At 34.5% G+C, this 72,089-nt stretch overlaps 1 non-coding gene and 1 pseudogene across 1 annotated transcript; one reads left to right on the top strand and one right to left on the bottom strand.

Annotated features, from left to right (window-relative positions):
- Positions 1-43,563: 43,563 nt before the first annotated feature.
- Positions 43,564-44,930, bottom strand: LOC114052017 (annotated as a pseudogene).
- LOC114052530 lies at positions 44,819-44,946 on the top strand. Its single transcript, XR_003570271.1, has one exon. It is a non-coding gene; the product is annotated as a U6atac minor spliceosomal RNA (small nuclear RNA).
- Positions 44,947-72,089: the final 27,143 nt, after the last annotated feature.

The raw sequence follows: 72,089 nt of genomic DNA, 5'->3' as shown, positions 1-72,089 counted from the left end.
TTTGGTGTGTGTGTGTGTGTGTAACTCTGGGATTTCAGGGTCAAATGGTAGGGGTATTTTAGTCATTTATTTTTCCTCACCTTGAACTTTTAAGTTGCTCTTTGTGGATATAATTTTCTGCTCTATTTCTCTGTCTTCCTCACTCCTAAACCAATCCTTTATCTTACCATAGTGTTTATTCACTCTACTCCTTCCTGATCTTCAGTCTATCACTCCTGTTCTGTTCTCACTTTTCTTCATCAATAGTCTTGAGACTGGCTTTTTTGTTTCAGTATGACACTCTTCTAAATATTTTACATTCTGACTTATAACTCCTCACTCTTTTCCACCATCAACAATTGCTTCTCCTGTACCTAAACACTACTAGTGGAAGTAACACAACAGGGCCAAGTTGGTTCATTACAAATCTACATTATTAATATTAACTAGAATGACACTTCTTCATGGACATCTATTTAACCACTCCTGATTAATTTCTAGTTACACTTTCCATGAGAGATGTTGCAAATCTCTTCTTTTCAATAGTTTCCAAATGCCATTCTAATCTCGTCTCACATAACAAATGATACCATCTCTTATCCAATTCAGTATATAAACATTTATTGAGCATGTATGATGTGCCAGGCACTATTTAAGTGCTGGAGGTAAAATTAATAAAAAGAAAGAGTCTGCCTTCAACAAGCTTACAATTTAAAGGAGGAACTAATGCACAAAAGAAGTCAAGAAAGCAGGGGATGGGAGACAAAACTCTATGGGGTATCTTTTTGCTTAGAGTTTAAACAAGTCAGAGTAGCAGAATCATCTGAGACTCTACTTTCTGTTTTGGAAGGCTTTGGGAGTACTGTGATTTTCAGCCCTCCAAATAGTAGTGAGAGGAGGGCTGAGGGAGGTGGAGTCAATCAGGGCTTGAGTTAGCAGCAGGGTGCTAGCTCACGAGCTCTAGGATTCTTCAAAACATTTTTATATCTTCTTCATACTGACAAAGGCATCAGTGACATGCAAAAAAAATAATAAGTGTTAAGAATCATTGAAAGAAAGTATCTCCCTAAGCAGAGTCAGCAATTAAGTAATGGTCTATATAAGTCCTCCATTCATGTACATCAGTCATGGAATCAGTAAAATGCTGAATGAGTGACCATGATTTACTTGCTGTAAAGTATTTTTTTTATTATAGTCTCACTTCATAAACTTTCTTCACCTCCAATGACAACTCACTTTTAAATGACTTATTTATTCTGTTGAAATTTGGCATACACACTCTACACTAATTGGCATAATTTTTTTTTAAATCATGCAATTATTTTTCACATTTTCTTCCCATATACTTATTAGTAAAGCTATGTTAGATATTGTCTTAGATATGGAGTATTTTATGCTCCATAAAATATTCCACAAGCTACCAATATCCTAATATTTATATATGTAGATGGTAGCATAAAGTAATTCATCATATTTTCTTAGCAATCAGATTGATTTCACATGTCATTTAAGGCTTAATGATGATTAAGAATATTTAATGAATTCTATTTCACTTTGATAAATTGACCTTATATTTTCTCTGCATATGTAAAAAGGTCCATAAACTAAGCAATTCAGATTTTTAATGTTCAAACTACTATATCTCATACCTGTAGTAATAGTTTCTCTCAGTGGTGGTTGTTGGTCAGGCTACCAATCTTTGCTTTGTGAAAGGAATTGTAACATGCTTATTTGTGCAGCAGGTTTCTCTAATGAATTCAGTCTCTCTCTCTTTCTCTCTCTCTCTCTCTCTTATTTCTAGACAATAATTTTAGCTTAAGTGATTAAGTTGGAGTGGTTATGCTGGAATTCTTCAGCTCAGTATTTTGGTAATTATTTGACAACTTTGATATAATTTATTTTTGGTGTCAGCAGAGAATTTTATCTTTAAAACTCTTGCTTTCAATATACTTTATTTGATCTCAAGGATCACAAAGAGGACAGTGTACTTTACTCCTCCATACCCTCTTTCCAAGTAGATTCAATAACTTTCTGTTACAAATAAGGGATCCCTTTAGTTCTGATGCTTCTAAAACCTGAGTGTAATATATTTTATTATTGAAATCTTTATTAGAAGACTCACTACACACATACATAAATATATGTATATGTATGATGCATATATATGTGTGTATGTAAGTATGCATGTATGCATGTATATCTCACAAGGAGGGTAAGGGAACCTTCCCCAGATCTGCTTGACAATGGCATCTTCCACAGATCAGGAATATATTCTATGTTGCCTTATGGAGAGATACATTCTTTGATACCTTAATAAAGGACATGAATGACTAATGGTTCCTGGTTAATCCTATCTGATTGTATATGTCCTTTAATGAGACAGAGTCTGTGATAGTGGAGTCAAACATACATAACCAAATCCCTGCAAAGTGTTCCAATCCTGCAAATCAGGAGGTTCCCTTGATCACCTCTGTTAATCATATAATTCACATCAACCAAAACTATATCACATTACTTTCAGGAATTTCAGACTACAAAGCAAGGGGATTGTTATTGACACAGGTGCCACTCCATCATTTTACAAGTAACACATTCCTGATTTACCCACAAGGGGCAATAATTATTGTCTCTTTCCTCCAAAAATTTCAAGAAAGAGTAGAATGGTTAAGAATATCAATGTTTGCTGTGTTTCTTTTTAAATGTACTTTGGGAGGGCAGAGCCAAGATGATGGAGTAAAAGCAGTGACTTGCTTGAGCTCCCCACCCAAACCCCTCCAAATATCCATAAAAATGGTGCTAAACAAATTCTAAAGCAGCAGAACCCACAAAAAGATGGAGTGAAACAAATTTCCAGCCCTATACAACCTGGGTGGTTGATTAGAAAAGTCTATTTCACCAGGCTGAAAGAGAAACACAGTTCAGTGTGGGCATGCCTGCCAAGACCCCGGCCTCAGTGAACCTGGAGCAGGCTTCAGAGGACTCAATCATGGGCAACTGTGGTGGTTTCCAGACTTCTCAACCCACAAACAACAAAGACAACTTAGAAGGTCAGTAGGAAAAGTCTGTGACTGCAGTGAGAGAGATGCTCAGTCCCAGCCCCAGTCCTAGCACAGCCCCGGGGCAGTGGCTACTTCCAGGGCTTCTGGCCCACAGACTGAGGGGGACTCGAGTGACTGATCAGAGGGGGCTTGTAGGGATCTCTTTGTTGGTTGTGGGGAAGGATTCTCTTGCTTTGCTTGTGCTTGGATCTGGGTCACAGTTCTGGGTGGCAATCCTGGGATGAGAAGGAGTGCTGGCATGGTGGAGCTTGTGGTGGAAGTGGAGAGCAAATCCTCCTAACAGATCCAAGGCAGAAAACAGTGCTTGTGGTCACTCATAGATCAGAGCACAGGTTAGGAAAGAAGTAAACACTTGGTCTTTCATCATACCACCTTGGAAGAACTGAAAATTTACAGGTCTCTAGAAGTATCTCTGAAAACAGCTGCACAAAACCTCTGAAGCTTGGGGCAGTACATTCTCCACAATGGAAGCAGACCCCTATCTTAACAGAGTTTAAAACTCAAGTAATTGACTGGGATCATGAGCAAACTGCACAAAAAGAGTCAGACCACAGAATCATTCTTTGGTGACAAAGAAGATCAAAACATACAACCAGAAGACAACAAAATCAAAGCTCCTATATCCAAAGCCTCTAAGAAAAATACAAATTGGTCCCAGGCCATGGAAGAGTTCAAAAAAACTTTCTGTTTGATATTGAAATTGGATTTAGAATATGTATTACAGTCTTCATCATCCTTTAGAGATGTTTTATAGGAGTTTTACTTACTGAATATTTAGCATAGAAAAAAATGTTAGGCAAATTACATTGAAGAAATAAAGTGGAGATAATTTTTATCTATCCATCTTTCAATATCCATTTAACTGATTATATTTTATATTAAAGTTAATTATTTGTGTTAATCTTTTAAAAGCCTGACTTGTATTGATGATAGACTAAAGAACAATATCTGTGTGAAAGTGGGCATATTCTTATTATTAAAGTCATTGTGTGAAGGCAAACCTTAGATCATGAAAAAATGGAAAATGAATGAATGTTTGGCAGATAGTACCAGACTAGATAGGTTTAATTTCCTCTGTAATATACTATCTCTGTTGACCAAAGACCAGCCTAACATTCAGAAAAGTTCATCCCCAGAAAGTTAGTCACCAAATGATGAACTTTATTGAATGTAGTCAATAATTCATTGTCCAGTTTTGCAAAGGGGTTCTGCTCTGCTTTTGTAGATAGAGCATTTCAGTGATCACAAAATACCATAGGTTTAGAGTTGAAAGAGATGAAAGAGGTCATCTGATTCAACCCATTTCTTTCATGGATGGTTAAGTAAATTCCCCAAGGTAACATTTTCATGAATACATGAATGCTTGAAGTTCTCAAACAATTTTTATAGCATTTAATGTGACTATCATTCTTTTTGTTTCTCAATACTTTGATTGTAATCACTGTCACATTTTGAAAGCAAACATAAATTTTGACCCCTAGTGCGGTCAAAGATAATATGAATGAAGCTCCTGGTAGAATAAAGACTTAACAATACTTTCTCAACCACAGAAAGAAATGAAAATTTATATGATATAATCCCTCAACAAGCTACTGAAACAAGTAGTTGATCCCTGCTGAGGAGATGACACTCTCATACATGGCATTGTGACCTGCCACAAACCCATCTCTATAATTAGTTTAACCAATTTAACTAATTTAACTTAGCATATCATGCATGTGTATTGAGAATGTAAGGCTCCAAAAATAACATAGAGATTAATATAAACACATAGCACAATTTTCCCATCAATTATGTACAATGCTCATTTGATGAGCCCAGAATAGAAGTCTCACCTATGTAGTATAGTGAAAAAAAATTGCACTTGAAAGTAGAGGAATTGGGTTTGAATCTCAACTTTACTATTTATTATTTTTAAGTCAATTAAATTCTCTATCTCTTTAAAGTGAGAGAGGACTATATCATCTCAAGGTCCCTTCTATTGATAATTCACTTCAACATTCTTTTATGGATCAGTATGGCATTCTGACTGGCCTTTTAATTGACCTGTTTATATGACTACTGTGATCCATCCCATAATTCAATATGTCACTGTTATTGAATTTCTGCCTGTAGAAGTAAGGATAAGTGATGGACCAAGCCCCTGTGCAGAATTGAATCCATTTTTTATGAAGTACTGACAGTGTTAGTACAACAAGGGCAGTGACTGGTATATAGTAGGTGTTTAACAAATGCACGCTAATTGATTAGCTTGGTTACACAAATTTACCTTTTTTTTAACTTTTATGAGATTTACACTTTAAGTGTTGACCCATCACTCACCACACTTCTTGCCTCTCCAAACCTTTAATACTGTAACTTAATGGTAATTTACTTCAAGGCTAAATTTGATTAATTTAATATTTGGTTAATTGGATAATATAAACTAGTAGTAGTCTCCTATCCAGTATCAGGCACCTGCAGAGTTTCTGAGAGTATAAATTATACAGCAAGGTCATTCTGAAATCCCACTAAAAGGAAAAAAAAATCATGTGTAAGACTGCATAAACTGTTACTTACACCCTGTCCAATCACCTCTCCTCCTACCCAAACCCCCAAGTTCAGATAAAAATTGATTTTATTTCTTTTGATTACAATATTTAAGAGGAAATATTTAATTCAAGAGGATGTGTTCAAGTCTCTCTTCTGACACATAGTGACTATATGACCTTGAGCCTGTAATCTAAGCTCTCAGTGTCTAGAAACTCTGGACAAAAGAATGGATATAAATTTAAATAAACTTCAATTGGATATACTAGTTTTTTATTAAGTCTCCTGCCAGTTTTAAGTCAACAAATACTTATTAAGTTATTACTATGAGCCAAGCACTGCTCTACATGCTGAGGATGCAAAGAAAGGCAAAGAGAGTAGTTCCTTTCTCAAGGAGTAATTGTATGCTCAATATGTAAGTAAAGAGAGATATGCATGATCTGTTACAGAACAGATGTACACAATGGTCACATTTACTACATAACCACCCATTTAGAGAATAGTTCTTACTAAATGCTAGGGAATGAACAAGAATGATTGTTTAACTCTTCAGCCTAAGAATTTTGCCCCCTTTCCAGTACCAAGTTAAATAGATAAAGAAAATGTGGGATACTATAGCAATAGCCCTTAAGGGGACTGCCAATGACAAATCATTGCTCATGATGCAAAATACTTTGGTGCTGAAAATAGATATTCATTTTTGTTTCATTGATTTATTTCTGCTACTGGAGAAGAGTAATATCTGAAAAGATTTGTAGGATTTATTAGTGTAACCTAGAGTTCTAGGCTGCAGAATGGCCAACTTGACTTCCTATGCCTTCATGACCAGAAAACAGAACTGACTCCAATACTACTTATAATGCTGTACATAGATTCTTTCTGATATACTATTGCCCCTTGATTGTTTAAGTAAAACTTCACTTGGATTTCTGGGTTGGAGAATAAAGTGCAAGATTGTTTTATGTATTTATTCATTCATATATTTATCCATTTATTTATTTATTTATTTGTTTGTTTGTTTGTTTGTTTAATTATTTATCTGCCACAAGGTGTTTTTGATGTGCATAAAAATATTGGTGAGTACAAAAATTTTGGAACTGTGTGAGCTGGAGGAGACATAATCATACTGAGAAAGGATGATCTTTTAGGTTACCATCTGTCAGTATTTAACTTTTTTAAAAATAATTATGAAAACAATTACATGTCTCACCTTAACAACTAAAAAAATTTATTTTGTTAAAAGGGAAAGAAAGAAATAGAGCTAAATTGATACATATTTAAATAATTGATAATTAAACATGATTTCAAATAGAAAATTGGCTATTTGTACTTTAATTTCCAATTTCAGCTTTTGTTAACTTAAAAATAATCATTTATTTTAATATGATCAAGTAACTGGTATTTAAGAAATCCTGTGAATGTCTGGCAGCTACTTTTTCATGTTTAACAGCTTTGAAATTTGACTTTTCTTAAGCGACTAGATTCTTACATCTTGAAAAATGATTTCTTATGAAATGGTAGAGAGTCAGTTTCTGCCCCTGAAGATGAATCAGAAATAATTACTAGAGTGGAAATCTAATCTCAGTGCCACTTGTTTTAGTTGCTGATAGAGATTACATCTTAATTTGTCCTTGAAAGTTCTACAAAATTGTTGGACAGCTGCATGAATAATGTGGCTCAGAAATAAAGATGTAGATATCAAAAAAAAAAAAGAAGGAACCTATTCTAGATAGTATTTTTGGACTAGGATTAATTTTCTTGTTCCTAAATCATCATTACTTGAGTTTTCTTGTTGGTCTTTTTCCTGCCACTAAGGCTTTTAATAGTAGAATGGTAAAGCTTATCTGGCATATTCTACAGACATATTTTTTAAATATATATTGTAAACCTGACATTTATTTTTGTTCTTATTTTGCTCAGTAATGGTATATGTCTATGAATCAAGAAATTTCATCTTAGAACAATAACCATAGTAGTTTATCTATTGAATGTTAAGGTGCATACTGTGCATTAGTCCAGTATAATATTAATAATGACATGTATGAAATGATAATTAAAAGAAATCACATATACACATATATATGTATGTATATATATGTATATATATATATATATATATATATATATATACATATATATACACACACACATATCAAGAAAAAGACAAAGCCTAGTCATGTTAGTACGGAAGGATGAAATAGAAGGTTTAAATACTGCACTGAAAATCAAGAATTAAGAAAACAAAACTAATCAATACCCACAGAATATTGGTCCATCATCTATTTACAGAAATACATGGGAGGCAACTAGGTTGTGCAGTGGATAGAGCTCTGACCTTGGACTCAGGAAGACCTGAGTTCAAATCTGGTCTCAGACACTTGACGCTTACTAGCGACTCTGGGTGAGTCACTTAATCCTGATTATTTCACCAAAAAGAAAGAAAAAAAGAAATGCACAGACAAGAATGGTACAAAAAAGAAAACATGCTGTTCACTCATGGGGAAGATACTTATATCAATAAGTTTATGGATCCTCTGAAGTGTAGAATTAAGTAATTAAGTATTTATGGATTTGTAGTTGAATCAAGTGTAATGAAAGGATATAATAATTTAGGGATGGAGATCTGTCACTGTACTCCTGTAAGTATTACAGAGTTACCAGAATCTCTACTCATTGGTCAGATTTCTAACATCTTTCAAAGTTGTTTTATTCTCTATAATGTTGCTGTCATTGTAAAAAGTGTTTTTCTAGCTATTTAGCTTTCTCTCTGTATAGGTTCATAGAAGTTTTCTAGGTTTCCTCTGAAAGTGCCCTTTTCATTGTTTCATATCAAATAATTATAAGCTGTCACATTTGTATATAGCAAGTGATTATGTCATTACCCAATAGGATAAAACCTTTCACCACTTAGTTATATATTTTTTTTGCAAACTATGAAATGAGTTACTATAAACATATTAATACATATTGGTATTTTTACTTTCTTTGATCTTATGAGGACAAAGGGTATCTAGAATTTGGCAACATTTGGGGTAGAGCTCTAAATTACTTTACAGAATAGTCACACCATTTGAGAGCCCCATCAACAATGCATTAATCTGCCTTTTTTCTTATACTTTTTCCAATATTTGTCATATTCTTCTTTTGTCATTTTTGCCAGTCTAATGGTTAATTTATATTTTTGTTTGTATTTATACATTAGCTCTAGGTTATCAGTTTTTATTAGAATATAGTATTTGTGGCTTCAAGGAAGTAAGAGCCCTTTCTGGATAAAGATGACAGTTCAGACCAGGAGAGCAGTTAACACACCACTCCCAGAATAACACCAACATGGAATCAAGAAAACATTTGCGGAGTCTCACAACTAGTTTTGAAAATAGCAGCTTGAAAACAAACAAAAGCTTAGTACAGTGCCTCTGCACTCCCAGGTGAGCAGAGTACAATTTTAACATAAACTTCAAAGTAAAGAAAGAGGGTGGGAAAATAAACAAACAAACAAACAAACAAAAAAAGAACTTGAACAAAAAAACCAATGTGAAAATAGCTACAAGAAAAGTCTCAAGAAAAAATGCTTATTGACAACAAGACCAGCAATAATTCAGGAAAGAGGTAAAGAGATAAGTGGTAGAGGAAAAATTAGGAAAAGAAATGAGAGCAATGCAAAAAAAAAATCAAAAGAGAATTAATAGCTTGGTAAAGGAGGCACAAAAGTACTGAATAAAATGAGACCTTAAAAAAACAATATTGGCCTAATGGTAAAGGAGGTACAAAATTCATTGAAGAAAAGAACTCCTTACAAAGCATTACTGGCCAATTGAGAAAAAATAATCTGTAAAAGCTCACTGAAAAAAATAATTTCTTAAAAATTAAAATTGGGAAAGTGAAAGCTAATGACTAAATGAAACTTCAAGAAACAGTAAAACAATGTCAATAGAATTTTAAAAATGGTTAAAAGCATCAAATATGTCATTGGAAAAACAACTGACCTGGAAAATAGAATGAAGAAAGACAGTTTAAGAATTATTTCACTACCTGAAAGCCATACACAGAAAAAAGAGCCGACATCATATTTGAAGAAATCATAAAGGAAAATTGTTAAAATATCTTAGATCTAGAGGATAAAATAAATTGAAAAAATGTACTGATCACCTCTTGAAAGAGATCCTAAAATGAAAACTAAGGAATATCATAGTCAAATTGCAGAGTTCCCAACTCAAAGAAAACATATTGTAAGCAGCCAGAAAAAAAGACATATAAATGTCATGGAATGAAGCAGTATTACACAAAATTTAATACCTTCCATGTTAAAAGGATCCTAGGGCTTGGAATATGATATTCCAAAATGAAAAAAAAACAACCTAATTTTATAACCCAGAATCACTTACCCAGAAAAATTGAGCATAATTTTCAGGGGTAAAATGGATATTTAATGAAATAGAAGATTTCCAAGTATTCCTGATTGAAAAGACCAGACCTGAATTGAAATTTTGAGATTCAAACAGAATACTCAAGAGAAGCATAGAAAATTAAACATGAAAGACTAATGACAAGGGGCTCAATAAAGTTAAACTGTTTGCATTTCTGTATGGAAATATGATATATGTAGCTCCTAAGAACTTTATCATTAATAGGGTAGTTAGAAGGGGACTACATAGATAGAGGGCAAGGGTGTGAGTTAGTTATGATCTGCAAAAAATTAAGAAATGAGAAAGAAGGTTGCACTAGAAGAAGGAGGAAATGAAAGGTAAACTGGAAAATTTTCTTACATAAAAGAGGCATGAAAGTAAGAGCTTTTATAGTGGAGGAGAAATTGAGGAGTACTGAGTACAGGCAATGCTTAAACCTTAATTTCATCTAAATTGGTTCAAAGAGTCAAAATATATACTCTCTCTCTCTCTCTCTCTCTCTCTCTCTCTCTCTCACACACACACACACACACACACACACACACACTTAGTTTGCCATAGAAAATCTGTCTTAACCAGAAGGGGAAAATATGGAAAGAACCTCCTGTGCAGGGTATTAGATGTAGATCAATATATGGACTACATATATTATTAAAATTAAGTGTAGCTTCAAGGTGGCACTGTGGAGGGTAGAATAGGGAAACTATTCTCCAAGTGCTAAGAGTTTGAGAGTGTGCTAAGCCAATTCATACCAGCTCAATTGGCAATTGTTATATTTTCAGTGTGAGAATTTACACTCAGTAAATATCTTTCAATTTCTATTTTACCCTCTGGTTGTAGAATATCAAGGCAGTTTTCCTTGATAATTTCTTGATAGATGATGTCTAGGCTCTTTTTTTGATCATGGCTTTCAGATAGTCCAATTATTTTAAAATTATCTCCCTTGGATCTGTTTTCCAGGTCAGTTGTTTTTTCCAGTGAGATATTTCACATTCTCTTCTATTTTTTCAATCTTTTGGTTTTGTTTTACAATGTCTTGATTTCTCATAAAGTCACCAGCTTCCAATTGCTCCATTCTAATTTTTTAAGGAAGCATTTTCTTCAGTGAGCTTTTTGACTTTCTTTTCCATCTGGCCAATTTTGCTTTTGAAGGCATTCTTCTCCTCATTGGTTTTTTGGACCTTTTTTGCCATTTGGGTTAGGCTATTTTTTAAGATGTTACTTTCTTCAGTATTTTTTGGGTCTCCTTTAACAAGCTGTTGACTAGTTTTTCATGATTTTCTTGCATCATTCTCATTTCTCTTCCCAGTTTGTCCTCTACTTCTCTTACTTGCTTCTCAGACTCCTTTTTGAACTCTTCTGTGGCCTGGTACTGATTCACATTTTTCTTGGAGCCTTTGGGTGTAGGAGCTTTTACTTTGTTTTTTTCTTCTGATTATATGTTTTGATCTTCTTTGTTACAAAAGAAAGATTCTGTGGTATGACTTTTTTTGTGCCTTTGCTCATGATCCCAGCCAATTACTTGAGTTTTAAACTCTTTGTTAAGGTACAGGTCTGCTTCCATTGTGGAGAATGTACTGTTCCAAACTTTGGAAGTTTTGTGCAGCTGTTTCCAGAGATACTTCTAGGGACCTGTAAATTTTCAATTCTTGCAAGGTGGTATGATTGAGGGCGAGGTGGTTATTCCTTTCCTGGTCTGTGCTCTGGTCTATGAGTGACCATAAGCACTGTTTTCTGACTTGGAACTGTGAGGAGGATTCCCTTTCCACCAAGGCACAAGCTCCATCATGCCAGCACTCCTCTTTGCCCTAAGATCACCACTCAGAACTGTGACCCAGGTCCAAGCACAGGCAAAGCAAGAGAATCCTGCCCCAGTAAAAGCAAAAAGATCCCTGCAATTCCCTTTCGATCAGCCACTTGATTCCCCCTCAGTCTGTGGGCTGGAAGCTCTGAAAGCAGCTGCCACCCCTGCACTGAGTTGGGACTGGGCCTGGGATGGAGCTTCTCTCTCACGGCAGTCACAGACTTTTCCTGCTGACCTTCTAAGTTGTCTTTGGCATTTGTGGGTTGATAAATCTGGAAATCACCACAGCTGCCCATGATTCAGTACTCTAAGGCCTGCTCCAGGTTCACTGAGGCCAGTTTTGCCTGCATGCCCACTCTGAACTGCATCTCTCTTTCAGCCTGGCACAATAGACCTTTCTAATCAACCATCCGGGTTTTCTTGGGCTGGAAATTTGTTTCACTCTGTCTTTTTGTGGGTTCTTCTGCTCTATAATTTGTTTAGAGCCATTTTTACAGGTATTTGGAGGGATTTAGGCCACCCAGTAAATATCAAACACTATAAATAAGGGCTCAATTTATTTTTATTTCATTGTTTATTTTTTATTAAAAAATATGTAAAATTTATTTTAAAGTTAAGCCAATCTATTAGTTAAAAAAAATCATGCCTCCCCATCCAAGAAGCAATTGTTAAAAATTTACCAGTGGGGCAACTAAGTGGCACAGCAGATAGAGCTCTGGCCTTGGAGTCAGGAGAACCTGAGTTCTAATCCCACCTCAGACATTTGACACTTACTAGCTGTGTGACCCTGGATAAGTCAATTAACCCCGATTACCTCACCAAAAAGCAAAAAAAAAAATATTTACCAGGATACCCCAGCACAAAACCATGCTAACTTATGGCTGAGTCAAAGTCTTATCTTTTCTTTTGGTCTTATCTCAACAGTGTGTGTTGGACATGGTAACTTTTCAAGTCATGCTAGTTCTAAGCAACCCAGCTTAACAGAGATAAAAAGATAATACCATTATTTTTACCATGGATGGTAGCCTGAATCCTTAGGATTCTTTTCTTCCTTAATTTGAAGAACTTAAAAAAATTCAGTTTTTTCACACTGGTTATGAATAAAATAGAGTAACTCAAGCCATCAAACTAATCATAAAACTGGTCACTAGAAGAAAATATATTTCACTCATCTATTTTGTTTTTATTCCTCTATAGCTTTCAGACAGCCTAACCCCCCCCACATTCATACACACACACACACACATATGCACACATACATTTAATGAGAGGAAAATAGAATTAGACTAAAACAACAAATTAAATTGTAGGAAAAAAAGCAGATGATACATAGAATTGGGGAGATGAGGTAAGTTGGAAAGTAAAATCCTTTGTGAACTTTTCTGTGGTAAAAACAAACAAAAACCAGGAATTTTCCAAGGTTAGTCAAAGTTCTGTCATCTATAGAGCAGAAGTTGACCAGAAGATAGTCTGCTACATTCAGTGTTTAGTCCTAGAGTACACACTATGAGATATCCTAAGGAACCTGATCACCATAGCATTCATATTCATGTCCAAAGCTGAAATTTTACCCAGCTCTCTCTGACCTTCATTTTGTTTCCTCCTACTCTGCTCCATATCTCCAGATAGTTTCAAAATCTACTTCTGTGTCACTGTGACATTCAGCATTCATAATGAATCCTCAGTCTTCTACAGGGCATTGGACTACAAGTCTCAAGATGCTTAACTATTTCCTTGAAATAGTTCTTGCAAAAGTACCAACTCCTTTCAAAAATTTTGTTTCAAAAGGATCTATTGAAAGATAAATGTATGCATTTCTTTCAGTGAACATTTAATTATTTATAGAGCTACTTTCAAAAGATAGTATGGTTTTAATGCTTCTCTCCTTCAAATGACAGAAAAGAAGTAGGAATCTAGTGAAAATGTAGGTATAAGTAATTGTCCTAATAAAAAAATGGACCTAAGGTTATGAGAAACTAGTGACTATTTTTCTAATTCACGCAATTCATTAAAATATATTGCTTTCATGAGTAATTCCCTTTATGAATGAATATAGGATAGAATTTTAAGAGAATATGGAGATATTTCATTATGACCTCTCTTTGTATATTCATTCTTTCTTTTTTTTTTAGAACCAATAAGTTCCTTTGGCCAATAAAATGCTCAGTTTTTATTTTTTAGCTTACGCATTTTTGTAGAAATGTAAAAAGGGAAAGAACTAGGAAATAAGTGGTGAGAACCAGGTGGAAATATATTTCTTGGAGGACTGTTTGACTCTTGTAATTTCAAAGAAGAGCAGATTATGTGTTATTTTTGAAAGATAAAATTCTGATTATTTTTCAATACAAACAGGAAAAATGTTGTAAGCATATGAAAAATCCTATCAGTAATCCCCTTTGTATTAGAAAAATGTATACAGGCTTTTTAAGAATTAGTCAATTTGAGAACCCACTCTTTGAAAAAAACTGCTGGGAAAACTGGAAAAGAGTATGACAGAAACTAGGCATAGACCAAAATCTCACACCATATACCAAAATGAAGTCAAAATGGGTATGTGATTTAGATACAAAGGCTGATACTATAAGCAAACTGAGAGAGCAAGGAATAGTTTACCTGTCAGATCTATGGAGAACAGAAGAATTCATGACCAAACAGGAGGTAGAAAACATTACAAAAAGCAAAATAGATGACTTTGATTACATTAAATTGAAAAGTTTTTGCACAAACAAAGCCAATGAAACTAAGATTAGAAGGAAAGTAGAAAATTGGGAAAGAATTTTTACAACCATTCTTTCTGATAAGGGACTCATTTCTAAAATATATAGAGAATTAAGTCAAATTTATAAGAATACAAGCCATTCACCAATTGATAAGTAGTCAAAGGATATGAACAGACAGTTTTCAGATGAAGAAATTAAAGCCATCTACAGTCATATAAAAAAAATGTTCTAATTTACCATTGATTAGAGAAATGCAAATCAAAGCAACTCTGAGGTACCACATCATACCTATCAGAATGGCCAACATGACAAAACAGGAAATAAATGTTGGAGAAGATGTGGGAAAATGGGAACACTAATGCGTTGTTGGTGGAGTTGTGAAATGATCCAATCATTTTGGAGAGCAATTTGGAACTATGCCCAAAGGCCTATAAAGATGTGCATATCCTTTGACCCAGCAATAGCATTTCTAGGGCTATATCCCAAAGAGATCACACAAATGGGAAAAGGACCTACATGTACAAAAATATTCATAGCAGCTCTTTTTGTGGTGGCAAAGAATTGGAAATTGAGAGGATGCCCATCAATTGGGGAATGGCTGAGCAAGTTGTGGTATATGAAAGTGATGGAATATTATTGGGCTATAAGAAATGATGAACAGGCTGACTTCAGAAAAACCTGGAAAGACCTGTATGGTCTGATGCTGAGTGAAGTGAGCAGAACCAAGAGAACATTGTACACAATAACAGCCATGTTGCGTGATGACTAATATTGATAAACTTAACCCTTCTTGGCAATACAAGGATCTAAGACATCTTCAGAGGCCTTGTGATGGAAAATGTTATCCACACCCAAACAAAGAACTATGGAAGCAGAAGTGTTATTATTTTTTCTCTTCTGTTGAGTTTTGTTTCCCCTTTCTGATGGTTCCTCCTATTGGATTCAATTTCTACTTACAACATCACTAATGTGAAAATATGTTTAATATGAATGTAAATGTATAGCCTATATCAGATTGTGCGCTGTCTTGGGGGGGGTGGTGGGAAGGAAGGGGGAGAAAAATTTTAAATTCAAAAGCATATGAAAGTGATTATTGATAAATCAAAATAATAAAAAAGAATTAGTCAATTTAGCATTATATAAATATGAATGTTTAGACTAGAGTAACAGCAATGTACTGAACAGCATTGAAACACTGCTTGCTCCTATACAACGGACACTTTACCTTCCTGCTTTAGGTATTTTTATTTTCTATCCTTCATACAAAAAAGAGGGTCTTCACCATCTGATCTTCATCATCTTTCCCCATAGCCTAAAATCACACCTTTTCCAGAAAATGTTTTCTGGTTTTCCTTAATTTTGTTGTTTTTCTCCTATTGATCTATTTCCTATATATTATGTATATAACTTGTTTGAACATAGTTGAAGCTATGCTCCAATAGCTGTTGAAATGTGCATACCCTATGACTCAGTAATACTGTTGTTAGGTCTATATCCCAAATAGATCAAAGAAAGAGGAAAAGCACCCATATATATAAACCATATTTATAGCAGCTATTTATATGATAGCAGAGAATCAAAAAAAAGGAGAAGATGCCCATTAATTGAAGGATGACTTGACAAGTTGTATGATATTAATATGATGCTTTTAATTCTTCTTTATTTGGCAAGGGTTATTTACCCTACATAGCCTTCAATTTCACTGACTCTTATTCTTATTGAAGGGCAAGGGAGTGAAAACTCACATAGCTCGTAGGTAGCCTTAGACCACATACTATATAACCATTCACCAGGAAACTAGGGGCTACCTAGTATGGACATAGTTACAAACTGTATTTTGGAATGTTTGGACTAGTTCACAGATCTACCACTAGAATATTTCTGTATCTATTTTTCCATGTACCCTCCAGCATTTGTCATTTTCCTATTCTGTCACTTTAGCCAATCTAATGGTTATGAGGTGATATTTCCAAGTTGTTTTAATTTTCATTTCTATAATTATTAGTGATTTTCAATATTTTTTTCACATCATTACAAATAAATTTGATTTCTTCCTTTGAAAACTGCCTACACATAGGTATTTACCATATATCAATTGGGGAATGGTTCATATTCTTATGAATTCAATTCAATTCTCTATATGTTTGGAAGTGAGACATTTATCTGAGAATCTGGTTGCAAAAGCCTTTTCCACAGTTTCCCACTTTTTGAAAGGAGTTGATGCTTTTGCAAGACCTATTCCAAAGAAATAGTTAAGCATCTTGGGATTTGTAGTCCAATGACCTGCAGAAGACTAAGGATTCATTATGAATGCTGAATGTCATAGTAACACAGAAGGAGATTTTAAAACTATCTGGAGATATGGAGCAGGGTGGGAGGAGACAAAATGAAGGGCAGAGAGAGCTGGGTAAAATTTCAGCTTTGGAAGTGAATATGAATACTATGGTGATCAGTTTCCTATTTTCCCATTCCCATTTTAATTGCATTAATTTTGTTTCTGAAAAAAAATCCTTTTAAATTTAATACAGTCACAATGACACATTTTTCCTTCTGTGAACTTCTCTGTCTCTTTTTTGGTCATGTTTTTTTGGTCATCATCCAAAGATCTGAGAGGTAGTTCCTTCCATGTTCCACTACTTTACTTAAGATAACAAACTTTTTGTTTAAATCATGTATCCATTTTGAAATTATCTTGGTATAAAGTGTGACACATTGGTCTATATCTAGGTTTTTGTCAGACTGCTCTCAATTTTTTCCAACATCTTTTTGCAAATAGTTAGTTCTTTAAAAGCTGGAATCTTTTGGTTTATCAAACACTAGGTTACATTACTCATTTGCTACTGTGTATTGTGTACATAACTATTCCATTAATTGGCACTCCATTTTTAAATCCATTATTAAGTTATTTTTAATGATTAGAGTGTTATGGTATTGTCTGAGACTGGTTCTTCTAAGCTCCCTCCTACTGCATTTTTTCCTCATGAATTCTCTTGATAAGTTTCACCTTTTTTCCTCCAGATTAATTTTGCTATGCTTCTTCTTTTCTAGTTATCTATAGTAATTCTTTAGCATTTGATTAGTGTGGCAATGAACAATTAAGATGATTTAGATAGTAGTATCATTTTTATTTTATTTACTTGGCCCACCTTATCCAAACTTAAAAATATTTTTTCATTTTTTTGAAATATTCACTTCTTTTTGCAATTGTTTTTACGATATGGTCACTTATGCTTAAGTTTTCCTAGTATTGATCCAACCCTCTATTCCTGGAATAAATCTAGCCTGGTCATTTTGTAAAATCCTTGTGATATAGAGTTGTGATCTCCCTCCCAATATTTTACTTAAAATTTTTGTATCCATATTCATTAAATTGGTTATCACTTTCTTTCTCTATTTTTGCTTTATGTGTTTTAGGTATCAATATAACATTTGTGTCATTGAATGAATTTTTTAGGACTCTTTATTAATCTATTTTTCAAAACTGTGTTTAATATTGAAATTAATTGGTCTTTATATGTTTGGTAAAATTCACTTTTAAATCCTCTGGACTTGATATCTCTCTCCCCACCACTCTGGGAGGTCATTTGTGACTTGTTCAATTTCTTTTTTTTTTAAGATAGAGTTACTTAAATATTTTATTTCCTGCTCCATCAACTTGGGAAATTTATATTTTTGTAAATATTTATTCATCTCCTTTAAGATTTCAGTTTTATTAACATATTTTGTGACAAAATAAGACCTAATAATTGTTTTTATTTAATCTTCATTTATTGTGATTTTTCATTTTTCATGGTTAATACATTTTTCTTTTTAAATCAAATTAGCCAATAATTTATCTGTTTTATTGATTTTTTGAAAAGTAGCTCTTAATTTTATTTATTAGTTCAACTTTTTTCTTTTAATTTTGTTTATTTCTGCTTTGGTTTTCAAAATCCCTTTTAAAAAATTTAATTGTTTTTTTTTCCTTAAAAATTTTTGGCACATTCCCAATTCATTAATTTTAATCTACTCTTTCTCTCTTTTATTGATATATGTTGATTTGCAGAGATAAAATTTTCCTTAAGTTCTGCGTTGGCTACATCTCAAATTTATTAAAAAAAAGTTATCTCATTGTTTTCATTATCTTTAATGCAATTGATTATTGTTTCTATGATTCTTTCTTTGATTCATTCATTCTTTAGTATTAGTTTATTTAGTTACCAATTAAATTAATCTGTGCTTCAAAGGCTCTGTCTTCTTCATTTGTATTTTTTTGCTTTTTTTGGTGAGGCAATCAGGGTTAAGTGACTTGCCTGCAGTCACACAGCTAATGTCAGGTGTCTGAGGCCAGATTTGAACTCAGGTCCTCCTGACTCCTAAACCTAAGCCCCCAAAGGCTCTATCTTGAATATAATTTTATTGCATTATGGTCAGAAAAAGATGCATTTCTTTTTTTTCCTTTTATGCATCAGTGTGTAAGATGTTTATATTCTCATAATTTGGTCAATTTATATGAAAGTTCAATGCAAAGCTGAGGATAGTTATACTCCATTATATTTCCATGTGAAATTTTACAGAGGTCTTGTTTATTTTATAATTATTCATTTTATAGTTAAACTTGTCAATCTCTCCTGCCTCTCAGAAGAAGGGTGAATAATGTCTTTCATTATTATAGATATAGTATCTATTTCTTTTTTTTTTTTTTAGTGAGGCAATCAGGGTTAAGTGACTTGCCCAGGGTCACACAGCTAGAATGTGTCAAGTATTTGGTCTGAGGCCGGTTTTGGACTCAGGTCCTCCTGACTTCAGGGCTGGTGCTCTATCCACTGCACCACCTAGCTGCCCCTTCTATTTCTTTTCTAAAATGTTTATTTAGAATTTTATTTTTCCCCAATTAAATAGTACTGTACTTTGTACAGAGTACATTGTACAATGACTGTACATGAATTTTTTTTTTTATCTTTCTTTCTGGATGCTCACAATATTTTCTCTTTGAAATGGGAGCTCTGAAATTTGTCTCTAATATATCCAGGAGTTTTAATTGGGGGATTTCTTATAGTAGATGAGTGATGGGTTCTTTCAATTTCTATTTTGCCCTTTGGTTCATGAATGTCAAGGCAGTTTTCCTTGATAATTTCTTGAAAGATGATGTCTGGGCTTTATTTTTTTAATCATGGCTTTCAAGATGTTCCATAATTTTTAAATTATCTTTTCTGGACCTATTTTCCAGGTCAGCTTTTTTTTTCCCCCAATCATAAACTTCACATTATTTTCTCTTTAAAAAAAAATGGTTTCATTTTATGGTTTCTCATAGAATCCCATATAATAATTAGCTTTTCACTTGTTCAGTTCTAATTTTTAAAGAGTTCTTTTCTTCAGTGAATTTTTGTGCCTCTTTTTCCATTTGGCTAATTTTGTTTTTTTAGGTGTTATTTTGTTTATTATTTTTTGTGCCTCATTTATCAAACTACTGACTCTTTTTTTTTCATAATTTTTTTGTATCACTCTCATTTCTTTTCCCAACTGTTTTCTCTCCCTCTCTAACTTTTTAAAATTATTTTTGAGATATTCTATGGCCTGAGAACAATTCGTGTTTTTCTTTGAGACTTTGGATGTAGGAGTTTTGGCTTTGTTGTCTCCTTCTGAGTTTGTATTTTGATCTTCCTTGTCACGATAGTAACTTTCTATAGTCAGAATTTCTCATGTTCTTTACTCATTTTCCAGTCTATTTCTTGACTTTTAACTCTTTGATAAAGTAAGGCTCTGTTTCCAGGGTGGAGCACACTGTCCCAAGCCTCAGGGATTTTGTGCAGTTGTTTTCAGAGATACTTCTTGGGACTTGTAAGTTTTCACTTTTTCCAAGGCAGTATGATCTAAGGAAAGGTGGGTTTACTACTCTGTTGGCAAGTGCTCTGGTCTGTGAATGACCACACAGTCCTTGCCCAGAGACTGCCACCCAAGACTCTGTCCCAGATCTGAGTATTGACAAAGCAACAGAGTCCTGCCCCCAGTGGCAGAAAAGAGACCCCCATAATCTCATGTGACCAGTTGTTTGAACTCCTTACCATCTGTGAACTGAGAGTGCTGAAAGTATCTGTTGCCACTGCTGATTCAATCTCTCTTATTTGATTTTTCAACTCCTTTTGAGTGCTTCCTGGACCTGAGACCAATTCACATTTTTCTTTGAGGCTTCGGATGTAGCAGTTTTGATTTTGTTTTTTTCTTCTGAGTTTGCGTTTTGAACTTCACTGTCCCATAATAATTTTGCATGGTCAGAATTTTTGTTACTGTTGTTTCTTGCTTGCTCATTTGTCTAGTCTATGTTTTGACATTTAGCTCTATTCTAAAGTTGGACTCTGCTTCTGAGGCAGGGACATTACTGTCCCAAGCTGCAGGTTTTTTGCTGTTTTCTGAACTAGTTCTGGGAATCTGTAAACTTTTAGTTCCTCCAATGTTGTATGTTCTAAGGAGAGGTACATTTGAGTATGCCTAATGCAACAGAGTCCTGCATCCAGTGCCAGCAAAGTAACCCCTGTAATCTCCTTCTGGCCAGTTGTCAGATCCTCTTACTGTATGTAGGCTGAGAGCTTCAGAAGTAGCTGCTGTCAGCCTCTGATTCAGTTGGCCCCAACACCTGATGCTGGTTTCCTTTGGTGAAGCCTATACTGGCACAGCCTGTGCTAGAGTATACTCCATTCTGACTCTGGTGAGACAGATCTTTCCTGCCGGCCTTTTAAGTTGTCATGGGCAAGAAAATTGTTTCACTTCATTCTTTTTGTGGATTCTGCTGCTCTACATGTTTTTTTGTGAGGATTTATTAAAAAAAATTTTTGGATGTGAATTTGTGAGAGCTCAGGCAAGTTTCTGATTTTCTCTGCCATCCTGGTTCTACCTTTCTGTTGTTTTTTTCCCACAATATGACTAATATGAATATACATTTTGCATGATTGTACATGTATAACCTATATTGTATTGCTTATTGCTTCAAGGAAGGCAGAGAGGAGGGATGGAGGGAAAGGATTTGCAACTCACAATTAAAAAAAACAAATGTTAAAAGTTTTTTTTTACATGTAACAGGGAAAAATAATAAATATTGTTAAAAATACCTCATCCCTCCCCCCAAGCTAACATTAATAATACTCCCTTCCTGTTTTCAGTCAAAATTCCATGTAAAGCTATTTGTCTTCAGTATTTCCTCTCACATAATCTGTCTTCTAGAAGATGTAATCTGTCTTCTGAACATAGTATTTGTTTAAACCCACTCTCTCTAAAGTTGCCTATGAATCCAAGTATATGCTTCAAACTTTTTTTTCTTAATCATTTTTTAAACTCTCTCCAACATGCTATACTTGACATCCTTCTTTTCATGGATACTTTCTCTTCTCTGGGTTTTCATAATGCTACTCTTTGATGGTTCTTTTCTCACCCCTCTTACATCTTCTTTTCAGTCTTCTTTGTAGAATTAACTTCCATATCCTTTTCTTCTTGTGTGAGTATACCACAGGACTTGATATTACATCTCATCTTTTCCAATCCCTTCCCTTCCCTTCTCTTCCCTTCCTTTCCCTTCCCTTCCCTTCCCTTCCCTTCCTGTCCTTTCCCTTCCCTTCTCTTCACTTCTTCTCTCTTTCACATTCTCTTAGTGACCTTATTAGCTTTAATAAATTCAACTATCTTGTTTTTGATGATGACTTCTAAATCTATATATCTATCTCTAATATTTCTTTTTGAGCAACAGTATTTTAGTAGTCAAACAACAAGCATGTATTTAATGATTTGTATGTGGCATGTACTGTGTTAAACTCTAGGGATAAATTGTAAGGTAAAATATAGAATTGACACCATAATAAGGGAGACAACATGCAAGAAAACTTGTACCCACAAGGTATATGCTATATAAATGGGAAGTAATCTCAGAGAAGAAAGCACTGCAGAGGATGGAGGGGTTACAGGAAAGGTCACTTGAAGAAGGTGGATTGTAATTGAATCTTCAAGAAAGGCAAGGAACCTAGCAGGCAGAGGTAAGGAGGGACAATATCCCAGGCATGGGAGAGCACCAGGGTATCAACACATGAAGTATCATGTTTGAGGAACAACAAGAACAGTAATGTTAAATCACAGAATACATGGAGGGGAGTAAGTGTAAAAAGACTGGAAAGGCAAGAAGGGCAAGACCGTATAGAACTTTAAAAGCCAAATAAATGATTTTATATATCAACCTGTAGGTAGACACTGGGGTTGGTTGAATAGTGGGATAACATAATCAAACTTGCCTATTAAACTTGTTACCAATTGTATGGGTGACAGTTCCACCTAGATGCCCACAGACACCTCAAAGTTAACATGTCAAAACCAGATTGTGTTATCATTCTTCTAGCCACTTTCCTTGCAATTTCTAGCTTCTCTGTTTCTGTTGAAGATATCACCATTTTTTCACTTACCCAGTTTTGTAGTATTAAATTTACTTCAACTTTTCTCTCTCTTACCCTCATATTCAATCAGTTTACATTTCATTTTGATTCTATGTCTAAAACATCTCTTAAATCTATTTCTGCTTTTCTAATATCTATCACATAAATTCATGCTCACATCATTTTTTCCTTTTGCTATTGCTATAGCCTTCTATTCATTCTCTCCCTCTAGTCTTTCCTGCCTTCAAATACATCCTCCAAAAAGGACTAATCATGTCATTCATCTGTTCTGGAAGCCTCATTGACTCATAATTACCTCTATGATAAAATGAGAATTCTATTTGACTTTTAAAGCTTCTACCAAGTGGTCTGCTACCTACCTTTCCTGTATAATTATAATAATTTCTTTTTAGGCACTTCTTGAAATGGCTTAGAAAAACTAACCTGCTTACTATACACCATGAATGACATTCTATATCTTGCCTCTTTGGTACAAAGGAAAGATCACTGGACTTAGAGGACCTAGATAAAAATCCCGACCCTCTCACTATCAATATGGGCTTTGGAAGGACCCTTCACCTTTCTGTTCCTCAGCTTCCTCTTAGGTAAATGAGAAGGTTAGACTAGATGGCCTCCAAGTTCCTTCCCATTTCTAAATCTGTGATTCAGTGATCTTTTGTTTAGCCTGTCTCCCATGCCTGAAATATTCTTCCTCCTCATCTCTACAAAGGAGCTTCTGAATTGAAATTTGTACTGATCTTGTGTTTACTTATATCTGTATGTATTGTTGTCTTCAGTAGAAGCTAAACACTGCAAAGACAAAAATTAGGTTATTTTGTCTTTGTACCTCCAATGTGTAGCCTAGTGTTTTTCACCTAGATGATGCTTAATAAATGCTTATTGTATTTCATTGGATTAAATTGAATTAAGCTGAGTTGAATGATCTTTGATACTCTCAAATAATAGTAACAGGTACTGAAATAAACTAACTCCAAGCCCTTGCAAGAACTTAAACAAACAAACACACAAACAAAAACCCATGGAATATGGAATTATGTTACCTGGGAGAAAGAGAATAATAATCCAATTCCTTAACATCCACTAATGAACCCATCCAGTCAATAAAGTAAAAAAAATAGATAAAATAAAACAAAACATTTATTAAATGATTACTATGTGTCAGGCACTGTGTGAAGTGATAAGGATACAAAAAATGTTTAAAACAGCCCTATGTCCTCAAGGAGCTCACAATCTAATGAAGGAGACAACATGCAAAGAACTATGTGTAAATGAGTTGCATATAATAACCAACAGAGAGATGGCACTGAGTTTAAGAAGGATCAAGAAACTCTTCCTGCAGAAGGTGAGGTTCTAGACTGGTCTTGAAAGATGCAAGGTTTAGTTATGTTATCACGAAAGCTTAAAGAATACCTATCAAAATATATTTCTCTTTTTGTTACAGTTTTTCTAGAGACCCATTAGTCAGTGACTGTGATGTTTAAAAGTTCAGGCATCCCCTCAATTTCCAATTCTTTGCCACCACAAAAAAGTTGCTATAAATACCTTTGTACATGTGGGTCCTTTTCCCATTTGTATGATCTCTTTGGGATACAGAACTAGAAGTGGTACTGCTGTGTCAAAGGATATGCACAGTTTTGTAGCCTTTTGGGCATACTTCCAAACTGCTCTACAGAATGGTTGGATCAATTCACAACTCCACCAACAGCTCATTAGTGTTCCAATTTTCCCACATCTTCTCCAACATTTGTTATTTTCCTGTTTTGTCATGTTATCCACTCTAATAGGTATGATGTGGTACTTCATAGTTGTTTTGATTTGCATTTTTCTAATCAATATTGATTTAAAGTATTTTTTTCATATGACTATAGATAACTTTAATTTCTTCATCTGAAAACTGCCTGTTTATATCCTTTGACCATTTATCAATTGGGGAATGACTTGTATTCTTATAAATTTGACTCAGTTCTCTATATATTTTAGAAATGAGGTCTTTATCAGAGAGACCGGTTGTAAAAATTTTTTCCCAGTTTTCTGCTTCCCTCCTAATCTTGGTAGTATTGGTTTTGTTTCTGCAAATTTTTCAATTTAATGCAATCAAAATTATCCATTTTGCATTTCATAATGATCTCTATGGTGGCTTCACCTTTTTCATTTTGATATTGATAATTTGGTTTTCTTCCTTTTTTTTAAATTAAATTAACCAAAGGTTTAGCTACTTTATTGTTTTTTTTTTTCATAAAACCAGCTCTTAGTTTTATTTATTAGTTCAATAGTTTTCTTAATTTCAATTTTTTTAATTTCTCCTTTGGTTTTCAATATTTCTAACTTAGTGTTTAATTGAGGATTTTTACTTTGTTCTTTTTCTAGTTTTTTTTTTCAGTTGTATGCCCAATTTTCTTTTCTGTTGTTTTCAATTTTCTACACTAATTCTTAATTCAGTTGATTTGCTCTTAAATCCTTTTTAGTAGGTTCCACCACTACTAATAGAATCCAATAGATTTTCCACTCTCTTGCCTCTTTAGGTTTCCTATTATGTCATCAGAATGCTGGCTACAAATGGTAATGATTCAGTGGGGGAAGGGGAAAAAAGGAACATCTCTACTTTTTTGTCTCCCTGTTACTATCCAATTGTAAAAGAGATAATTAGCATTTCAGTAGAGATTACTATACATTAAAAAGCAATAAGGCTACTATAGTTTCCATTAGAATCAATATGGAACAGATCCTTACTATGGAACATTGTGTTATCTGGGTATAGTCTGAGGATTATAATGCAATCATTCACCTCCATCAAATGAATGACTTTTTGTTTATCTGAGAGAATTTAAGAATGATCTATAAAAATGAATGCAAACATAACTTGGATGAATACATGTATGGTATACTTATCAAATTTGAAGATGAGACAATATTGGGAAAAACAGCACATTGGATTAGTCAAGATTCAAAAAGACCTGAACAGGTTTGACTCCAATAAAACATTTAATAGAGAAATACCAATCCATAAATGTGGGTATTAAAAATACTTTATACTTTACACATATATTGAAGGTTCTATTTGTTTTAGTTATTTCAGCTTAATGTTAAGAAACAACTTTCCCAAAATCAGTTATGAAAACAAGGAATGAATTGTATCTGGACAAGTTTGATATGGCTAGACAAGAATTCATTTGAGGCTCTGATTCTTATAATCTAGCCATTGCTTAGATTCTTAAAATCTAGCCACAGCTCAGATTCTTATAATCTAGGTAATAGATTACTAGTGTTCTAATTAGTGATGGGATTATAGCCTCAGGCAAATGCCAGAGATTTGGCCATGTGGGAAAGTCCAGGGTTTTTCCTTTTTGGGGTGTAGATACCATCCTCATCATTCCCCCCTCAAACAAATGGGACCCAAATTCTTTTGGGATAAGGGGTGAAACTTGGCTTCTGAAACCCCTTCCTGCTGGCAAGGGGCATAGAGCTATCCCTGCCTCAAGGGAGTCCCAAAGGGGAGGTTGACTGGAACCAAGCACAGGCTGCATTCATGGAAGGAAGCAAAGACATTGGCTGGTATCTGCTGTTTGCTACCAACTGGAGGTGAATGACCTGTAGACTGGAAGACAAATCTGACAGAAAAGACTGCAGGGTCCAGATATAAAGCAGGGACTAGATTTAGGGCCCAAATATGAGAGAATAAAATAAACCTTCCCTTAGGCTGAAAGAAGACTTGGGTTGAATTCTTTCAGACAGGACCTGTGTGTAGTAATTTTGGGGGTCTAGGCACCCCTAAACCCCCAAATCTCAACATTTTGGTATCCCATATGGGAAAACTGCCTAACCCCAGGTTCTTCTCCACCAAGACTAGAAGGTGTGTAAGCTTCCCATCTCCCCTCATTTCTTGCTCTGCATTTGGGATCTCTCTCTAAGCACTAAGGCTTGGAGGTGCTTTTCAGGAAGACAGTTACAAGGATGTCTCACACTTGGCCTGACACTCTCAGGCTCTTGGTCCACTGGGTCAGTTCAAGGCCATGGACCTGGGTACACCTTCTGCAGCATAGCACAAGGATGGATGCCCTCTCCAGAAGTGTATGCCCAATTCTGTCAATTCTCTTGGCGCTAGAGAATTGGGGAAAATTGCAGTTGCTTTTTGGTTCCCTGAGGCTTACTTACTCCCTTCCCTCTACACCCCTGAATTCTCCTTCATGGAAGTTACAGGGAAGAGTTAGAATAGCTAAAAATATCTTGGCAGATTCTGGAGGTTTTGTGGTTGATCATTAAGGAGTTTTGAAACATCTCCTTACAACCTTGGTCACTCCCTTCCCTTGAGTCAAGAGGGTATCTCTTAATCCTTTTCATAGGAGAAGAGAGTTTCTCCCTTCCCCCTTCACCTTTGATTTTATCTTCCCCCACCTGAGACAGGAAGGATGGGGAAGGGGCAGCACCTACATCTTGGGCCCCCCGGCAATGGTATTGGGCCCTAGGGCAACCTTTGCCTGGAAGCATCACCCAGGTTCAGCACATTCAGGTCAAGGTAAAGAAGCTAACCTTCAAACTTGGGTAAGCACACTCTTTTTAGAGTTGTAGTTTTAACTGTTAATAATGAGATGTTGATTCTCTATGTAAAGTAATTCAGAAATGCACTTAACAAAACTGAAATGACCTGACTGATAATGGTTTTGTTTCAAGTTTCAAATTGGTAAACTTTTTGTATCAGTTATGTCAAGCAACTTTTTTATAATTTGGTTACCACTAAAATAATTTGGCTATTGTTGGTTATTGTTTTAATGTGTAAACTTCCCAAAAAGCTTGTTTGGGTTTTGTCTTGCTAAGACTTTGCAATTGCATAGGAAAAATCTCTAACAATTGGCTTTTTACACCAGGACAAATTTAAATTTGAGATGTAAATTCTGGAAAAGTTTTTCCTAAGCCATGATTAGTGAAACTTGCTGTTTGAGTTAAAAAAAAAAAAGCTCTCAAGTTTATTTTGAGTTGTATAATAAGTCATAATAATTCATCAATAAATCAATAATCCACCATCTGAGACATGCCACAAGCTACTCAGAGAGAACGTGATACTGGTGAGAAGTCAGCATTGGGAAAAGCTGAGAGGACAATTTTAGCCTCAATCTAAGATGGGATCCTCAGTTTCCCCATTATGTTCCTTTGAAAAGGAATGTTACCCACCTAGCTATTCCTGAGTCTGTCTATGAGTTGGATTTGATACTGCATGGTTGAAAGATGGAATTATCTGAATCCAAGCAGAGCTAAGGATGTTTTATTCTCTCATATTTGGGTCCTAAATCTACTCCCTGCTTCATATCTGAGCCCTGCAGTCTTTTCTGTCAGATTTGTCTTCCAGTCTACAGGCAATTCACCTACAGTTGGCAGCAAACAGCAGGTACCAGCCAGTGTCTTCCCTTCATTCCATGGATGCAGCCTGTGCTTGGTTCCAGTCAATCTCCTCTTTGGGACCCCCTTGAGGCAGGGATAGCTCTACACCCCTTGCCAGCAGGAAGCAGTTTATATATACCTGGGAATTTAATAGAATTCAATATCAGCTGCTTAAACTTACATAGTCTCTGACCTTTTGAGTCTGCCATCTGTGACGATTGATCCAGGGCCCTTAATACTATGAACTTATACTGACTGGATCCAATTCTGAGTGCTTATCCTGTGAGGGTTGTCTTCATTATTTGACTTGTTATTCTCACTATGATTTGCATAAGGACATTTTATTGTATTCCTAACATGGTTTGGTTATAGATTTTCCCTATTTCCCATAAGATCCTTAAAGTAATAAAATCATATCAGATGTGGAATAGACTTTTTTTTAGCCTCACAAAAAGCAAAATATTCAAGGACTCATAGGAGTCCATAATCTAATATAAAGCATCCATAAAAATAATTAAAGAATGCATCACATTCCCACCCCAAGGTCACTGTATTCAGTATTGCATAGGGAATGATTCTGGTAAGTCCTTTCTAACAAAGTTATACACAGTTCCCCAAAGTCTGATTCTAACATGTTTCAGCATAAACTGTCTGAAATGTAAGCATACTTTGAGGACTCCTTAATAAGTTATCTGCTTTCTTTCTGATTTGCCTAGGTGGAGGAACTCCCTTACTTTATGCTTCCTATAGGTGATTTTTCTACAAGGAGCATGTTACAATAGGAAATCTCTTTCTTTTTTAGATTTTCCAGTATCTGAACTCTCAAATTTATACCCTATCAGATTTCAGTTTTCCCACAATGCAGGTACCAAAACTGGAGCAGAACACAGGCATGTCTGCTTTTGCCATGCACTTATACTGGGCATTTCTCAATGCTCCAGTTCCTAATGAAATGACCAAGTCTGTTCTCAAGTGTCTTTTCTGTGAAAGAGAAAGATAGAAGGTCACCATGAAATTGAGGTACATAACCCTCTGCACAGCCTCCCTGAGGAAATGCATGCAGTTTGCCATGTGCTTCTGCCAAGAGTTTCTATTACTATTCCTGGTGAGAGGAAACTATTCATGGGTTCAAGTTTACTGTCAGGACTGGTACAAAATACATGTCTACCTCCATCAAGTACTTCTAAAAGAAGTCACCATTGATGACTCCTAGCAGGGAGGAAACTACATATAAGCAAAGTTTGATACCCACTGCCCTCTGTTATCTGACTCCTTGAATGCAAATCCAATCCACTACATGCTGATCTGTCTTCTCAAAGTCCAAAAGAAAGGGGAAAAAAAGAGTAAAACTGGTTTCACAGCTTACTTCTATATAACAAAAAGAATGAGTTCCTCTCCAGGTGAAAATGACTATGTACTGATAAGTGGATTATCTTGAGTTCTTTATATCCCTTAAGAATGATGGTAATGGACCTGCTCACATGCCTCAGGGAAGTGCTGCATAGATTCTTATCCTGGAATTTCACTCAGTGGAATGGATAACTCATCAAATTGATCAGTAACTTCCCTAATAACCCCACTTCCATTTGTTTTAGTTATTTCAGTGTAAGTTAAGAGAAACTTTTCCAAAATCAGTTATGAAAACCAGGAATAAATTGTCTCTGAGAAGATGGTTTCCCTCACTCTGGCAAGAGAGGCTTCACAACCACTTTTGTGGCAGCCATAGAAGGGATTCTTGATTAGGTATAAGTTGATTTAATGGTACTCCAAGAAATCTCCTTCACTGAGATTTCATGATTCTCTTCCATAATAGGCAGATTTGCGCTATTTTGTGTGATGAATCTATGTATGCTAAATATGCACCAAATAGTAGAAAGTACATTGACAAACTAGAAGGCATTTGCAAAAGAGTGAACCTAAATCATGTGAGAACTGGCTAAATGAAATTGGGATGTTTGGAATAAAGAACCCTTGAGGAGTATATGATTGATTCAAAAATTTGAAGAACTGTTGTGTGGAAGGAAAAAAAAATACTTTTTGGTTAAAGGGCAAAGAATCAAGAGTAACAGATAGAAGTTTCAAAAAGTTATATTTAAAGTTATAGTGATTCCCAAATGGAATGAGCCACCTGAAAAAAGTTATATTTCTGTTCTTATTGTATGTCTTTGAGCAGCATCTAGATGCCTCATTGTTAGCTATGTTGTAAAGAGATTAGGGTATGAGCCAGTTAAATATCATTTGATCATTTCCTACTGTGAAGTTGTAAAAATTCTGTAAATCACAGAAAACCAAGAGTAGTGAAGAAACTTAACGGAACTTCAATACATGTGTAAAAAGTATTGTTATTACATAATATATTTTTGTCATATTAGGTATCAATTTGTTTATGGACAGATCAAAAGGACAACTAGAAATATCTTGAAATATATATGTATGTGTGTGTGTGTATTTTGTGTGTATGTGTGCGTGCATCTACACACACACACACACATACATACACATGCAATGTAACACCAGATCCATCCATTCTTCTGGCTAACCTATGTACAAATTGATACATTTTTCCCTGAAAAAAGGTGACTTTTCAAAAGTCTATATTAAAATATTTTGGTTGTACTTTCTTTAATTCTTTAAAAGGACATATCTTTGGGGATATGGGGAGTTTGCTTCTCAACACAGCTGTCACAAAAAAAAAATGAGTCATAAAGCTTTTATCTATATTTTTCCAGATGGGCAGTTTAAGATCCTACTTCAAAATTCTATCTTTGCACTTTTAATGAATAAAACAAATATGCTGATGGAATCTACAAAATCAATGAAGATGCCATCTGAGAGACTTGATTTGCCAAAAAATAGGAAAAAAAAACTCTGATCTTATCAGGGAGAAATGTAAGCTTTCAACTTTCTTTAAAGAAGAAATTATGGGACAAGTAGTAGCCCTTTAGAGAACTTGTGTAGTAACTATAAGAAACCTGAATAGTTGATATTATGTATATGTGTATACACATATATACACAAAAATGTATGTATTTAGGTGTACATACACAGATACATTATGCAATATATACATGTGTGTATAAATGGAGACACACACACACATACACACACACACACACAGACACAGAGAAACAGAGAGAGACCAAAACTGAAAGACAGAAAAACAGACAGACACAGAGACCAAGAGAGAATATAGGGATTATGAACAATATTTTGAAGGATGCTTGAGCCTAAGGACAAAATTGTTAATTGGGAGAACAAAGACTGTAATTATTATGAGGTTGTAGATAACCATAATATCAAATCATTGTGTTGAAGAGATTGAGGAAGGGCAACCATAAAAAGGAGGGGCAATGTATTATTCCCCTTAGGTTCATCACAAATAGGAAGTTAGAAAAGAGTCAGGAAAGCATAATGGTGAATGAATTGAGTAGGTAAATGATAAATACTGAAAAGAATGCACTTATTTCTTTTTAAATATATATATTTTTATTTATTTTGTTAAATATTTCCTAATTATGTGTAAATAATTTGAACATTTTTTTTAAACTGGTGCTCACCTTCCTTCTCATACAGCACCTATGTTAATTTTTAAAGAGAGGCTTGGTGGCAAATAAAAAGAAAAGAAAACACAAAATTAATGATCTTAACTGTGATTGCAAAAAATAAAACCAATGTAGATAAAGTTATATTCTTCATAACAAACTTTCCTGTTAAAGCCCTCATTTCTAAGATATTTAGGAAAATTATTGAAATTTTGAAAAGTCAGGTAATTTCTAATTGGAAAATTGCCAAAGCATGTAACCAGGCAATTTTGAGAGGAAGAAATCTAATCTATCAATGGTCATATAAAAAATGTTGCAAATCACCAATAATTGAAAATACTTGGGAATATCATATATGATATCCCAAACTTGCAAAAAAAGATGTGAAGAAAATGTAAGTGGCCAGAAACAAAACTTTTACTTCAGAACAGTAGTATAGTGAGGATCATATAAGACTGTACTGCAAATACCATGAAAAGAGAAAATCTTTGCATGTGATATTTAAAAAATTTTGGAAAATCCTCATAACCCCAAACTATCTTGTACCATGAAGTATTATAATCCCTTAGGAAAGTGAATGAAATTTTAATAATATAGTAAAGTTGTGTCAAACTTAAAAAGAAATAGATTTCTGCAAGAAATATTGACTCAGAAAGTCATTAATTGACATTATTTTGCATTCTATTTTGGCCATCTGCAGTAACTTTGACACCTTTGATATAGAACACTTTCTATCATTGCTTATTAAGATGTATGGATGTTGAGGAAAGACTAGTACCTCTGGTGTGAGGACTGCTGAGCCCTTTTCAGGGCTGCTTTCCACCTTTGGTGTATACTTGCCACCCAACTCTCTCCTGCACCTCCAAGAAGCTGTAGCACCCATTGCGGACATACCTTATTAAACCATTTCAGCAGGTGGACATAAACCAGGTTAAAGGTAACTAAGCAGACTCACGCTCAGAGGTGAGTTAAGAGGAATATCTACCTCAGGAATGTGAAGACTTCCTTTGCCAGAATAGGCAAATGTAAACAATTTGTTCCAACAGGCCATGCAGGTGGTTAGAGTAGCTCACTGTGGAGAGCTTACAACTTGTTTAGACACTGAAGATGCCAACATTATTTACTGCACCACAAGCACTCAGTTGTCTTGACTCTTGCCTTGCCACTAGGCTCAGATGACTCTAGAAGAAACAGTGAGACTGATGACCTCCTACAACTCTGCCTCACTTAAATCCAATTTAGGTTCAAATCAAAAGACATCCATCACTCATACCACATTACCATTTATACCCACCTTGATGTCCTATGGTGATGAGCAAGTGACAAAGCAGTAAGTGTGGGTACATAGGAGTTATACTAACAGCTCTGAACACAGGTGGCCCAGGGCATTAGAATTGTCTTTTCACTGGACTCAAGCAAGAGTGGAATTTGGTAGTCCCATAGGAGTCTGAGCAGCCTTTTTAAGGACCTCATTGCTTACCACTTGATGTAAGGAAAGGGCTAGAAAAGGTAGCCAGAATTATCTGCTTCACCTATCTTAATCCTGATCTGCTTATTGCAGCAGGCAGGGATACTACCCTGCAGTTGAAACACACACACACACACACACACACACACACACACACACACACAATTTACAAAAAACTTTTATAAAAATGGTTGGTACATGGAATGTGTGCAAGCATATGGATAATATGAAATCCAGTAGACCTGAAAGATGAGTAGCTCTTGTTGTGAGAGAACTCAGTAGGTATTGCATCCAAATAGCAACCTTGAGTGGAAAAAAAAAACCTAGCAAATGAAGGTCAGCTTATTGAATTCAGATCTGGACACACATTTTTCTGGAGTGGTCCCAGTGATGGGGAGTGCTATGATGCTGGCATAGGTTTCACAATCAAAACTAATCTAGTCAACAAGCATGTATGCCTCCCAAAAGGAGTGAACAATAGACTCAACATGACAATGTGACTGTCACTTGCAGGAAAGTTCCATGGCATCATCATCAGTGCATATACTCAATCAATGATGAACCCTGATGAGGCCAAAGAAAATATTATGAAGCTATGGGGAGAGGACAAGCTTGTAATTCTGTGTGACTTTAATGCCAGAGTAGATACAGACTATCAGACATGGCAGGGAGGCTTTGGGAGGAATAGAATCACAAAAGGTAATAACAATGGTCACTTACTACTGAAGACTTGTATATCTCATTACCTTCACATCATCAGCATTGTCTTCCATTTACCTAAATGAAGCAAAACTTCACGGATATGCCCTCTCAGCAAGCATTGACATTTAATAGACTATGTCAATGTAAGGAGAAAAGACAGACAGGATGAGAGAGTGATGAAGATGATACATGGCACAGAGTGCTGGACCAATCATAGACTTCTCATAGACTTACAACTTGTGCTACATTCACATTCAATGAAAGCAGCCACTCCAAGGCAAGATGACTACAAAAAAGAATTAATGTCAACAGATTAGAGAGCTTCTCCAGTTTGTTGCTATTTTTGAGAGAAAGCAGAGCCAATGCACAGTTGGCAACTGTGGAATAGAAATGGAGTGGGCAGCTTTCAGAGATTTAGTGTATAGTACTACATTTACTTATCTGTCCCAGAACACTTGCAAACATCAAGATTGTTTTGATTAAAATGATGGGAAAATTCAGAAGCTGATCAATTGAAAAACCAACAATAACAACAGAATTTCACAGGGTTTACCAAGAAGACAGTTGATCTATTTCTAAGAAGGAAGCATTCAATTTCATTAAAAGTAAAGTGTAAGCATAGCTTGGAGAGATGCAGTAGTCTTGACTCAATAAGAAGGCAAGTGAAATTTAGTTTTACACTGATAGTAACAATCCAAAGCACTTCTATGATGCCCTGAAAGCTATTTATGGGCCAAGAACCTTTGGTGCATTTCAACTACTCAGTGCTGATGGAGCTCCATTGATTAGTGATAAGGACATGATCCTGGAGAGGTGGGCTGAACACTTCCATAGTGTTCTCAACAGATTGTCATCAACAATGTTGATCCATTGACTATATACCTCAAGTTGAAGTTAATCCCTCTCTAACCAAATTTCCAACTCAAAAGAGCTGGCAAATTGTCAGGTACTGACTCTATTCCAGCTGAGATTTGCAAGGATAGGGGTCCACTGCTCATACAAAAGCTGACTGAAATCTTCCAGTTTATGTGTCAAGAGGAAGTTATCTCTCATGAGTTGGACACCTCTTTATCCATCTCTATAAAGCAAAAGAAAATAGGTTATACAATGACAATCACAATGAGGTTTTTCTCTCTCTTAGTCATTGTTGGCAAGATTCTTGCCAGAGTCCTCCTTAATAGGCTGATCATTCACCCAGAAGATGGTCATCTACTTGAGAGCCAGTGTGGCTTCAAGAAAGGGCAAAGGAATGATCATTATGGTGTTTGCTGCCTGACAACTTCAGAAGAAATTCTAGGAGCAGAACAGAGATTTATGCACAATGTACATCAAACTGACCAAGCCCTTTGGTTCTATCAGTCTTGAGAGCTTGTGGAAGATCATGGTAAAATCTCTTTGACCAGAGAAGTTCATCAATATTGTATGCCAGTTCCTTGATGGCATGCTTCCATCTGATTCTGGATAATAGATGATTTTCTTGTATTTTCCCTGCTATCAATGAAGTGAAACAAGTCTATGTGCTTACTCCCATACTTCTTAGCATGATGTTTTTTGTAATGTTGTCAGATGCTTTCAACAAGAATGAAAATGGGTATAAAAGTCTTCTAAATTCAGAAATAAATAGGGCAAGGAGATAAGGTGGAGGGAGATGATAAGGGAGGACTTCTTAGAGGGGGGTAGGTTAAGGAAGAGGAGGGTAAAGTAGTGGATAGAAGTAAAGTAGCAGTGAGGAGGAATAGGAATAGAGTGAGAAGGTTAGTGAGGAAAATAAGGAGGAAAATTATAAGTAATTATAGTTTTGAATGTGAATAGGATGAATTTACCCATAAAATGGAAACTAATAGGAGGTTCATTTAGAAGAGCAGAGTTCAGGAATTTCAAGGAAACCAGGGTAAAAAGATGTGAAGGAATTAGATTCCATAGTTCCAGACCTTAAACCATATTATAAGATGAGAGCAGTGTTGAAGTGTAAAATGGATAATTTTGATTATTTTAAATTAAAAATTTCCTGTATAAATGAAACCTACATAGTCAAGAATAGAAGGAATGCAGAAAATTGGGAGAAAAAAAAACCTTTCATAGATAATCTCCCAGATAGAATGTGATTGGGTCAGAATACAACTATGGTTTAGAAAATGATGAGCTGGTAGATTTAGAAAAAAATATGGAAAGTCTTAGATTTATGAAAGAAAATTCAATCCACCTTTAGAAAAACATACGACATAAATAATTAAATAAATTAAATAAGCAAAATACAGTCTTACAATATGGGTTTGAGTGTATATGTGTATATATATGTGTATGGTTATGGATATTTGTGTATATGTATGTGTGTGTATATACATACATATATATATAATGTGTGTGTTTGTGTATGTGTTTGTATGTATATAAATATGTGTATATCTGTATTTAATTGTAGCCTTCTTGGGGGGGGGAAGGAAAAAATAAAGTAAAACATACACAACACCGGACAAAAGAAAACATGCAAGGAAGCAAAGAAAAGGACAGCTTTGAAAATAATGTGTAGTATTCATTATATAGTTTTTCTTGAATTGGAAATTAATTGTTTTATATTGAATCCTCTCTTATGTTCCACTGGGTACATGTCAATGCTTTTATTCTCCTTCTCTTATTTTGTATTTAAGTTTAAAATAAATTTAAAACTAACAAAAAAACTGTCTTCAAAGGTTAAGAGAAAGTAAATAAATACAAATACAGGGACTGAGGTCAGTTTTGTTTCACTTTATTGATTTTAAGAGAAGAAAGAAAAGGAAAGGAAAAGGAGTATGATAGAGAAGACATAAAGAAGAAAGAAGAACTTTTTGTTAATCATGTTTAAAGTCTGGCATAAAATATACATACATTACATATATATCTATATACATACAAAGATGTATGCATACACACATGTGTATCTGCATAAATGGGACAGAGTGAGGGGAAACAGAATCTTCTAAGTCTCACTAGTCTGCATCCATCAAAAGAGACTTGAATAGGTGTTGCCTTAAAGTGAGAACTCAGAAAGACCTAAACTTAAAAAGGCCAAGGTTCCCCACTGCATCCTGGGCCATTTCCAGCCATCCCAATCAACATCTGGCCACCAGACCCAGATGGCAAGTACACATAAATATACACACTAACACATACAGAAATATAAAGAATGTGGTCTAGAGATATTTTAAATTTTATATTTAAACTGGATGGAGTATGTGGATCAAAGAACTAATTATAGAAACAATAGATAATTTTGTCAAATTACATGACAATAAGTATACCAAACCTTTTAGATGCAATCAGTGTACATGGATCTGAAGACATTCATCAACAGTAAGTGAAAATGGACAGATAAGTAAGTGAGATATAGATGTTAAAAAAAATTGTGAAAAGCAACAATTGAAAAAAATACTCAAGACAGAAATGGAAATTCTGAAAATCAATGGATAAAAAATGAAAAAAAATGAATGAATAAGCTAGGAAATAGATTTTAAAAAGAAACAAAATACATATTTTAGATAATACATTTTCCTACATGGGAAATACAAGTTACAAAACCCAAAAATGAAAGAAGAATCAACAAAAGACAAGGAGGAAATAAAGGAAATCATTATAAACTTTTTTTGATGAAGTATGTGACAATAAAACTGATCAGATAATTGAAATTTATGAATATGTGTAAAACAAATATGAAGTACAAAAATGATTTCAACAAGAAATGGACAATTTAAGTAACTCAATGTCAAAAAAAATTTGCCCAAACCATTAATGCACTATATTGAAAAATAACTTCAATATTGTATAAAATTGTTTAAAGAAATATCTAAGGGAGATATGCTACCAAATTCCTTCTGCAAGTGAAATACGGACCTGATACCCAAAAGCAGGATAAAAAGAAGAGAAATAAAACTATATACTAATAAGTTCAATTGATATCAACCCAAACCCTGTCTCTGTCTCTCTCTCTTTGTCTCTCTCCCCATATAGATGTGTGTATGTGTGTGTATGTGGGTATTTGTGTGTAAAGATGACATGAAAATATATTTTCAAAGATTATGCATGATAGCAAGAAAGATAATCAGGTAGGATGAAGAAATACAATCCAACTTCCCTCACAGTATAGGAAAACATAAGAAAAACTGCAGTGAATTTTTTTTTTATTTCAGCACCTCCTCCCCAATAAAAGAATGACTCCAAAACACTACAAGCAAAGTCTCAAAGAAAAAACAGTTTTCCTATAAGTTTAATAAGAATTCCTAATAGAAATGAAACAAAAGTTGAAAAATGAGTTTAAAAGTGTTTTATAAGTGAAATGAAAATAGTAGAATAAAAAATTGGACAAGAAGTAAAAAGTATGGAGAAGAAAAATGGAAAGAGAATTAATAGTGCTTTAGAATCCAGTCCAACACTTGCTTTGAAGACACTGGCATCTTGTTTGTATCAATGCAATATGGAAATGTTGCTCTCTGAAGCTCTTTCCCCAGAGACAAAGTTGGGAAAGAAGAGAGTTAATCTTCAAGGTGTTGGCAGGAAATGTTTGTACTTTTGTTCTTGTTGTATCTTCAAATAGATATCCCTTTATAAAATCATTAAAAATAAAAATGATAGAGATTTTAGGCAATTAATAAATGACATTAATACAGGATTTCCTAAAAGTCTTAGTGAAGTTTTTAAGTCCAAATAGCTTCAGTAGCTTAAAGTAGCTTTAATCTTTAGTAAGTTAAAATAGCACTCCAATTTTTAAGACACTCTGAATAGTGTTTTTAAGGATTGCAAAGCACTTTAGACATATTATCTCCAGATGGAGAACCTGAGGATCAGAGATTAAGTTACCTACTTGGCATCATTCAGGTAGTGAATTCTTGACCTAGATATTCCTCTCTTAAACACACTCAATGTGTCATGTTGTACAAGTAGAGAATGCTCTCAATTAAGGAGTGTCATTATCTCAATTTCTAAATATGCATTTAGGTAAATTATATTACAACATAATGTACTAGCACACACAATACACACACATGCACAAAACTTTCATAATCATTCTTCTGATCATTTGCCATCTGTTTCTGTCATCAATGAAATTGTTCTGAATGATCTTAGTGCCTGACAAATGAGGTCAGGTAACCTAGAGTAGGTGCTTAAGATGTTCAAATTGTCCTCCAACAAATATTAATCATTCAAAATTTGGATGAAAAATGAGGCTGTCACTAATGGGAAATGTATTGAGCATAAACAACAGGAGGTCTGAATTTTCATTTCCATATGTTGGTTGAATTAGATTAGATCCAAAGTTGTTTTCTCCTTATCAGGGAGATACAAGCTGCATTATTACAACCTAGAAAAAGACTTGAGCCTGTTAGAATGATTGATATTTACAAGCCTTGAAGATGTAAAAAAAAATTGCTAAATCTTAACAAAGAATACTTGAAATAATCTTCTTTAGCAGAAACAAAATAGGTGAAGTCAATAAGCTCCATCCAAAGCAATAAAATTGTTTATCAACTAGCTCTGAGAGAATGAATTCTGATGTGAATAGTTCATCATCTTTTAAAATAAAGTGTGTGGAGGATGTACATGATCAGAGAGATTTTTGATCCCTTAAGTTCCTCTGATTCATCTGATAAAATTATAAACACTAGGCCTTCCTCAGAAAGACATATTTCCTATGAAGCTAGATATTTAGTTTGGTTCAATCCTGAGGGATATTAGTATTAGCAACTTCTAATTGGTCCTTATGTGTGAATATGTGTGTGGGGGGGGGTTGTGGAGGGAAATTGTATAGAAATAGATTGTATATATGCAATCATTCAAAACAAATTTCCTTATTAGTCATGTTGTGAAAGAAAACACAGACCAAAAAACAAAAAACACCCACAATTAAGATAAAGAAAATGAAAAGTATTATGCTTCGATCTGTATTCAGACTCCATGAGTTCTTTCTCTAGAGGTGGGTAGATTTTTCATCATGAGTACTGTGATATGTCTTGGATGATAATTTTGCTGAGAATAGCTGTCATTCACAGTTGATCATCATACCCTATTCCTGTTACTGTGTGCACTGTTCTGGTTCTGTTCACTTCATTTTGCCTTTTTCCAGGTTTACAATCACATACCAGAACTAGTTCAGTCAGGCCCCAATTGATGGGCATCTCTTCAGCTGCCAATTCTTTGCCACCATAAAAAGAGCTACTATGAATATTTTCATACAAATAGGTCCTCCCCTTTTATCGCTTTGGGATACAGACATAGGAGTGGTATAACTGGGTCAAAGGGGGTACACAGTTAGATAGCCTTTTGGACAGAGTTCTTAATTGCTCTCCAGAATGGTTGGATCAATTCACAACTCCACCAGCAGTGCATTAGTGTCCAAATTTTCCCACATCTCCTCTAAAATTTGTCATTTTCCTTTTCTGTCATACTAACCAATCTGATAGGTATAAGGTGATACCTAAGAATTGTTTTAATTTGTATTTATTTAATAAATAATTTAGATCAATTTATATAACTTTAGACAATGTTTATTTCTTCATCTGAACATTGCCTGCTCATATCCTTTGACCATTTATCAATTGGGGAATGACTTGTACTCTTATAAATTCTAATCATTTCTCTGTAGGTTTGAGAAATGAGGCCTTTATTCAGAGACATGTGCTGTGAAGATTTACCCCCAGTTTTCTGTTTTATTTCTAATCTTAGCTACGTTGGTTTTGTTGTACAAATACTTTTTAATCAAAAATAAAAAATATGATCAAATCAAAATTAATCAAAAATATCCATTTGCCATCACATCATGCTCTCTACCTCTTGTTTGGTCATAAATTCTTCCCTTATCCATAGATTTGACAAGATAAAATTTCCATGATCCCCTAATTTACTTATAATATCATCCTTTATGTCAAAATCATGTATCCATTTTGACCTTTTCTTGAAATGCTGTGTGAGATATTGATCTGTACTTGTTTTCTGGTTTTACCAACAATTTTTCTTGAGTAGTGAGTTCTTGATCCCAAAGCTTGAATATTTTCATTTATGAAACACTAAATTGCTATGGTCATTTACCACTGTGCATTGTGTGATTAATCTCTTCCCCTCATCTACCACTTGATTGTTTAGCTAATACCAAATTATTTTGGTTATTACTCTTTGTAATACACTTTGTAATCTGGTACTGCAAGTCCACTTTCCTTCACATTTTTTATTGATTCCCATTATATTCTTGACCTTCTGTTCTTCCAGATGAATTTTTAAAATTATTTTTCTATTTTTAGTATATTTATATTGTTAATTGATTGGTATGACACTGAATAAATAAATTGATTTAGGTAGAATCATCATTTTAATTATATTGGTTTGGTGTACCAATAAAAATAAATATTTCTCCAATTGTTAGATCTGACTTTATTTGTGTAAAAAATGTTTTGTAATTGTGTTCATATAGTTCCTGGGCTTATCTTGGCAGGTAGACTCCCAAGTATTTTGTATCATCTACAGTTATTTTAAATGGAATTTCTCTTTCTATGTCTTCTGATATGCTCGATGATGATTTTAGATAACTGATACTTATCATTTTAAAGAAAGCTACACTACTTCCCATGCTTTTCAGTGTTTTTTGAAAGAAATGAGTATCAAAAGCTTTTTCCTGCATCTATTGAGATAGACATATTATATTTTATTGTTATAGTCAATTATGCTGATAGTTTTCCCAATATTCAACCAACCCTTCATTCTTGACATACATCTTACCTGGCCATAGTGTATGATCATTATGATATATTGCTGTAAACTCCTTGCTAGTATTTTATTTTTTTGAATTAATATTCAATAAGTAAAGTCATTTATAGTTTTCTTCCTCTATTTTTCCTCTTCCTGGTTTTGGTATCAAAACCATATTTGTGTTGTAGAAGGAATTTGGTAAGACTCCTATTTTTCCTATTTTTTTCCCCAAATAGTTTATATAAGTGTTAGAATTAGTTGTTCTTTAAATATTTTGTAGAATTCACTTGTGAAACCATCTGGTCCTGTGGATTTTCTTCTAGGACAGCACATTCATGGTTTGTTCAATTTCTTTTTCTATGATTGAGTTGTTTAAGTATTCTTTTGCCTCTTCTACAAATCTATGTAATTTGTACTTTTTGTAAATATTCATCCATTTTGCTTAGATTGTCAGATATATTGGCATATAACTGGGCAAAATAACCCCTAATATTTGCTTTAATTTCCTCTTCATTGGTGGTGAATTCACTCTTTTCATTTTTTTAATATTGGTAGTTTGGTATCTTTCCTTTTTAAAATCAAATTAAACAATTGTTTATTTTATTTTTGCATTTTATAAAACCAGCTTCTAGTTTTATTTATTAGTTCAGTTACTTTCTTTCTTTCAATTGCATTAATTACTCCTTTGATTTTCAGAATTTCCTATTTGGTGTTTAATTGGAGATTTTTAGTCTGTAGTTGTGTGCTTAATTCGTTGATCTACTCTTCCTCTATTTTATTGATGTAAGTATTTAGAGATTAAAAAAAAATTCCCTAAGTACTGTTTTGGCTTCATCCCATAAATTGTGCTATATTGTCTTATTGGTTCCATTCTATTTAATGATATTAGTTATTATTTTTTATGATTTGTTCTTTTGCTAACTCATTCTTTAGGATTAGATTATTTAGTTACCATTTTAAAATTATGTTTGTGGGCCTTTTTTAAATGTAATTTTTATTGTATTATGATCTGATAAAGATGTATGTAATATTTCTGGTTTTCTGCATTTAATTGTGAGATTTTTACTGCCTATTACATGGTCAATTTTTGTGTCAGTGTCATGTGCCCCCAAGGAAAAGATATATTTCTTTTTATTTCCATTCAGTTTTCTCCAGAGATATATCATGTCCAAGTTTCCTAAAGTTCTATTCATCTCCTTAACTTCTTTTTTATTTATATTTTGGTTAGATTTATCTAGTTCTGAGAGCAGAAAGTTGAGGTCCCCCACTAGTATAGTTATACTGTCTATTTTCTCATGTAACTCATTTAACTTTTCTTTAAGAATTTTATTCTTTACCATTTGGTACATATATGTGTAGGATTGCTATTACTTCATTTTAGCAAAATATAGTTAGCCTGTTTATCTCTTTTGATTAGATTGATTTAACTTTTGCTTTGTTTGAGATCTTGATTGTTACCCCTACTTTTCTTGTTTTTTTTTCAGGTTTTAAACATGCATTTTTATTTTTATGTTTTTTTCCATTAAAAGGCTGCTCAAAGTTTATTAGTTTCCATTGAGTACAAAGTAAACAAGTTACTGAGGCTGCTGGCACATAGGTGATTCAGATAGTAAAAAAACAAACAAATGAACAATAACAGTGTGGTTTCTTTTACTGTTTTTTTGGTGTTTTGCTTTTGTTTTCCTAAAAAAAAAAACCAAACACACAACACAACTACTTCTACACTTAAGCATTCAGTCTATTCTAAGGGAATAGGTGGGAGAGGGAAGGGAGGGGAGGGGAGGAGAAGGGAGGGGGAAATGGGCTCTGATGCCTAGCACGCTTCAGAAGTGGGGCGAGCAGCAAGAAGGGTGCTGCTGCTCATGCAGAAGGTCCAGTGCTAGTCTTGCTGGGCTCGCTGACATGCCGCTTCCTCATGGCATCCTGAGCCAGGTCACAGGTAATCGTGCCATGAGCAATGTGGAAAGTTCCTGAGTGCTCTGGGGATTCCAATACAGTTGTCATGAATGGATGACTTGACTTTCTGAAGAAGAAGCTTGCCCACCAGTGGCCTGGGTCTGATTTGGGAAGACCAGGATGGTGGGGGATCACTTCCCCAGAATACTCAGCACTTCCACAGGAGCTGTTGCTGGAAGTGAAACCCAGACGCGAGGGAAGGGGGCGCTAGGCCACAGAGCCCATTTGTAAAGGAGATCATGGGAGGATACTCCACTGCAATGAAAATGCAAGAGTTCTTTGGGTTTCCATTTTCATTTTTATAAGAAAAACAAAATATTTTATAATGATAGAAATAGCATGTACTGCTGGTGGAAAAATGCAAAATGTTTCATGGGAAAGAGTGAAGAAGCACATAACTATCTGACTGACAGTATTTAAATCCTTGAAAATACCCAGAGTTTAGTCACAGAATTAGCAAGTTAAGAAAATACTGACATGTAATAAGCTAACAATTATACAAATGATAACTCTGTAACAGGTACATCAAACAAGGAAGCTCTATACTCCTGCCATTTATTCTGACGAACTTCCTCCAATGTCAATATTTAACAGCTCTTTGATTTTTTCATACAAGATCAGCACTAAGGCACTACCTGTACCCCTAAAGACTTTAGAGAAGACTCAACAGAAGAAAGCCTTCAAGCCTTCATGTTGGTAGATCTTCAAAAAATAGTCAAGGCTTCCCTAGTATTGGCACTCAGCCTCACCACTCTGCATCATCATAAGCCTCCTATGTCAAAAGGATAAGACAGTATTCCAGAGCAGGTAGTCACCACTTGAGCACCTAAAAATGACCCAAGGTATGAGGTTTTCTGGGATTTGGTAATAAGCTCTTAATTGTGTCATAAGATCCAAAACAAAGGCTCTATACACACTGATAACCTGCAAAGAAACATTAAACTCTTGGTATAACCAGTGATACCATTGGGTTTTGCTATCTTGAAAATGCAGTCCTCTAAATCTTTGAAATGCCTTTCTTTCAGACTTTTTCAGCCTCTAATCTAGTAGATATACTACACATAGGGATGTTGATTGAGCAGCTCCACCTGAAGCTAGATTAGCTCAAAACCACCTCCAGAACTGTTTATCTTTGTTAACTCCTGATGTTAAAATCTATTTGTTGTATGAAAGGAGAGAAGGTTAGCATTTCACTTGACAATGACAAGCAAGGACCTAGTGGCCTTTACAACACATATAAGGTTAAGGCATTGTCACCTACTCTGTGGCATCTAACCGTTTTGTTTTGGTTTTGTTTTGTTTTGTTTTGTTTTGTTTGTTTTTAAACCTGCCAGTTCTAAGTGAGAGTAGAGACCTTTTTCATCCACACCTCCACCATCCAAATCATGGTGACCAAGCTCAAGGGCTAAGTTTAGCCCGAGAAGCAGCAGCAGATGCTGGACTTGGTGCCCTTCAGCAAGGACCTCCTGGCGGGTTGCATCACGGCCACCATACCCAAGACAGCGGGGGCGCCCGTGGAAAGCTTGAAGCTGTTACGTCAGGTGCAGACGTCATCCAAGCAGATCAGCTCTCCAAGGTACAAGGGCATCATGGACTGCCTGCTTATCCTGTGCGAGCAGAGTTTCTTCAGTTATCGGCACGGCGAATTGGCAAATATTATTCGGTATTTTCCAACACAAGCTCTAAACTTCGCTTTTAAGAACAAATGCGAAGAGATTTAGTCAGGACCTACTTTTCTTTTTTACATCGGCTGAAGTGTAATAAACTCTGCTCCAGCCCCTTACTTTTACTCTGCAATTCTCTCTACTTCGAGTATGTTTCTTGTAAACAACATATTGTCAGATAGTGATTTTTAACCCACCGTGTTGATTCGATTTTATGAGTAAGTACATCGTATTTATATTCACAGTTATGATTACTGTATTTTTCCCTCCATCCTTTTCTCTCTCTCTCTCTCTCTCTCTCTCTCTCTCTCTCTCTCTATCTCTCTATCTCTCAATCTCTCTCTCAATCTCTCTCTCCCATTCTTACTCAAAAAATTTAAAAATTAGAACACTTCTTTCCTTAATGTACCTTACCTTCTATTAGCATCCCTTTCTTTTCTCCTTCCCCTCTTTCTTCCTTGTAGTGCTATATAGATTTCTACACCCAAATAGTATCTATATTATGACCTTTCTGAGCTAATTCTGATGAGAATGAGGTTCCAGCCTTAACTGCTATGCGTATCTTCACCTCAACTGTAAAAGCTCTTCCTTTTATGCCTCTTTTATGTGAGATAATGTTCACCATTCTACTTATCCCTTCCCCCCTCTCTCAGTTCATCTGTCATTCTCACCCCTTCAGTGTATTTTAAAAAATCATCTTATCATAGTCAATTTACACCCACGCCCTCTGTTTCTGTATACTCCTACTCTATTTCTAATGAAGTTCTTAGGAGTTACAAATATCATCTACCCTTGTAGGAATAGTCTGTGCTCTGGGCTTTAGGAAGAGCTCCTGCTTCCCTGTAATCACAAACAGTAGCTCTCCTTTTTCCTGGGATCAGGTCCACTGCTCTTCTTCAGTTATGGATGCTAGTGCTCCTCTCTGTTTTGCATGACTTCACATGTATAAATGTTATATTACTTGCCTTCTCAATAGGTAGGGGAGGGGAGAGAGTGGGGAGAAAATTTGGAATTCAAAATTTTACAATATGAATATAAAAATACATTATATTTATATAAACACATATATGTATATATATACATGTATATGTGTATATGTATGTGTATGTGTGTATATATATATATATATATATATATGTAAGCCTCCCATGCTTATATTTGTAGAGATTTCTAGTCAATGCTCAATCATAAAGTAATTTCAGATGTTTTCTTTAAGCATTCACTGACAAATGTAAAGCCAAAACAGGAATCAAAATACAAGCACAATGGAAAAGGAAATCATAATAATAAAAATGGAGTTGTGAAATTATAGTGACAAAGCTTTAAAAAAAAGATATATCAGAATATATTTCCATCATTTCTTGCAGAGGTAGAGGACTATGAGTTTGGGATATTGCACATAATTTCAGAATTTTCAATATATTAGTTTTACCAAATGTTTTACTTTTACAAAATACATATATATCTATTTTACTTGTATTTACTATATTTTAAGATTAGATTTGTCATGAAATTATAAATAATTTTTAGTTTTAAACATTTATGGCAGGGCACAGGTCTGTTTGTTGTTGTTTTTTGTGAAAAGATTAGGAGCATTGTTGCATAATTTTGGAGAAAGACTTTCAAAGAAAATACAAGGTATTACAAGAAGGCTTGATCATTCCGTTAGTAGCAAGCCTTCCTTAGAAAGTATCTATTTTCATAATAGAAGTGTACTTTTCCTTTTAAATTTTAGTTGTAATACACAGCCTTATTATATCCTCATCATTGTACCTTTATTCTGCTTTTGTTACTCCTCGCCTCTCATGCTCTACTCTAACGCAGTTTTCCCATTATTTATTCTTTCTGCCACTTAGATATTTTCTCAGGATGAACAATAGTGTAATAACATATTAAAGTTTTAAGGAACTGAGAGATAACTTTAATTTTGTAGATAAAAGAAACTGAGATGCAGAGAGTTGAAGTGACTCACTAAAGGTCACATAGCTAGTTACTGGTAGAACTTGGACCAGAATCCAAGTTCTTGACTTCCAAGTTATTTATTTTTCTTACTTTGCCACATTTGATATTTTCATACTACATATGATTCCTACTCTGGATGAATGTCAATAGCATTCCAGTCTTCCCAATGTTTAGAAGGCAAGACAGAGGAGAATATTGGTCTTTATATGAGTGATGATGTAGCTTAGAAATTGTTATTTGAATTTTCAATTTCTTAGTCTTATACTCCTATACTGTCTGAATGTATGTGTGTATATGCACATATACATAAACACATGCACATATATAAACACACATACACATATATGCATGCCTTCAAATCATGAGAAAATCTTAGTTCAGTATACTAAAATTCAACTTGTAAATGTTTTGGATTCCTTTCATTTAGAAAAAAATGAACCTCCAAATTAAAAAAAAGGAAATAAAAATGTAATTTTATTTTTGTTATCTCAAGTAGGTACTAACAGATCTTGATCGCAAAAACAACTTAAGAAACATTAAAAGAATAAATCATTTAACCTGAAATAGCAAAAACAAAGAAAAATGGAAAGAACATCTATAATGATTGTTGGTAGAATGATAAAACATGAATGCATGTGTGTGTGTGTGTGTGTGTGTAGTAGAAGAAGAAGTAATAAAGGACATCTCCAAAATTGTGAAAAAAATATATTTAAAGTATGAAAAGGTTTACATGTCACATCTCAAACTATAACTCATTCTGATGGTAGTAAAGTAGTCATCCCTTATCCATACTACTTGCTTCATTATAAAATATAGTCTATATATTAAAAGTTTTTCTTTCTTCATAAAACTTTGTGATTTACAAATATTTTGTCATGTCAACATTTATTAAAATAACATTCTTAATTTTTTGATGGAACCATTCTGTGTCCAGGTGATTGGGCGCAACAGTTCTCTCCTTGACAAACATCTAGTTGCAGCACATAGTTTATCTATTGATTTTTCAAGGACATTTGAAGATCAGTATTTTTATAACAAATATTTGTTATCTGTCAATATTTGACAGGTAGAAAATTTTTGTTGAACAGTTCAAGATACAAGATCATATATTCCTATATATTTAGTAGATGCTAAACTTTCATTACCTTAGTGATATGTTGCACAGTTTTGTCCTAGTTGGTCCAGTAGATGTAGTGCAGGTCTTGGAATCAGGAAGACAAAATTTAGACTCAGACACTTATTATGTATTCTTGAGCAAGTCATTTATATAGTGTCAGCCTCAGTTTCCTTGTCTGCAAAAATGAGGCTAATAATAGTAATTATCTCATAGTTTATGGTGATGAAATCAGATAAAATGTGTAATATATTTTCTCAACCTTAAAGTGAGTATGTAAATGCTAGATAGCTATTGATCTATGTTTGTGCTTTAGATAGTAGTGTCTTATTCTGATCTTTTTTTTTTAGTAAGATCCAGAAAGAAAGAATTTAAGTATAAGTAGCTATCCTGTGATACTTGCTTAATTATGGCCCAGGTGGATGAAGTATCTGCTTTTTATAATTGAATACAAGTATTGAAGTGTAAATGCACATTCTATAGGCTCACTAAAACATCTCTGCGTCACCTTCAGTAGCAGCCAGCATGACAAGGATGAGATGTTTGATTTTTTAAAATTTCATTGAGATTATGAATATTCACTGTGGTGACAACTATTAAAATATTATCCATAGTGATTAATGCATGATTGTGGGCAATATTTTTCTATGTAACAATATAACATAGTTTGTTTGTTAAATTCTCAAGGACATTTTTGGTGCTTCTCTAAGTTTTGTCTTCCAACTTATAGTTTACAAAGGAAAGCAGAATTCTAAAGTATAATTCTAGCTACCTAATCCTGTCTTTTTAGGTATCTGGTAGATGCTAAATTTTTACCACATGTAGTCATTTGCTGCACAGTTTCTGTTACTTGAATGCATGCTCTGTATTTTAATTATAGCCCCTTAAAAGTAACTTTGCAAGATATCTTGGGGTTTATGGGATGGATTTCTTTCATAAGGACCATGCCTTAAACTTAAATCACTCTGGCTTTCACTGATTGGCCAAAAACAGGTCTGAGCCCAAGTTCCATCTAGACATTATTTGGGCCCTGATGGCTTACAGAAAACATAAATTGTAATTGTTTTTTCCACGAAACCATGAGAGTCTTCAACTCCCAGATTGATTTTTTTGACTAGGTAAAACATATCATTCTTTGCCTCTTTTTTTTTTAAACCTAGCCTCAATCACTGAATGGGCATTACCTCAGTCAAATTGAGACCTTAGCTTAAAAATGCCAAGGTCCCCTACTGCATCAAGGGCCATCTCTGGTTATCCTGATCTGTATCTTGCCAAAGGACCCAGATGGCTGCAGAGGAGAAAGTGAGGCTGACGTACAGGCCTCCTACACTTAAATCCAATTCTCTTGCAAATCATGGCATCATCTTTATGATGTCATGGTGCTATTTGAGAGTGAAGGATAAACAACAATCTTTCTGTAAATTTTGGTATCAATGACATAATCCTGAATTCTTATCATAAACCCCTACATTTATACATACATTTCTATATTTCTCACACAGTTGTTTGATTTTGCCATTATTATTATTTGACTTTATGTAAATATTTCCAGTGGAGGATCTTTTGTATTTACTCTTGAACTTCAGCCATTTCATAGTCAGCAATTAGAAATAAATCACTTTTGTTCAAATATGACAACTGTAGTGCTATACACCCATATTAACCTGAAAAATATGCATTAAGACAAATATTGTATATTTGCTAATTGCTTTAAATATGTTCCCACTAATCTTTTACTTTAGGATGCCACTTATTCTCCTAGTATTCACAGCTTAGTAGTCTCATACATCCATGTGTATTAAACTGAATATCAAATCATTTTAAAGTATAATCTCCATTCATTGATTGAATTTGATCTACAGATTCAAGTTCAAAATCTTCAGTCTCTATTTTTCTTTGCTGTGCCTCAGCATTTTTGTACTTATTGAGGCCAAATGAAATTGTGATATTTTTGTTGAAAATTTTAAAGTAAAAAGGGATAAATTATTTCTTTTTTTTTTAGATGAACCATATAACTTGATGGCATCCTACAATGTTTTTGTTTACTTGAAAACTGTACTCAGTGCTGTTCAGAAAGCTTGATAAAGACTTGTAGGTTAAGCAGAACCATAAGTTGTTTAAAATGTTTCCTTGGAAGGAATTGTTTTTAATCTTATCATATCAGTACAGTGTTTTAATTAGGGAATCATTTTTCATGTGAATATTAAATACTGTAGTGTTCCCAATATGCTTGAATCTATTTTATGTATTTGCTTTACAAGAATGGGGCAGCTAGATGGTGGTGTGGATAGAGAACTGGATCTAGAGTCAGGATGACCAGAATTCAAATCTGACCTCACTTATTAGGTTTATGACCCTGAGTAAGTCACTTAACCTATTTTTTAACAAAAATATTGGTGGAGATGTGGGAAAAGACTAGGACAATAATGCATTGTTGATGGAATTGAGAACTGATCCAACCCTTCTGGAGAACAATCTGGACATATATTCAAAGGGCTATCAAACTGTTTGAATCAGCAATGCCCCTGCTATGTCTCTATCCCAAAGAGATAAAAAAAGGATGAGGAGGACCTATTTGCAAAAGATATTGATAGCAGATCTTTTGTGTTTCAAAGAATGGGCAATTGAACGGATGCCCATCAATTGGGAAATGCTGAACAAGTTGTGGTATATGATTGAAATGGAATGTTATTGTGCAATAATAAATGATGAGCAGGCAGATTTTGGAAAAACCTGGAAAGACTTATATGAACAGCAAAATAAAGTGAGCAGAACCAGGAAAACATTGTACACAGTAATAGCAATACTGTATGATAATCAACTGTGAATGACTTAGCTATTTTCAACAATACAATAATTCAAGACAATTCCAAAAGACTTATGGTGAAAAATGCTATCCACATCCAGAAAAAGAACTAATGGAGTTTGAATACAGACTGAAGCATATTATTTTTCACTTTCTGTATTTTTTTCATGTTTTTTCCCCTAGCATCTGTGTCTTCTTTAACAATATGGTGATGTGTTTACATGATTGAACATGTATAACCTATGTCACAGTGGGGGGGGTTGAGAAGAGGAAGGGAGAGAGAAAATTTGGAATTCAAAAATTTCTAAAAATAAATGTTAAGAATTGTCTTTACATTTAACTGGGGAAAATAAAATATTACTAAAAAAACAAAAACAAAAATGTCCTGAGGGATAGATATGTTTGAATACATGAGGGAACTCTATCAATTTATACATTTCTCCATCCAAACAGAAAAATGCTAGATTATAATATGTAATAGTAAATTATTTTAAAATGGTTTGGACAGCCTTGTGCCTAAAATGTAGATGTATGTATATTGTATACATACATTATGCATGTAAATATACATAAAAATACAATAGGGCATTGCACTTTTTCTCCAGTTGTCTCTGTACTATTTTGTACTACTGCATTAGTACTACTCTGAGCTATTGGGAATCCCTTTGCATATCTAGGCAAATTTCCTCAGAGTATCTTTACCAATGAGCAATTAAATTTTCTTTCCATAGACCCATGTCAATATAAGGATGATATAACTGAGGATTCTGTCTCCCCATTTATTTGAACATGCAGGTAAAATAAAGGAAAACATTTTTCAGAAAGTGAAAGACAATGTTTTTTTGAAAGGGCCTCAAAGAGGTATAGGATTCTACAGAAATGAAAAAGTACTTAAGTCAACCTCATGTTTTCTATGCCAGGAGGCAAACCTTATCATATCCAACTACAGCCAATAAGGCTTTCAGGCACACATTTTTGGTATACTTAAAAGTGAAAAGAAAAAGAAATGAACATTCATAAGATATTAACATTTATTATAGGCAAATGACTATGTATTTTATGTATTCAAAATTTATTGATATATATTTTTACTTTAGCTGTAATATTCCTGCCACATGCATCATTATAATAGATACTGGTTTATGATTATGCAAACAATAAAAAGTTATACCTGGAATTGTCAAGAAATTCTCATTAGGACAATAGGAGCTAAAGAATGGGGTTTAAATGTTTCAGATCTACCTTGGATTAAATGAATGAATGAATGAGTAAAAATAATTCATAATCATTTCCTATATGGCAAGGGCAATAACAGATGCTTGTGATAGAAAAAGGAAAGAAAAATAATTATTGTTTTTAAGGAATTATATTCTGTTCTTTTTTAAATTAATTAATTTATTTTTAATTTTCAACATGCAATTCCACAAGATTTTGAGTTTCAAATTTTCTCCCTGTCTTCCCCCTCCCCCCACTCCAGCACAGCATGCATTCTGAATACCCCTTCCCCCAATTTGCCATCCCTTCTATCACCTCCCTCTTCTCTTATCTCCTTCCCCTTATATTTTCCTGTAGGGCAGGACAGAGTTCTATATCACATTGCTTGTATATCTTATTTCCCGGTTGCATGTAAAAACAATTTTTAACATTCATTTTTAAAACTTCGACCTCTAAATTCTCTACCTTCCTCAATCCCCACCCACCTTCATTGAAGAGGCAAGCAATTCATAGGTTATGCATGTGTTGTCATACAATAGCCATGTTGTGAAAGACTAACTATAATTCCCTCCATCCTATCCAGCTCTCCTGTTTTTTCTATTCTTTCCTTTGACACTGTCCCTCCTCAAAAGTGCTTGTTTCTGATTACCCCCTCCATCAATCTGCCCTCCCTTCTATCCTCCCCCCTCTTATCCCTTTCCCCCCTATTTTCCTGTAGGGTAAGATAGATTTCTATACACAATTGAGTGTGTATGTTATTTCCTCCTTAAGCCATATCTGGTGAGAGTAAGATTTATTCATTCTCTCTCACTTCCTTCTTCTTCCCCTCCACGGTAAAAGCTTTTTTCTTCTCTCTTTTATGAGAGACAATTTAACCTCATTCTACTTCTCCCATTCTCTTTTCCCAGTATAATCCTCTCTTACCCCTTAATTTTATCTTTTTTAAATATTATCCCTTCATTTTCAACTCAAGAAAGATCCCATGAGTTACAAATATCATCTTTCCACGCAGGAATGTAAACAGTTCAACTTTAATAAGTCTCTTATGATTTCTCTTTCCTGTTTACCTTTTCATGCTTCTCTTGAATCTTATTTTTGAAAGTCAGAATGTCTATTCAGCTTTACCTTTTCATCAAGAATGTTTGAAATTTTTCTATTTCATTGAATGTTCATTTTTTCCCCTGAAAGATTATACTTAGTTTTGTTGGGTAGGAGATTCTTGGTTTTGATCCTAGCTCCTTTGACTTCAGGAATGTCATATTCCAAGCCCTCTGATTCCTTAATGTAGAAGATGCTAAATCTTGTGTTATCTTGATTGTGTTTCTACAATACTTGAATTGTTTTTGTCTAAGGAGTTTTCCTTTGGAGATCTCTTTCAGGAGGCAATTGGTGGATTCTTTCAATTTCTATTTACCCACTGCTTCTAGAATATTAGGGTAGTTTTTCTTGATAATTTCTTGAAAGATGATGTCTAGACTCTTTTTTTTTTATAATGGCTTTCAGGCATTTCAATAATTTTTAAATTATCTCTCCTGGATCTATTTTCCAGGTCAATTGTTTTTCTGATGAGATATTTCATATTGTCTTCTTTTTTTTATTCTTTTGGATTTGTTTTACAATTTCTTGATTTCTTATAAAGTTACTAGCTTCCATTTATTCCATTCTAAATTTTAAGGGATTATTTTCTTCAGTGAGCTTTTGGACCTCCTTTTCCATTTGGACAATTCTGCTTTTTAAGCCATTCTTCTCCTCATTGGTTTTTTGGACCTCTTTTGCCATTTTGGTTAGTCTATTTTTGAAGGTATTATTGTCTTCATTATTTTTTGAGTCTCCTTTAATAAGCTGTTGACTCATTTTTTGTGGTTTTCTTGCATCACTCTTCCCAATTTTTCCTCTATTTCTCTTACTTGCTTTTTAAAATTCTTTTTGATCTCTTCCATGGCCTGAGACCAATTCATATTTTTCTCATAGGCTTTAGATGTAGGAGCATTGAATTTGTTGTCTTCTTCTGGTTGTATGTTTTGATCTTCTTTACCACCAAAGTAAGATTCTATAGTCTGACATTTTTGTGCTGTTTGCTCATGTTCCCAGTCAATTACTTGACTTTTAAACTCTTTGTTAAGGTAGGGCTCTGCTTCCAGGGTAAAGGATGTAGTGTCCCAAGCTTCAGGGGTTCTGTGCATTTGTTTTTAGAGGTGCTTCTAGGGACTTGTAAATATTCAGTTCTTCCAAGGTGATTTGATGAAAGGCATGGTGGTTACTCCTTTCCTGGCCTGTGCTCTGGCCTATGTGTAACCACAAGCACTCTTTTCTGACTTGGAACTGTGAGGAGGATTTTTTCTCCATTGATGCCACAAGCTCCACCATGCCAGTGTTCCTCCTTGCACCAGGATGGCCCCCCAGACTGTGACCCAGATCCAACACAGGAAAAGCAAGAGAATCCTGCCTCAGTAACAGCAAAGAGATCCCTGCATTTTTGATGACCACCTCTCTCAGTCCCACCTCCCTTCTTTTAGCCTCCTCCCTTTTATTTCCCTTAACCCTTACTACTTATCCCCTTCTTTCTATCCCTCCTCTCTTTTATTTCACCTTTTCCCTCCTACTACCTATATGGCAAGTTAGATTTCTCTACCTAACTGATTATGTTATTCCCTCTTTGAGCCAAATCTGATGAAAGAAAGGTTCAAACAATGCTCATCTCCCTCCCTTCTTTCCTTCTACTGTAATAGATTTTTGTGCCTTTTCCTCCAACACAATTTACTCTTGTCTGTCTTCTCCTTTCCTTTTCTCCAAGTATGTTCCCTTTCTCACAGTACAGCTCTTCTCTCTGCCTGGTGCAACAGATTTTTCCTGTAGACCTTTCACTTTGTCTTGGACTGGAAATATGTTTCACTCTATCTTTTTATGGGTTCTGCTGCTCTAGAATTTGTTTAGAGTCTTTTTTGCAGGTATTTGGAAGAGTTTGGAATAGAGCTAAAGCAAGTTACTGCTTTTACTCTGCCATCTGTGCTGTGCTCCTATATTCTATTCTTTTAAGAAAAAAAATTATAATGGAAAATAGTGACCAGGCACGGGAATTACGGACTTAGTCTTTACAAGTATGGTAAGTGGAATAATAGGACATTTCATTGACACAACTTTTCCTAAGCCAATGGTAATTTTGATTTGATTATTGTTATCAGATCAAGAAGTGGAAAGGAAAGAATGGAAATGAAAATTATGAAGATATGCCAACAGTAGGATGAATAATGACTGATGTGAAGGATAAGGCCACATGGTCCACAGGAGAATAGAGTTCAGTGGATTAGCTCCTCCCAAACATGGATTACTGGGTTCCAATTAGGTGGATGAAGATGCAGAAGGAGATAAAATGAAAACTGCCTGAAGGTCTGTCTACATTGTCCCAGATAGAAAGTAGTGTAATATTACTATATTTTACCATGTTCCCTTGATCATATTAGAAGCTAGTCCAATGTAATTTTCCTGTAGAAAATTTTAGCAAGACAAAAATGGTTCCATGGCTTTAAATCCAGTTTTAATATAGAGTAAGATTTAGGGTCTCATTTAATTGGAATTTTTTTTAAGTATTCATTAGAACTAGGGAAAGAAAAACTTTGGGACATTTGAAGTCACTATAATCACAGGGTTTATAGTTATTTATCAGCTTAGATTTCTTTTCCAATAGCTTATGAAAAACTTGGAGAAATGGTGGATTTAGGCATTGAGGTTATGAAGCAATGTGGATTGATGTGACTTATGTGATTTAATCTAACTTCCTGTCAAAATTCCAGCATATACATAGTTATCTTTCTATACAAAAACTGAGAAGAGAACTTGGTCTGATTAATTTCCTTGCAAATTAGAATGAAAATACTGAATAAATTGCTATGGAGCTTTAAAGTTGGATTAATTGTTTTTATTATGAATCTGAGAAAAAACATTATTGAATGAATTACTTTTGATTTTTCAGCAAAATAATGTGTGCTAATTAATTTATTTTTATTGCAAATCAGAATTAGTGAATGAATTGCCTTTTGGGGGGAAATTAAGCTTAGGCTGATTGATTTGGTTTGAAGAATCTTAAACATTGTTGAAAGTACAAAAATATTGAGTGAATTGTTTTTGTTTTCTAATTCAAACTAAATAATTATATCAAATAGGTTTTTCTATTCTTTCAAACAGAAAATAAAATACTTTAATTAAGCATAATATATTTTTTATTTTCAAAAAAGAATTGAGATAATGGTTGCAGCCTGAATTTTCTCACAACACATTAGGGCTCTACATACAACAATTGGATGAATAAATGAAACCAGGAGCTGGTTTTATGAAAACACCAATTAAATAGATAAACCATTAATCTGTTTGATTGAAAAATAAAGAAGAAAAATAAATTACCTGTAGCAAAAATGAAAAGGGTGAGGTCACCACCAATGAAGAATAAATTAAAGCAATTATTAGAGGGAAAATTATTTTGCCTAATTATATACCAATAATCTGACAATCTAAATAAAATTGACAAATATTTACAAAGAAAAAAACATAAATTACCCCAATTAACAGAGGAGGAAGTAGAATACTTAACCCTAATTTGGAAAAATAAATTGATCAAGTTATCAATGAACTCCCTAAAAATATTCCTAAGACTAGATGGTTTCTTAAGTGAATTTTAACTAACATTTAAAGAACAAATAATTATAAAACTACATAAACTAATTTGGAAAATAAGCAAAGTAATCCTACCAAATTTGTTGTTATGACACAAATATGGTGCTTATATCTTAACCAAGAAGAGTAAAAACAGAGAAAGAATGCTATTATTCAATTTCCATAATGAATATTGATTCAAAATATATTAAACAAAATACTAACAAGGAGATGACAGCAATATATCACAAAGATTGTACACTATGACCAAGTGAAATTTATACCAGGAATGCAGGGCTTGATCAATATTAGGAAAACTGCCATCATAATTGAACAAGTCAATAAAAATACCAGTAAAAATCAAATGATTATCTCAATAGATGTAGATTTTCTTTTTCTTTTTTCTTTTCTTTCTTTCTTTCTTTCTTTCTTTTTTTTAACCAAAATACATCACTCATTCCTACTAAAACCATTAGAAAACATAAGAATTTTTGCTTCTCTTCATGTGGTTGTGAGTTTTTGATTCCCTACTATGGACCTGAACAACCTGCAGCCCCAAGGAATATTGTAACCAAATTCCAAAATTATGAGATCAAAGAGAAAATACTGCAAGCAGTCAGAAAGGAACAATTTAAATATTATGGAATCACAGTGAGGATTATGCAGGACCTTAAAACTCCTACATGGAATATGATATGCTTGGATTACAACCAAGGATCAACTACCCAGCAAAATTGGATATGATCTTTCAGGGGAGGAAATGGACATTCAACAAAAGAGCAGACTTCAAAACTTTCCTGAAGAAAAGAGCAAGAGCTCAACAGAAAATTTGACCTTCAAATACAAGACTCAGGAGAGGTATAATAAGGTAAACAGGAAAGAAAAAAATGCTATTAATAAAAGCAAACTGTTTATATCCCTGCAAGATAAGACAACACTTTTAACTCTTGAGAACTGTATGGTTATTATGATATTTGAAAAGAGATATACATAAACCTTGGTATAAGTTGACTTTGATGTGATGATAAAAATCTAATTAAGTGGTGAAAAGGAATTGTACTGGGAGAAGAGGAAAGGAGGAGGAAGACAAGAGCAAATTACATCATATGTAAAGGCACAAAAATCTATTAAAGTAAAGAGAAAGAAGGGAGGGAAATGAACATTGTTTGAACTTTATTCTCATCAGATTTGTTTCAAAGAGAGAATAACATACTCATTTGGGTATAGAAATCTAACTTGCCCTATAAGAAGTAGGAGTGGAAAGGGAAAAATAAAAGAGAGGGAGTGAATAGAAGGGAGTGAAAAGGTAATAAGGACAAAGGAGAAGGAAAGGAAAGGGGCTAACAGAAGGGAGGGCAGTCTGAGGGAGGCAGTGGTGGAAAGCATAACTCTAGTAAAGAAGGAAAGGGAGAAAGGAGAGAGAAAATTTAAAAAATGGAGTGAAATAAAATAGAAGAGAAAGAAACAAATAGTAATTATAACTGTGAATGTGAATGGGAAGAACTCTCCCATAAAACTGAAGCAGATAACAGAAAGGATTAAACATCATAACCCTACAATATGTTGTTTACCAGAAACACACCTAAAGCAGAGGTATACACACAGAGTAAAGATAAAAGGCTGGAGCAGAATATATTATACTTCAGCTGAACTAAAAAAAAAAAAGCAGAGGTAGCACTCCTGATCTCAGACAAAGCAAAAGTAAAAATAGATATTATTAAAAGAGATAAGGAAAGAAACTACATCCTGCTAAAAGGCACCATAGACAATGAAGTAAAATCATTACTAGACATATATGTACCAAAAAGTATAGCATCCAAATTCCTAAAGGAGAAGTTAAGGGAGTTGCAGGAAGAAATAGATAACAGAATTATACTAGTGGGGAACCTCAACCTCCCCCTTTCATAGCTAGGTAAATCTAACCACAAAACAATCAAGAAAGAAGTTAAGGGGATGAATAGAATTTTAGAAAAGTTAGGTATCAATGAACTCTGGAGAAATTGAATGGGGTTAGAAAGAAATATACTTTTTTCTCGGTGGTACATGGCATCTACACAAAAATTGGCCATGTACTAGGGCATAAAAACCTCATAATCCAATGCAGAAATGCAGAAATATTAAATACACCCTTTTCAGATCATGATGCAATAATGTGATAAAGGGCCATGGAAAGACAGACTAAAAATTAATTGGCAACTAAATAATCTAATCCTAAAGAATGAATGGGTCAAATAACAAATCATAAAAACAATCAATAACTTCATCCAAGAGAATGACAACAATGAGACAACATACCAAAACTTATGTGATGCAACAAAAGTGGTTCTTAGGGGTTCTTAGTTTTATATATCTAAATGCTTACATGAATAAAATAGAGTAAGAGGAGATTAATGAATTGGGCATGCAACTAAAAAAGCTAGAAAAAGGGCAAATTACGTATTTCTAATTAAACAGCAAATTAGAAATTCTGAAAACCAAAGGAGAGATTAATAAAATTGAAATTAAGAAAACTATTGAACTAATAAATAAAACTAAGAGCTAGTTTTATGAAAAAATAAAATAAAGAAACCTTTGATTTTGATTTTAAAAAAAGAAAGAAGAAAACCAAATTATCATCATCAAAAATGAAGAGTGAATTCACCACCAATGAAGAGGAATTAAAAGAATAATTAGGAACTATTTTGCCAATTGTATGCCAATAAATTTGACAATGTTAGTGAAATGGATGAATATTTACAAAAATATAAATCACCCAGATTATGGAAAAGGAAATAAAATACTTCAACCAATTTCAGAAAAAAAAGAAATTGATGAAGCCACCAATGAAATTCCTAAGAAAAAATTTCCAGGGACAGATGGATTTACAAGCCAATTTTATCAAATGTTTAAAGAACAATTAATTCCAATACTACATAAACTATTTGGAAAAATAGGTGAAGAAGGAGTTAGACCAAATTTTTTATTATGATACAAATGTCGTACAGATACCTAAACTGGGAAGAGCCAAAACAGATAAAGTTTTAGACCAATTTCCCTAATGAATAAAGATGCAAAAATTTTAAATAAAATATTAGCAAAGAGATTACAGCAACTAATCTTAAGGATCACACACTATGACCAGGTAGGGTTTATACCAGGAATGTGGAGTTGGTTCAATATTAGGAAAACTATCAGCATAATTGACCATATGAACAACAAAACTAACAGAAATCTGAGGCAGCTAAGTGACACAGTGGATAGAACACCAGCCTTGGAGTCAGGAGGACCTGAGTTCAAATCTGGCCTCAGACACATAACATTCACTAGCTGTGTGACCCTGGGCAAGTCACTTAACCCCATTGATTAGCCAAAAAAAAAGGATATCACACTAATGATCCAAGTTTTTTGGGACAGCTGGGTAGCACAGTGTATAGAGTACTGACCCTGAAGTCAAGAGGACCTGAGTTCAAATCCGGCCTCAGACCAAACACTTGACCCTTACTAGTTGTGTGACCCTGGGCAAGTCACTTAACCCCAATTGCCTAAAAAATCCCCAAAAATAAAAACAAAAACAAAACAAAGGAAAAAACCTAACAGAAATGATATGATTATCTCAATAGATGCAGAAAAAGTATTTGACAAAATACAACCCATTCCTATTAAAAATACTAGAGAATATAGGAATAAATGGGGTCTTCCTTAAAGTGATAGGTAGTATCTATCTAAAACCATCATCAAGCATTATATGTAATAGGGATAAGCTAGAAGCATTTCCAATAAAATCAGGAGTGAAACAAGGATGTCCATTATCACCACTGTTATTCAATATTGTACAGCAATGTTAGCTTTAGCAGTAAGAGAAGAAAAAGAAATTGAAGGAATTAGAATAGAAAAAGAAGAAACAAAGCTATAACTCTTTGCAAGTGAAATTGTGGTATACTTTAAGAATCCTAAAGAATCAAGTAAAAAGTTACTTGAAATAATGAACAAATACAGCAAAGTTGCAGGATATAAAATAAACCCACATAAATCATTGGCATTTCTATATATTACTAACAAAGCCCAACAGCAAGAGATAGAAAGAGAAATTCCATTTAAAGTTACTGTAAACATTTTAAAATATTTGGGAGTCTTCCTGCCAAAACAAACTCAAGGACTATATGAACACAATTACAAAACTCTTTCACCACAAATAAAGTCAGATCTAAATAATTGGAAAAAATAGCAGTTGCTCATGGGTAGCCTGAGCTAATATAATAAAAATGACAATTCTATCTAAATTAATTTACTTATTCAATTCCATAATGATCAAACTACCAAAAATTATTTTATAGAGCTAGAAAAAACAATAACAAAATTCATCTGGAAGAACAAAAGGTACAAAATACCAAGAGAATAGTGAAAAGAATGGCAAAAGAAGGTGGCCTAACCATACCAGATCTTAAATTGTATTACAATTGCAATTGTATCATAATCATCAAAACTACTTGCTACTGACTAAGAAATAGAGTGGTAGATCACTGGAATAGGTTAGGTATGCAAGACATAATAGTCAGTGACTATAGTAATCTATTATTTGACAAATCCAAAGGTTCCAGCTTTTGAGATAAGAACTCACTATTTAACAAAAAACTGCTGGGAAACCTGGAAAATCATGTGACAGAAATTAGGTATAGGCCAACATCTTATGCCCTATGCCAAGATAAAGTCAAAATATGTACATGATTTAGATATACAGACTGATAAGATAAGCAAACTTGGAGAACAAGACTAGTTTATCTTTCAAATGTATGGAGAATGGAAGAATTTGTGATCAAACAAGCGATAGAGAACTTTATGAAATGCAAAATGGAGGACTGATTACATTAAATTAAAAATGTTTTTGCACAAATAAAACTAATGCAATCAAGACTAGAAGGGAAACAGAAAGCTGGAAAACAATTTTTACAGCCAGTATCTCTGATAAAGGCCTCATTTCTAAACTATATACAGAACTGAATTGAATTAATAAGAACACGAGTCATTCTCCATTTAATAAATGATCAAAGGATATGAATAGGCAGTTTTCAGAGGAAGAAACTAAAGCAATCTACAGTCATATAAAAATGCTCTAAAACTGTATTGATTAGAGGAATGCAAATCAAAACAACTCTGAGTTACCATATCACATCTATCAGATTAGCTAATATGACAAAACAGGAAAATGATAAATGTTGGAGAAGATGTGGGAAAATTGAAACACTAATGCATTGTTGGTGGAGTTGTGAATTGATCCAGCCATTCTGGAGAGCAATTTGGAACTATGCCCAAAGGGCTATAAAACTGCATATCCTTTGACCCAGCAGTACCACTTCTAGAGCTGTATCCCAAAGAGATCATAAAAATGGTAAAAGGATCCACATATACAAAAATATTTATAGCAGCTCTTTTTGTAGTGGCCAAGAATTGGAAATTCAGAGGATATCCATCAATTGGGGAATAGCTGAAGAAGCTGTGGTATATGAATGTAATGGAATACTATTGTTCTATAAGAAATGATGAGCAGACAGACTTCAGAAAAACCTGGAAGGATTTATATGAACTCATGCTGAGTGAACTGAGCAGAACCAGGAGAACATTGTACACAGTTAACAGCCACATTGTGCGATGACTGACTTTGATAGACTTAGCTCTTCTCAGCAATGCAAGGATCTAAGACAACCCAAACAAAAAAACAAAACAAAACTCATGATGTAAAATGCTATTCACATCCAGAAAAAGAACCATGGAGTCTGAATGCAGATGGAAGCATACTATTTGCTCTCCTTTTCTTTTGTTGTTTCTTGTGGTTCCTTCCATTAGTTCTAATTCTTCTATTCATCATGACTAACATGAAAATATGCTTAATATGAATGTTTAATTACAGCCTATATCAGATCACACACTATCTTGAAGAAGAAGGATGAGAGGAAAGGGGATAAAATGTAAAACTCAGAATCTTATGGAAGTGAATGTTGAAAATTAAAAGTTAAAAAATATTAAAAAAAGAAAAATTTAAAAAAAGAATTTAAATGCTGTGCCACATAGTGTATTTATGTTTACAATTGATATTACTTCATTGTCTAAATGTATTTTGCCAAAAGGTAGTTTGACTCCCTATCTCTTTTAATTAGGTCTATTTTTGCTTTTGTTTAATCTGAGGTCATAATTGTTACATTGCCTTTTTTTTCCTCTTTAAGATGAAGCATAATAGATTCTGTTCCAACCCCTTAATTTGACTTTGAGTGTGTCTCTCTCTGTTTCAAGTGTGTTTCTTGTAGACAACATATTGTTGGATTCTGATTTTTAGTCCATTCTGCAGGTTCTATTTAATGGGTTTAACCCCATCCACATTCATAGTTATGATTATAAACTGTCTTTTCCCTCCATCCTATTTTTTTCACTTTTTACCCCCCCCTTTCTCTCTTCCTCTCCTGTGCCTCCTCAAATGTCTATTTTGTTTCTGACTACTGTTTCCTCCCTTCTATCAGCCTTACTTCTCTTTTCTTATACTGTTCCCTTCCTACTTCCCTGTAGGGTAAGATAGATTTCTACGCCCAACTGAGTGTGTATGTTATTCTCTCTTTGAGCCAATTCAAATGAGAGTGAGCTTCAAACATTGTCCACCCCCTATTTTATGCCCTCCTTTACAAAAGCTGTTTTTGGCACCTCTTTTATGTGATAGTTTTCCCCAGTCTTCTCCTTTCTCTCTTCTCCCAGTGCACACCTCTTTCTTGCCTCTAAATTGTATTTTTAAAAATCATACCTTCATTATCATCTCACACCCATACCCCCTGTATATGTATACTCTTTCTAACTGTTTTAATAATCAAAAAAATATTTCTTAGGAGTTATCAATATCATCTTTCCAAATATGATAATGAGCATTTTTGCCTTATTGATTCCCTTATGATCTCTCTTTCAGATTTACCTTTTTATGCTTCTCTTGACTCTTAAAGATGAAAGTCAAATTTTCTATTCATCTCTGGTCTTTTCATCAGTAATACTTGCAAGTCATCCATTTCAACCTAAGGGTAATAGAGAAATTGAATTAATCCACCAATTGCCTTCTGAAAGAGATTACAAAATGAAAAGTCAAAGAAACCACATTCAAGACCTGCCAGATCAAGAAGAAAATCTTGCAAGCAGTCAGCAAGAAATAATTCAAATATCATGGAGCCACAATCATGATCACACAAGATTTAGCAGCTTCCACATTAAAGGACTGGAGGTTTTGGAATATGATTGTTTGGAATGCAAAAGAGCTAGGATTACAAGCAAGAATAACCTATCCATCCAAAGTGTAATTCTTTGAAGGAAAATTAATATTTAATGAAATGGATAACATACACACTCAGTTGGGCATAGAAATCTATCTTACCCTACAGGGAAGTAGGAAGGGAACAGTATAAAAAAGAGAAGTAGGGCTGATAGATGGGGGAAACAGACATTTGAGGAGGCACAGGAGAGGAAGAGAGAAAGGGGGGGTAAAAAGTAAAAAAAAATCGGATGGAGGGAAAAATTCTAAACTTTTGGGGCATTTTTACTTGGAAATTTATTTTTTCAGTCATTAAAATAGTGTTTTCTCTATACAAATACATATCAAGAAAAATTTTAACATTCATTTGTACAAGATTTTGAGTTCCAAATTTTTCTCCTTCCCTGCCTTCTCTCCTCTCTTCTGAAAGTAGTAGGCAGTTTGATATAGTTTATATATGTGCTATCACATAAAACATATTTCCAAAGTCATCAGAGCTGTGGAAGAAGAAACAGATCAAAAGGAAAATAAATATAAGAAAGAATAAAGTAAATGATATCTCAGATAGATTGTTCCTTGCTCTTCTGATTTGACCACTTCAGTTTCTGTTGTACCTTTAAGCAAGATGTAGTTTCCTTCCTTATCTCCTTTAATTAGCTCTATTTTTTTATTTTATCTAAGATCAAGATTTCTACACCTGCTTTTTTTAAACTTTAGCTGAAGTGTAATAGATTCTTCTCCAGCTCCTTGTCTTTATTCTATGTGTGTCTCTCTGCTTCAAGTGTGTATTTTGTAAGCAATGTATTATAGGTTTCAGGTTTTTGATCCACTCTGTTATCCACTTCCACTTATGGGAGAGTTCATCCCATTCACACTCACAATTATGATTACTACCTGTGTATTTCCTTCCATCCTATTCTTCCTCCTGTTTGTTCTCTCTCCTTTCACCCTTTCTCTCTTCAATGGTGTTTTGCTTCTGATTACCACCTCCGCTGATCTACCCCCTCTTCTGTCATTCCTCCCCACCTTTGCTTAATCTTCTCCCCTGCTACTTCTCTGTTGGGTAAGGTAGATTTCTATATTCAACTGATTGTGTATGCTATTCCATCTTTGAGACAATGCTGATGAGAGTATGGTTCAACCATGCCCATTGCTCTCTTTCCCATCTTTCCCTCCATTGTGATAGGTCTTTCTTCCCTCTTCATGTGAGATAATTTGCCACATTCTACCTCTCCCTTCCTTCTCTACCCATTGTACTCCTCTTCCTCAGCAGCTATTTTTATGTCATTCCCTCAAATTCACCTCATACTCATTACCTCTATCAATGTATATTACTTCTACCTCTACTGCTAGTGACACAGTTTTTAAGAGTTACAAGTATCACCTTCCTGTGTAGGAATGTAAACATTTTAGCTCTATTTATTTAATGCTTTATGTTTCATTTTCCCTTTTTATCTGTTTGTACTTCTCTTGGGTTTCGATATTGGAAGGAAAATTTTTGGTTTAGTTCTGGTTTCCTTATGAAGGCTTGAAATCCTTCTATTTCATTGAATGACCAATTTTTTTCCTATGATGTATTGTACTCAATTTTGCTGGGTAAGTGATTCTTGGTAGTAGTCCTAGCTCCTTTGCCTTCCTCAATATCATGTTCCATGAACTCTGATTCTTTAATGTTGCAACTGCCAAGTCCTGTGTGAGCCTGATTGTGACTCTCCCATATTTGAATTATTTCTTTCTGGACACTTGTAGTATTTTTTTCCTTGACCTGATAGTTCTGAAATTTGGGTATCATGTTCCTTGTGGTTTTTATTTTGGCATCTCTTTCCTGGGTTGATCAGTGGATTCTTTCATTGCTTATTTTGCCCTCTGGTTCCAAGACACCAGAGGAGTTTTCCTTGATAATTTCTTGAAAGATGCTATTCAGATCTTGCTTTTGATTATGGCTTTCAGGTAGTCCAATGATTTTGAAATTGTCTCTCATGGATCTATTTTCCAGGTCAGTTGTTTTTCCCATGAAGGATTTTACATTTTCTTCCAATTTTTCATTCTTTTGAATTTGTTTGATTGATTCATCATGTCTCTTAGAGTCATTGGCTTTCATGTGCTAAATGCTAAGTTTTAAGGTTAGAATAAACCTCAGTTTTAAGGTTTTCCTCAAATAGCTTTTGTACTTTATCTTCCATTTGGCCAATTTTCCTCTTTAAGGAGTTGTTTACTTCGGTGAATTTTTTGTATCTCCTTTTTCAATTGGCCAATTTTTTCTTTTTAGGCAGTTTTCCAAGCTGTTGATTTATCTTTCTTAATTCTGTTACATCATTCTTATTTCTTTTCCCAATTTTTCATCTACCTCTCTTATATGATTGTTAAGCTTTTTTTGAGCTCTTCCATGAGTTCTTTCAGGGTTTGAAACCACTTCTTATTTCTTTTTTTGGGGAGTTTTCTATTGGTGTTTTGACACTGTTGTCCTCTTCTGAGTTTGTGTCTTGGTCTTCTCTGTCACCATAACAACTTTTTATGGTCAGATTCTTTTCTTGTTGATTTTTGCTTTTTTTTAATCTTTTTTTTGTCATTTTCCCTTTCTTTTAAATTTGAACTCTGCTTCTGGGATGGAAGGGGCACTCAGGCTTCTTGTGCTAGTGGCTGTAGGCCTTGGCTGTTTGCCTAGTTCTGTGCTGATGGTCCGCTGAGGCCTATGGGGACCCTCACGTATGATGCTGCACTGAGGAAATGGGGTGGGTGTTGACTGGTGATGTTGGAGGTTGGAGGAGTTTGGCATCTTACCTGGTGCTTAGTTTGGGCCCTAGTGGTAGTGTCTGGCATGTACTGAGGCCAGGTGGGGTGTTACTACATTTCCCTAGGGTTACCCTGAAGCACATGGCAGTCTGGCCTCTGAAGGATGCTTATTTTCCAAGGGCTAAGCTGAAGCATGTTGGGGCCAGTGCTGGCTGGTAGCTACCTGTCTGCCCAAGCATGTGCTGCAGCATGTGGAGGTCTGGCCACTGGAGGATGCCTGTTTGCCAGGTGGCTATACTGAAACATGTGTTGATTATCAGAGTTGAAGACTGCTGGTTCCCCTAGCTATGCTAAAATAAGGGTTAGGGGATCCTGACATTGGCATTTGCCTAATGCACCACACTGAGACTCAGTATCTCCTGCTGGTTTGCTGAGTTGGGGCTTGCTTCTGGCTTGCTAGGATGCGTATATTGCCCAGGGTCACACAGCTATTAAGTTTCAAGTGTCTGAAGTTGGATTTGAACTCAGGTCCCCCTGACTCCAAGGCCAGAACTCTATCCACTGTGCCACCTAGCTGCCTCTGTGCTTCCTTTTCACTTGAGGGAGATAAGCCTTTCTTGCCAATCCTTCAACTTTCTTGGGCTAAAAGATTATTTCACCCCATATTTTTGCTAGTTCTGCTGTTCCAAGATTTTTTGGGGGGCTCTATTTTATGGATGTTTGGAAGTGAGCATGAGAGAGTTACAGTAAATTACCATTTATTCTGCCATATCTTGTCTCCTGGAAGTTGCTCTACTTGATAATTTCTTGAAAGATTGTGTCTAGGCTCTTTTTTTAATCATAGCTTTCAGATAGTCCAATAATTCTTAAATAATCCCCCTCAATCTATTTTCCAGGTTAGTTGTTTTTCCAGTGAGTTATTTTGCATTTTCTTCTTTCTTTCTATTCTTTTGATCTTGTTTTATTGTTTCTCAATGTTTCATGGAATCATTTGCCTCCATTTGACAAATTCTAATTTTTTTAAGAAATTATTTTTTTTCAGTGAGTTTTGTACCCCTTTTGCCTTTTGGCCAATTCTGTTTTTAAGACAGTCTCTTTATTGGATTCTTATACCTCTTTTATCATTTGGCCTATTCTGTTTTTAAAGTTTTTTTTTCAGTATTTTTTTTTCTGCCTCCTTTACAAAGCTGTTGACATTTTTCATACTTTCCTTGCATCACTCTCATTTGTTTTTCCCATTTTCCCTCTATTTCTCTTATTTTATTTTAAAATTATTTTTGAACTATTCCAGAATTTCTTTTTGGGCCAATGTCCAATTCACATATTTATTTGAGGCTTTCCATGTAATTATTTTGATTTCATTGCCTTGTTGGTTTGTTTCTTAATCTTCCCTGTCACCATATTCCACTTTCTATGGTCAGGTTCTTTTTTTTGTTTTTGTTTTCTCTAATTCTTGACTTTCACCTTTGTGTTAAAGTTGGGTTCTGCTACAGTGGTGCACAGGACACTGTTCCAAGCTTCAGGCCTTTGTTGCTGCTGCTTTCAGAGCTGTCTTGAAGTCTGTAGATTTTCAGTGCTTTCATAGTGGTTATGATCTAAAGAGTGTGATCTAAAGTTGCTCTCTGGAAGGGAATTTGCTCCCCTGTAGTTAACAGTGCATGCATTCCTCCTCACCAAGGGACTGTGTCCAGGTCCCCCATTCTCCTGCAACCACAATTGCTAGTGCTTCTCTCTATCTTGGAATTGAGACCAATGTCCCTACTCCCTGCAAATGACCTCAGACACTCCACTCTGTCCCAGAAGCTCAAATAGGCCTTCAGCTTTTCCACAAGTATAACTACTCCTTTTGGTCATTACGCTGTTATGAGAAGCTTCATAGAGTCAATTCAACAAGATGGAGAAGAGGCCAGCCGTTCCACCAAGTGCCAAAGAAATGCCAAACATAGGGCAATGAAGCCATCCTAGCTGAAGGAGAAAGGCACTCTGAGGGAAATAAAGGAGGTAGCATGTACCAAGCAAGCCAAATCACCACTACCACCTTAAACACCATCTCCCTTTCAGAGTCATATGATGACAACCTAGGACCTCGAACCCAAGAACCTTGGGAATAACAGTGCTACCAACTCATAGTCCACTGACCTCATCTTACAAAACACACTTATGGAGATGCAGCCTAAAAACTTCTAATACTGAAAGTGCTACCCCAAAATTTACTGAAGAGCCAGAAAAGGAAGCTATTGCCCCTAAAGTCTTTGGGACTATCAATTGGTTCAATGTCTGAAACTTTAAAACCATAAAATGTCCTATAAATGCAAGCAATTGCTGTGTTGATTGACTTATAGCATATATTTCTATGCTTACTCCAGATATTTATACTTCTCATCTGGCTTCATAACTCCTAAAATTATTCTGATTTAGGGAATTTTTCTGAAGTCAGATGAATCCTTATATTTACACAATTATATAATACAGCTTTAATACTAGAAACTCTTCTGTAAGCCATCTAGTCCATTTTGCTCATTTTTCACATAAGAAAAATGAGATCTAATTAGGGAAATAAATCAGAATGATACAGTGTAAAAGGCAATGAACTTGGAATCAAGGGGCCTAAGTCTTAGTCCTCACTCTGTCACTACAAGATTTATATTGGCTTACAAGATCTTATATTTATAAAGGGATTTATAATTCCCAGAGGATTTTATATACTTTATCTCATCTGTTCCTCATATCCATTCTGGCAAATAGGTGTCATTACCACAAACTTTTTACTGAAGCCTAGAAAATGGTGTACCAAGTTAAAAGAGAATATTAGAACCCGAGAGTTCTAACTCCAAGTGAAGCACAATGACTACTTTTCCATTCTGGTGGGTCTCAGGTTCCTTATCTGCAATATAAAGGAATTAGGGAAAAAAACTCCATCATGCCTTCAAGCTCTAACATTTTAAGATGAAAGACAGTGTAATTCATTGAAAGTATTCAAGATTTGAAGAGAGTTGAGTTAAAGCCAACTCTTCCAGTGATCTGGAACAATTTACTAAATCTAAGACTCAGTTCATATGTAAAGTGAGAGAGCTGGACTAGATTATCTCCATGGACCATCCATATTTTAAATATCTAATACTATTGTATCCCTAGACTCTATGACTCTAGATTAAATAATTTCCCCCAAGGTCATATAGGCAAAGAACAATTCTCCTTTCTTTCAGAGAAATAATTTAATTTTTTTGGTAGGGATTGGAAAGAGGACAAGGTAGGAAAGGGATAAGATATAGAGTAGAATTCTATTATATCTATACTTTTTTTTCTTTCCAAGGGATTTTAGAATTCATGTAAATAAAGAGCAATCTTGATCTAATTATGTCTAGTTCAATAGAGAAAATAATCTTAAAATAGATAATGCACAGCAGAACAATCACAAATTTTGAAAGATAACACCAAAATGTCAGAGACTCTTAATACATGTTTTGTTTTATTTTTCCTTTTCAATTTCAAAACACAAGGTGATCTAAGATATGACAACTGGAGGAAGCTGTTATGGTAAGAAAAGGGGAAGAAGTATAATAGACTGCAAGCATGGACAAAGCTAAAGCTTAGCCCTGATATGTTCAAGTTTGTCCTGTCAATACTGCAGCTTAGGATATGGTGAATTGTACTGATCAAGCATCCCTTGATTAAGTTAGTGTATAAGCATATAAATTTAGTTGGAATAATTAAATAGTTCCCTACATGATATTATTTCAGCATTAGCAAAGGATCTGTGTCCCACACAAATACATTTACATCTTATAGTTCATGCCTAACATTTGACTATAAGCAATAGTTTTCAAAGAGTATGGAGAGTTTCTCTAATGTGGCATGAATTCTTGCATGCTATGTTATTGCAGATAGAAAAAAGTTATAAAGAATATGAATTTTACTTATTTGGCATGCATTCTATGACAAATACAATATTTGCAAAGAAAACACAATTTGCCTGTTACAAGTGTATGCTATCCTCAAAGAATTTCAGATCTTAACCTAGAAAAGGAATTTAACAAAAATGACTCATCTAAGCAAAAAGTATTCTGCATACCTGAGTCTCTGACTCCCCTGAGAGAATTGTTCTGAACCCCAAGACCAAAAAATATTTTGAGAAAAGTTGAGTTAGAGATTCATTCTTTTTGCATAAGGTGTGGAACCTTTAAATTATTATTAGTACCCTTTCCTTACGTGTGTTGTTGTTGTTAAGTCATTTTCAGTCTCGTCCACTTCTTTGTGACCCCATATAGGGTTTTCTTGGAAAATATGCTGGGATGGTTTGCCATTTCTTTCTTCAACTCATTTTACAGATGAAGAAACTGAAGCAAAAATGGGTGAAGTAACTTGTCCATAGTCACACAGCGAGTAAGTGTCTGAGGCTAGATTTGAACTCAGGAAGATAAGTTGCCTGACTCCAGGCCTGAAACTCAATTGACTGTGCCACCTAGATGCCCTAGGTGTGATTGTGTTTCCAAAATTTGCTTAAGCTATATTTTGCTTGAGCTGGGGAAAACAGATACTCTGAGATTAGTAGTTAGCTGGAGGTGAATGAGGGATAGTAGATATAAGAGGAAGAGCTTAGACTCTTAAATAAAAGCTATGTCTAGTTCAAAGTTTGGGAAGACTTCTTGTTATAAAGAATGCTATATTTGGAGCATATAAAGAAAATATTGTGCTATGTGTCTACATTCCCCATGGGGGCAGGTGAGAGGATAGATTTTTTCACTTTCTGTCCTCCCCATTGCTTTTCTCATTTGGAAAATGGACTCAACTAGACAATCTTGAAGCTGGCACACTAGTTTATTTTTCTTTTCTTAAGTGGGTGATTAAACATCATTCTCAAGGTAGATATAGCCAGGACTAGAGGCAGTTTTATGACTTGGAGAAGGGTAGACATCCTGGGTTTCTTTGACTCAGAATTGACAGACAACCCAAGGAAGAACTCTAGAACTCTTTGATAAGATAACCATGATCAAGAGGATTAGCCCACACATGGCTTCATTAGTAATGAATATA

Source organism: Vombatus ursinus, unplaced genomic scaffold, assembly GCF_900497805.2.
Source record: "Vombatus ursinus unplaced genomic scaffold, bare-nosed wombat genome assembly UNPS02014807.1, whole genome shotgun sequence".
Classification (NCBI taxonomy): Eukaryota; Metazoa; Chordata; class Mammalia; order Diprotodontia; family Vombatidae; genus Vombatus; species Vombatus ursinus.
The sequence above is the reverse complement of the archived record's forward strand: the minus strand, read 5'-3'. Positions and strand labels throughout refer to the sequence as shown.